The following is a 72,089-nucleotide window of genomic DNA, read 5'->3' as shown; positions in this document are numbered from 1 at the left end:
TACTTCCCATTCATCTTTTAACTCAGAAGCTGTAACTCTCCAGATAGAGATGCCAGTATCCCACTTTGCATATTCCGAGAAAAAGAGCAGCCCAGACATAATTCAGAAATTCATAATCAGCATGGCCACAAATAAAATTTTAAAAGTCATTTCTTGTGAACATTTCATGGTGGTAGATTCCTCTGCATATAAAAGGACTATGTCCCATAGGAATTTATTAGTAGTCTAAGAAGGATTCTATGAATAAATTATACAAACTGTGGAAAATGTGTCAAAAAGGATAGAACTATTTGCTCAAAAATTCTGGTAAATAGACTTAAATCATGTGCATTACGTGGGGATTACCCATTCAGAGAGAATTTATTTATTCATAAAATGTTTATTGCTAGGCACACCCAGTATAGACAGCTGAACACCACAGTTTTTGTTCCTGCCTCACGGAGTTTACCATCTAGTTGGAGAGATGGTTGGTGAACAGACAAGCAAATATAAAAACAAACATGGACAGTGCTGAGATACAGAAGAGTGATGACAAGAGATTCAGAGCCCTTTCTTGTACTGAAACATGCAAATTTTCTCATTGATTGCTTGTTAATGTTTTATAGGACTCTTTAGGGTACAGCAGGGGGCCTGAAGTATCTTGAGAATAATAGTCATTGTTCTAAGTGGCAGTGAATAGAGAATTCCAGGGAATATGTGATCAGATACTTACAATGTCAAATCAACCTAACCAAATACCTTCCATAGAAGTATCTGGAGAGGCAGGTGAGATAGCATAAAAAGTGAGCTTGGGTGGCAAGTAGACCTGGATCTGGATTCCACCTGCACTATTCATCCGTTGGGTGACCTTGGGCAAAGAACTTGAACTCTCTAGGCCTCAGGGTCCTAGGGTGTTAAAGGGGAAAACTGTACCTACATCAGATGGTTCTTGTCAGAAAGAGCTAATAAGTCATATAGTATCTGTTCATTTCTGCTCACACAAAGTAGATGTTTAAAGAGGCAGCTGTGATTTTTATTGAGGAAATTCAGTCTCTCCCTCTTACAAAGCGGCAGCACAAAGTATAGCCATGGGCTTCCATGAAGACAGGCTCTTTCTGGAAAGCCAGAATAGGGACTCTTCTTGTCCTCTCCACCCTCCTCCCCTTGAAATGAAGGTATATCTAGTCACCCAAGATGAAAGACACAAAACAATCCCACCAACTAATACTTTTCTGCCCTCTGGTAATTTTAAAAATAGTAGTTACTTCTACAATGTCCCCTGGGTTATAAATTACCTGCCTTTGATCAAGATAAAAAGATGAGTCACTACATTAATGTGTCTGCTGGAAATTGTCTTAAGGCAGGAATGATAGCCTATTTTTAATAAAGCTTACAACTACCACCATCCCTAAATTGGGTCTGTGGTGTTATGCACACACAATGGACTCAATACAGTAAATATCTGTTGAGAACCTACATAATCCTCTGTGTTCCTAGACAAGAAAATGTTTCAAGAACAGAATCTTAGTAGAGCGTACATATGAGTTTCTGGGGTGGACTTGTCCTCAGGCTGTGGCAGTCCCTGTTTGCTCGGAACCCCTTCCAGCTCCTTCCACAGCTCCTCCTCTGGTGTGTTTACTGTGTATTTTCCTTCCAGCTTGTTTACAATCACAGCCCTGGCACCTGGAAGATTTTCCATGTGAGTTGAACCTAGATGGTCCCAAGCAAATACGAATCTTGCCTGTATTTAGAGATCCAATGTCTAGACTTCCATAAGCTGATAGCCACTCCCCTCACAACCACCACTGATATATACTGAGCACTTATTTTGTGATAGGCACCATTACAAACCTTTGTAGGCAGTATTTTGACTCCTCACAAACCTCTGAGAAAAGTATATGGAGAGAACAAACCCATTTTACAGCTAAGGAAATTAAGGCTCAGAGGTGCCGTGTTTGCTGAGAAAGTGAATAATCAGAGCTGTGAGTACAGCCTGACTTGCCTTTTAACCATTCTCCTCTACTGCCCCTCATGGAGGCCATCTCCCAGGGAAGGATGTTCTTAACAACTAGGGCACTTTCATCACAAACTGTAAACCAGTGGCTGCTATACAATTATGTGTGTGTGCAAGTAAATTATTGATGGGGACTCTCGAGCTCATACCTCTCTTGACAAGGGTGTAGTCTCAAAGGGTTTCTATAGTTTTCTTCAGGTAGTAAGCTCCCTGGGCCTAGGAATCAGGTTATTTCGTGTATCACTATCTATTCAGCACCTAGCATGCACCCAATACTTTGTAGGTTTAATCATTATGTGTTAAATGAATAAATGAATGTGTGGGGCTTTGGTATAATCCAAGAGAAAAGTCATGGTAATAAAACAAGCTAGAACAGGATGACCTCCACAGAGTAAGGGCCATGGGGTGTCAGAGATGAATTAAAGAAGCCAAAGGTCACTGGGCACAGTGGTTCATGCCTGTAATCCCAGCACTTTGGGAGGCCAAGGGGGGCGGATCACAAGGTCAGGAGATCGAGACCATCCTGGCCACCGTGGTGAAACCTCGTCTCTACTAAAAATACAAGAAAATTAGCCAGGTGTGGTGGCACGCACCTGTAGTCCCAGCTACTTGGGAGGCTGAGGCAGGGGAATCACTCAAACCCAGGAGGCTGTAGTTGCAGTGACCCAAGATTGTGCCATTGCACTCCTGGCAACAGAGCAAGACTCCATCTCAAAAAGAAAGAGGCCAAAGGTCTATGTGCAAGGTTCCAAGGTGAGGCTCAGCCAGGGGCCTGGGCAAGTCTGACCCTCTGCCACCCTGCACCCCATGGGAGACATGGAGGAAATGATACCCAGAGTTTGGGGGAGGTCAAGACAATATTAAGAGTGCCAAGCATGTTAGTGTTGGCTTCATGGAGAAGGCAACATCAGAACCGTGACCAGATTTAATGAGGAGATGGAGGAGGTATTCTTTCTAAGCAGAATAAATGGTCTAAATACAGACGAAAGTTGGGAAATTACGGGGCAAGAACAGGAAATAGCATGGTTATTTGTCGGTAAGCAAGAGTGTGTGGAAGGAAATAGGATGGGAAAGTTGAGTGGCACTCCAGTCCAGCTTGAATCCTACACAAAGGATGGTGGGGTTTATTCCATAGAAAGATATTCTCCAGATTGGGGAACACACGTGTTACTCACTGGTGTACATGCATGGTGTAAGGTGGTACAGAGACCGCCTACCTATCAATTCCCCTTCAATCTTTGATGAAGCCAAGGAGAAAGTCTCAGTTGATGTGGGTCTATCTATAACGACTAATCCATGATAATTATACTAGTCAGGGTCTCCACAGGAGACGTATGACCTATCAAAGCAGGATAATCCAAGTGGGTGTCATAAAGGGACAATCAGCTAATATGGGTACAGGGGAACCACAAGGGCAACACACTGACCCAGGGCTTGTAAAGGGAGAGCTGTCACCATTTCCAGGCTTGAAGGGACAAGGGGAGGGTTTAAGAACAAGCCATGTTAAAATGGGCAGCAATCTTTTGTCAGGGGATACTGCCAGGCTGTGGTGACCCTGCAGGGAGAGAGGCAGGGAACAAAGCCCTGGACCCATCATTCCCGCCTTCCTAGACTCTGCTGGGCTGCCATAGGCTGAGGCTAGCTGGAAACCAGAAAGTAAGGGAACTCACTGACCTGTCCTCGGGCTCAGCCTCCTGGGCAGACAGCAAGAAGAAGAGAGAAAAATAGATCTGGAGGGACAAACAGTCACTGAATCATCACCCACCTTTGTAAACACAGAGAAATCAGGCTTCAGGCTTGAGCCTCAGGCAATACTATCTTGCTGGAAGATAATACTTTTGTTTTCATTGCATTTATTTTTATAGTTTCTATTATGATAGATGGTACTGGTTTTCCATTTACTTAGAGATAAAGTTTCCCTTTAGAATACATTTAAGATTTTTTTAAGTGAGCCTATTTAAAGATAAATATGAAGTAAACCACAGCACAGATGGAAAGGGAAAATAGCAAAGATAATGGAGGTGGTATGACTAATGTTTGGGAAAGCCTCATAGAAAACAGGGAGCTATGGACAGGTTTTGAGCAGGAGAGCGATAGGATCAAGGCTCTGCTCTGGGAAGCTAAACGTAGCTGCAGCATATACAATAGACAGCAGGGAGATGGGAGGTAGGGAGGCCATAGGCAGTGCCAGTGGGGCTAGAGAGGTGGGGATGCAGGGGAGAGGATTACAGGAGAAAGAGTAAAATCAACAATATTTAGTCAGTCATTGCATGGAGGGTAAGCAAGATGCAAAGCAAAAGATAATAACTGCTGCCCAAATTGCCTTTAAAAACATCTATTTCCAGGAGTATTAGAACTGATGCAGGAAATAATGTGACAGCAATCCAAGTCTACTAACAGGTAGAGTGTTTATGTCATTCATCTCCTACGAGGTCGTCCGTGATGAAAGGAAAACACAAACATTTATCTAATGTATGCCTATGCCTGATGTTTCTCCAGACAGCTGAGTTTGTTTTTCAGATTTGTAGCAGAAAAATTGGGAAGGTCAACCAGGCTTGGCATAGAACACCAGGAGGGCAATTTTCATGCCTTGGATCAGCACCATAGAGGAGTTTTTATAATGTTTTTATAGTACACAGATACTCTGGATATTTATTTAGAGCTCTGAAATAAGTCAGGAGATCTATTTCCTGAAAAGCTATTTAGTTAGAAAAATGAAGTCAAATGGACATAAGTGTCACATAAAAATAATTTGCAGCTAGAGGTTAGAAATAGTAAGAGCATAACAAGATTGAAACAAAGCTTTGGCCCAGTAAGGATTCTGAAACTAGTTGCTCGCCTTATCTTGGACTTAAAAAAAAATTACATACACACACAACAAATGAATTTCTAGACCATGCCTCACTTGTATGAAAATTACTTTCAATTAAATGCTCAAGTTCTGGTTCCATGAGAGTTTTAACTATCATGCTTTCAAATGAACCAGTGATTCACAGGCATTGAGGGAAGGAAGAAACTGATCAGATGATCAAGTCTGTCCCAGAAGATATCCAAGCAAGTGTTCCCTGCAGTTTATTTTCAATCACTTTGTTCAGTTCTGGTTTAAAATGACTCCAGCAACGGGACTCTTCATCAATCTAAGAGGCCCATGGGAGTCCTTTCTCAGTCTAAGAGTCCTCATTTTAGAAAAAATATTCTGATATGAAATCTTGTTGTACCACTTGCCTCTCCCAGTGGAACCCCTCTTTTTCCCTGCATTTAGGCCCTTCAGCCCCTCCAGTTGTCAGAAGTGGCAGTATCTTTTCTCATCAGTTACTCTTTCCTTCCCCTTCATCGTTTTTCATTCTTTTTCATCTGAAGAGTTTTGTGCTTTTGCCTGCTTCTCTGTGATTGTTCCCTAGCACAGGAGCTGACGGCTCTGACAAGGCTGCATTTCAATGGAGGTGCTAAAGCCTGGCTATGTGGCCTCATGGCCTTCAGCTACAGTCCAGAATGATACTTCTAGAACCCTGAGAATTTCAGACCTAGCTAATCCCCTGAGTGACCAGATACTTGCCTGGTGGCTAGGGCCTGCCATGTAAACTGCCCATAACCAAGGCTCAATGAAGAGTTGTGGTCAATGTGGTAGACGTCCCTACCTCTCCAAGATAAAGAAGACAATGAAAAGGTGGCTGTGTATTTTTGCACGTTCAGAAGCATAAAAAGGAATGCAGAATCAGGAATCATCCGATTCCACACGTAACCACTCAGCCTCTGGATCTCAATTTCCACATTTGCTAAAAGAAGGAGCTAGACTGCATGACATCTCAGGGCAATTTATGCATTAAGACTCTGGAGCACAGTTCTAATTTGAAGAAGTAACAGCAATACCTTCTGCCAGATTTAGGTGTCCAGTGAAAACACAGATGCCCAGTTAAATCTGAATTTCAGAGAAATGAATGTCACAGTATAAGTATACCTGCAATATGTGGGACATATTTATCCTAAAAAATGACTGTTAATTGGAGATCCAAATTTAGATGAACGTCCTGTTTTTCTCTGGCAATCCTACCCTCCCTTCCACCTTCAAATTGTCTTGGCAGATGGATGGCATCTAGGCAGCTGAGTGGTTGTCTGATCCTTATAACCTCTTACCCCATTGTCCTAACATAGCTTCCAAGGCTTGGCTGAAGCTTGTCAGGTATTTCCAAATACGTGCATGCTTACTTGCTTCTCAATGCTCCTTAGCAGTCCAAATATGATCAAATGAGTGAAAATATTTTGAGGTATAAAGTTCTATACACGTGCATTGTTAATATTAATCACAAAAGCCTGCACTAAAATGTGAAGACAAAGGTGATAATAAGTCTACAGTTCCTAGACTGCAGTTCTGTACAACTAAAAACCAGCCTGTCTTTTGAGATTCTAGCACTCTCCACAACAGGCCCCCACATCTCAGCTTTAACAGCAATAAAACCACTCCTTTACTTTTTGACTATTTCCTGGGTGCCAGGCACTGTGCTGGGAACTTTACATGCATTACATCATTTAATAATGAAACTCTCACTCCTATCAAAATGAAACTGTCATTTTACAGATGAAAAGATAGGCCCAAGAGGCAAAGTGACTTATTTGAGTTCACACAGCTCATCTAACAGAATAGAACGGCCACAAAAGGATTTTCACAGACCCTGACAAACTGATTTTAAAATTTATATCTGAAAGCAAAGGCCGAAATATACCAAGAAACTCCAAGAGAGAAACAAGCCAGGAGACTTGCCTCAGCAGGTAACAGGGCTTATTTTAAAGCTATAATAATTAAGACAGTGTGGTATTTGGAAAGAGGCAAACAAAGAGACAAATGGAACAGAAGACAGAGTCTGAAAACACACCCTTGCCTGTCGTGGAAACCTGACTCACGACAGGGCTACGTGCAGAGCTGTGGACCAAGAAGGAGCAGTTCAGCAGTGTGTTATCCATATAGATAGTTGAAATTTCCTCAAACGAAACCCAAAGTTCAAGTCCATATGGATCAAGTCTGTAAGCATAAAAGACAAAACTTTCAAACTTCTGGACAAAAGACAACACTTTCATCACCTCAGTGTAGAGAAGGTTTTAAGCACAATGCAAAAAAGCACTAAGAAAGATTAATCAAATGGGGCTATGTTCAAGTGAAGCACTCCTGCACATAAAAAGAAGCCACAAAAAAGTGAGAGCACAAGCTACAATTTAGAAGAAAATCTAATTGTCAAAGGAGAAGCCTCTAGACATGTATTGATCAATACAGTCGCCATGTGGCTGGTGAGCAACTGAAATGTGACTGGCACAGAATAAGATCTGCCATGAGTATAACATACACATTAAATTTCAAAGACTTCATTAATAATTTTATATTGATAATTTTAGGTACATTTGGATTAAGTTTAGTGACATAAAATAATGAATTATTAAAACCAGTTTTATTAGTTTATTTTTACTTCTTCAATGTAGCTACTAGGAAATTTCAAATTATATGTGGCTTGCGTTATATTTCTGTTGGACAGCAAGGATCTAGAATATGTGAAGAGCTCCTATTAGTGAATAACAAAGAATAAAACACAATATAAGAAAAAAGGAAAAAGTTCATAGAAAGGCTTTCTACAGAAAAAGAAACATATATATCCAACACGAGAAGGTGTTCAAGCTTATGACCAATTTAAACTATTTGCAAACTAACATTGTAATAAAATATCCTTTGTACCATCAGTTAGTAAACCACAATAAATCCAACAATATCCAATATTGGCAAGAGTATGAAGCAGTGGGAACTCTCACTCACTGCTGGTGGGAGTAAAAATCGGTACAACCACTTCAGGAAACAATTTGGCATTGGGTAGTAAAAACTGAACATATATACAAACTGTGAGCTGGCAAGCTCAATCCTAGATATCTACCTGAGAGAACTCTTGTACATGTATGACACAAGACATGCACAGCACTGCTGAAAACTGGAAATGACCCTGGTTTCCACCAACAATAGTGTGGGTAACCCAACTGTGGTATATTTATATGATGAAAAGCTACACAGAATGTTAAAAAAGAATGAACTGGCGCTACACACAGCTCTACAATTTTAGAGCTATGTAAAGATATGTATCTCTTAAAACAAAATGACTACAGAAAATTCAGAGGTACTCCTTGCTGGGACGGAGGGAGACAGCATGCCTGGGGAAGGATTTCAGAACAGAATCCCTGGGAACAGAATGCATGGGTCATGTTCTAGTTCTTAAACTGGGTGGTGGGTCCACAGGTGCTTGTATTTTTTTTTAATTAATTTATCTGATTTTAAGTTCTGGGATACATGTGTAGGATGTGCAGGTTTGTTACATAGGTAAACGTTTTTTTCTAAATTAAACTGTAAATATAAACTGTAAATGCTTGTTTTAAAGTATGATATTTCACAATTTAAAGAGTTTAAAAAAGAAAAACAAAACCGTGTTGTGTATTTGTGTGATATTACATTCCGCCAGAAAAGCTGCCTTTCATTCATCTTTTAATAATGACATCTCTCAGTGCTGGTCTGTCTTCTACAACTGGACTTTTTTCTCATATCCCATCAGATGAGATCTCCAGATTCATATATCACATCTACATATATACACATGCACAATATAAACAGCATACTTGGAAAAACAATACAAGGAGTCTTGCTGTTCTTGTGCCTTGACTCATCTCACTCACTTTCCCTGAGGACAGCAGAGACCTAAGGGAAGCAGGGCCTCATTCCCATGTGGTCGCCGAGATTAGAAGCCCTGTGCAGTGCGTGAGGTGGGGGAGCTCAGTGTCTTGTCTTCACTCTCCAGCGTCCTCAGTCCAATCCTCTTTGTCTTCCCTATTTGAGCTTTTCTCAGAGTTAATGAGCGGTAATTGGAGATGCCCTTGAAAAAGAATTGCAGCCTCTTGCCCGTAGTCTTAGAGAAGTACAAGAAAATAAAAGGGCACAGACTTACTGACATATGCTTGGAGTGACCAGGTTCCCATAGATGATTCTGTGGCTCTCAATCCATACTGAGGCAAGCCATCAGAAAAATAAGCTTAATCAACCTGATAACTGGACCTACATCCTGGGTCCAAACACAATTAAATTTCTTTAAAAGAGATCAAACCATTCTAGAGGATATTTTCCCCAAGTTTTATTTATCCCTTCCCCTTAAAAATGCCAAATTGAATCCCCCAGTGGAAATGTTCTGAGTATCAAGTGTGCTCATCTCTCATAGAACAAAAATAAACCTATATTGATATTTGCGCTCTCATGTTCATCGCAGCATTATTCACAATAGCCAAGCTATGGAAACAACCTAAGCGTCCATTGGCAGATGATGGATAAATATGGTACATTTACACAATTGAGTATGATTCAGCCTTTGAAAAGAAGGAAAACCTGCCACATTTGCAACAAGGATGAACCTGGAGGACGTCATGCTAAGTGAAATAAGCCAGGCACAGAAAGGCAAATACTGCCTGATCTTACTCATATGTAGAACCTTAAAAAAATAAAATAAAAAGTAGAACTCACGGTAACAGAGTAGAATTGTGGTTACTAGGGACTAGAGTGAGAGGAAAGGGGAGATGTTGGTCAAGACGTATAAACTTTCATTTACAAGTTATCAGCTTGATGACTATAGTTAATAATAACATATTGTATATTTGAAATTTGCTGAGATCTCAAATGTTCTAACCACACACACACAAATGGCAGCTATGAGAGGTAATAGATGTGTTAATTAGCTTGATTGTGGTAATTTTACAACGTATATGTATATCAAAACATCACATTAAACATCATAAATTATACCATTTTTATTTACTAATAATATCTCAATAAAAGCAGAAAAAATAAGCCTGTATTAGTTTCGTGGGGTTTGTGTGTTTATTTTTTTTTTAAATTCTGGTACCTGCAGCACTTGTGAGCCATCTTTGTTATAAAATTATTATTCACTTCACCTGAGGGCACCTGAGGGTTTTCCTGAACAAAATTACTCTTAGCAAGCCGAGCTTGTGGGGTCTGCTAATCTCATCGATCCTAGGCAGCCTCTGCCACAAGACCCTGGGCTCTGTCTTCTCTGAGCGAGCCCCAACTCCAAGACATGATGAATCAATACACAAACCGTTATTCTCACCGTGGAGCGGAACAATTACTAAAATCTATTTGCCAGTAAATGTGCCTTGTCTTGTAAATCACTGGGTCGTTAACCTTAACAATTGCAGTGTGCCGTCTCTATCCAATTCAATTAAAGCACAGACCAAGGTAATACTTAAGAATACATTTCAGGCAAAGGAATATACTATTATAGTATTATATCCTCATAAATTAAACAATACATTTATTCCCCTTCTTGGAAAAGGAACACTGCCTGACAAGCACAGTACAGAGAAGAAACAAAGGCAATGATTCTAATAACTCAAGAGGACTAGACAGGAGAAGAGAACAAAAATTTGAAGACAGAAGCAAGTCACCCACAGCCACCACTCCCTCCCTCCAGCACTGCTGCAGAATTTCTGGTTTGCGCACATGGTGCACTCAGACCCTTAGTGGCTTGAGCTGTACCTTGTGAAATGGAGAGGCCCGGATTGTACCACAGGGCAAAAACAGTCCACTGCTTATTCCCAGTCTGACACTACTGTAGCTAAAAAGTTTGATGCCCACAAGTAGAAAGCTCTAGGGTCCTGGCACTGATTCTCTACAGTCAGGGAGGCGTCCCGCTATTTCACATACATTTTGAGAGCAAGTCAAGGAAAGCTCCCCTTGGAGTGTCCTCTGTTTCCTTTCTGTTTCCTGTTTTAGGGGTAGGTACAGAGTAAGCAAGGTAACATGAAAACAGGGAACATGTCTCAAGATTATGTGTCTACTTGGTTTTCTCTGGGCAAAACTCTGTCATGAGATTAGATAATACAACCTGTATATTCCTGTTCTTCCCAAGGGGCTCAAAATGAAGCTGCTCTTCCAGCTTCTTCCTCCCAGAATTCCTCCCACCTAGGCCACTTTCTAACCAGCTACTAACCAGCACATTTTCATTCATAAGATGTATTCGTTACCTATTGCTATCATAACAAATGGCTACAAACTTAGTGGCTAAAACCACCACACACATATTATCTCACAGTTCTATAGGGCAGAGGCACAACGCAGGTCTCACTAGGCTAAAATCAACGTGTTAGCAGGGCTGTCTGCACTCATTTCTGGAGGCTCTAGAGGAGACCCTGTTCCCTTGCTCATTCACGTTGCTGGCAGAATTCAGTTCCTTATAATTTTAGGGCTGAACTCCTTGTTTCCTCGCTGTCAGCTGCAGCCTATTCCCAGCTGCTAGAGGCCACCTGCACTTCTAAGCTCCTGGCCCCTAGTTCTGAAAACCGGCCACAGACAGCCGAGTCCCTCTCAAGCCCCCAATCTCTCCTGCCTCTCCTTACCTGATGGCCTCTCTCTAAATTTAGCCAGGGAAGATTTTCTGCCTTCAAGGTTTTATCTGATTAGATTGGGTCCACCTAGATAATCCAGGGTAATCTCCTCCACTTTCAGACCCATAACCTTAACCATAGCTGCAAAATGCCCTTTGCCCTGTAGATAACATCGTCCTAGGTCCCAGGGTTTAGGATATGGCATCTTTTTGGGGGGATTTGGGGGAAAGGGAGTGGAATTACCTAGCCTACCACATAAGAACAGTGCTCATACTAGGTGGGCTACTGCTAAAGACGGAAGAACCAGGGAAACCTGGCTGTCTCCTTCCTTTCCTTTCCTATCTCCTTCCCAACACTTCCATTCTCTACTTTGAGAGCAAAGTTTGGCCACTCACCATATTCCCATTTTCAGAAAGACGGCCTGGTTGCCAGACTGCTGTCGTTGGTCACGAAACGCAGCCTGTGTCTACTTGGTTTTCTTTGGGCAAAACTTTTTTTCAACATCTACCCAGCATCCCAAGCATTCGTCTACATATGGCTCACCTGGGGGAACACGTTCTCATTCAGAATCTTGTTCTGATGTCCTGCAGTTGGAAACTGAGTTCACCTGGTAGTCAACAAACTGGGTGAAGGCTGGGAAGCTCCATGCCACCTGGCACCCAGCAGGTCCAGGAGCAATTCAGGTACGAGTGGTCCAAGAGGGATCTCGGACTTCAGCCTTAGCAAGTAACCCTGGATCCAGAGGCTCTCCAGACCCCTCCTTCTTCTTCCTTTGTGGCCACAGGAGACTCCTTTCTTCACAGCAGCCAGGCCTGTTGTTTCTAGCCCAACACTTCCCTGAGGAAGGCCCCAAGGCAAAGTTCTTGCTCAAGATGCCATGATATTATATAGTCATGAACACCACTCTCTTTGGGGTCAGACGAAGGTTGTGTGATCTTGGGCAATTTCCTCCTTGAGGCCCCAGTTTCTCATCTATCAGATGGGAGTAATAACAGTAATTACCCCGAAGGCAGTTTCAAGGACTCCCAGAGATGCTTTTTGCAAGGCTCTGAGCACAGTGCTAAAGCTTAAGCCAGGGAAGGTGAGCCATTTGGGGATCACTGGCATCATTATGATTCCATGTTTCCCCTCTGGCTCTGTGCCCTGGCAAGCAGGTTGGGCCCTCTAAATGCAGGTTCACTCTACCCAGTTAAAAGAAAAGAGGAAGACCTTTACCCATTTCAGGGGGTAAGATGAGAATTACATTAAGGCCTTGGTGGTTTGCTTCATTGCCAAAACCTGGGGAAACACAGCAGGCGTGATTATAGAATTTGTGGAAATGATATGTGCATTATGTTTATAGTATGAGTTGTTATAGATCAAAGGTTAATACACTTTTTTTGTAAAGGGCCAAGTAGTAAATATTTTTGGCTTTAGGGAACATACATTCTTTCTCACAACCTCCCAACTCTGCCGTTGTAATGGGAAAGCAGCCATAGATAATACATCATTTAAGGTGTTTTCTTAAAACCTTATTTACAAAAGCAGGTGGCAGGCTGGATTTGGCCACATGCCATAGTTCGTAACCCCTGTTTTAGACCAGCATCTAGAAAATTCTGGTTTAGTTCTAGTGATAGAATTCCTATTCTGCCCCATCTTTCATTGTTTTTTGTTTGTTTTACTATCCTTACCATCCTAAAAAGCACATTTCTCTGTGTGTGTGTGTGTGTGTATGTGTCTGTGTGTGTTTGCTTTTGTTTTTGTTTTGAGACGAAATCTCACTCTGTCACCCAGGCTGGAGTGCAGTGGCATGATCTTCGCTCACTGCAGCCTCTGTCTCCTGGGTTCAAGTGATTCTCCTGCCTCAGCCTCCCAAGTAGTTGGGACTACAGGTGCCCGCCACCAAGTCTGGCTAATTTTTTTGTATTTTTAGTAGAGATGGGGGCTTCACTATGCTGACCAGGCTGGTCTCAAACTCCTGATCTCAAGTGATCCTTCCACCTCCACCTCCCAAAGTGCTGGGATTACAAGCGTGAGCCACTGTGCCCTGCCTAAAAGCACATTTCAATAAATGTTTGGCCAGGTGTGGCGGCTCACGCCTGTAATCCCAGCACTTTGGGAAGCTGAGGCATGTGGATCACTTGAGACCAGGAGTTCACAACCAGCCTTGCCAACATTGTGAATCCCTGTCTCTACTAAAAATACAAAAATTAGCCAGGTATGGTGGCACATCACTGTAGTCCCAGCTACTCGGGAGGCTGAGGCAGGGGAATTGTTTTAACCCAAGAGACAGAGGTTGCAGTGAGCCAAGATCATGCCACTGCACTCCAGCCTTGGGCAACAGAGCAAGATACTGTCTAAAATAAAATAAAATAAAATAAAATAAAATAAAATAAAATAAATAAAATAAAATAAATAAAATAAAATAAAATATAATGTTTATATATATGGGCATACATTGAAAATTTAAACTGAAATTCATGCAAATGCTTGGGGCACATTCTAAAACCCACAAAATAAGTTGATACTAAAGGATTAGGTTTTCTTTTTCTTAAATAATAATTTTTCTTCGGAGGATTTTGAAAGCTATAGAGCTGTGTGATTTTAGACAAGTTACTTAACTTCTCTGACTTTCAGTTACCTCATCAGTTAAATACAAGATTCTTGTGGTAGCTGTTTTGTGAGCATTAAAAGAAGTAAGCATATAAAGTGCTTAGCCCAGTGCCTGATGCATAGGAAACACAGGACCATCACCATCTTTATTGCCTGTTGCCATATAGAGACCATCTAGGGATCAGGAGGGTTTATTACTTTTAATTAAACAAAATAAGTCAACATCCATAGAGAGAGCTCTGTCTGAGGAAACTGCCCAGGTTTACTCTGACTAGGAGAGTAGACCTGGGGAATTCTGTGTTCTGAAAAATAGTCTCAAGGTTAAAAGTGATTCAGTAAGCCCATCATATGACTTACCAGTTGGAGGCCAATGGGTCTACCAATTGGGTTAGGCTTAACAAACATACTATCTAAAAAGTTTTCATTGAATGCATTTGAGCCACAACCTCTCAGTGACCACAGCTCTCTTCTGCCTTGATAGAAAGGAGCTACACGCTATTTTTATTTCTGGCCCTGAAGGCTTTTGAGCATCTGACCTTTGGCCTAAACTTTTGATGCTGGGTTTTACTATTACAACCCCAGCTTCTGATGTCATGATCTCATTGCCATCAATATATCTGGAGGAAGAGTCCTTACCTTTTCAAAAACGTATGTCTAGTTCCCAGAACAAATGTCATCGAAGGCTGCCAACAAATGATGTAATGAGACAGGTTAACTGCAAAATGAGATGTTTGCTTCCTTCCTTGCTGGCAGCTGCCAGACCTCATATATAAAAGCTGTTTGAGACTATTTACACACACACAGAGGAAATTCTCATTTAGAAGCACTCCCTCATTTTGAGAATAACTGCTAACTTCCATTATTGAGGAACCAGGATTCTTTGAGGACGTACAGGAGCTTATGAGAGAAATCTAGTCGCAAAGGATGAGGCTGCTCTATGTTGTGGGGTAACCTGACTTGGGGAATGGCTCTGATGAGAGCAGAAGGTTTTCTCCTCCATGATCAAGGTTAGACAAAAAAGCAAATGGCAGAGGACAGGCTGGCTGAAGTTATGGAAGAATGTTCCTACGATAAGATTTGTTGTGCATTGCTCATGAACCACAGAAAGGTTGGGCATGTGGCACAGCCAGTCTAGGCACAGCCAGCGGGAGGAGGCCCTGGCTGATCCTTGCTTGGGATCTCCTTGTAGCTTGATTTGGCCCTGGTCTTCTAGTGTGTGAGCACTTAACAGGCATTGGTGTCCTGGAAGTCACAGAGCTAGCATTTGATGAATTCACTACACTCAAACCGCAGAGTCAAGAGAATAGTAACATTGGGAATAACGTTCTTCATATGAGCAAGGAGTAATAAGTGACATTTTAACAACATAAATCAGATCATATCACTTTCTGCTCCAAAACCTCTAATGTCTTTTGCTCTACCTGATGTCTTTCGCTCTACCTAAAGTAAAACCACACTCCCCTGAGGACCTGGCTGGCCCTTCTCTGATGAGTTTTCCAGTCTCATCTTTTTTGGTTTTTGCGTTTTTTAAGACGGAGTTTCACTCTTGTTGCCCAGGCAGTGGCACAGTCTCAGCTCACTGAAACCTCCACCTCCCAGGCTCAAGTGATTCTCTTGCTTCAGCTCCCAAGTAACTGGGATTACAGGTATGCATCACCACACCCGGCTAATTTTGTATTTTTAGTAGAGACAGGGTTTCATTACGTTGGCCAGGCTGGTCTCAAACTCCCGACCTCAGGTGATCCTCCTGCTTTGGCCTCCCAAAGTGCTGGGATTACAGGCATGAGCCACCATGCCCAGTTTTTTGTTTTTTTTAATAACAGCCTTATTGAGATACAATTCACATGTTATCCAATTTACCCATTTAAAGCATTCAATTCAATTGGTTTTAGTATGTACGCAGAGTTATGGAATCACCATCACAATTAATTTTAATACATTTCTGTCACCCTAAAAGAAACCCTGAACCTATCGGCATGCACTCCTCATTTCCTCAAATCTCACAGCCCTTGACTAATCTACTTTCTGTCTCTATAGACTTGCCTATTGCAGACATTTCATATAAATTGAATTATACATTAGTCTTTTGTGACTGGCTTCTTTCACTTAGTGTCATGTTTTCAAGTTTCAGCCATGTTTTAATACATATCAATACTTCATAATATTCCATGGTATGGATACACCACGTTTTGTCTCTCCATACACAAGCTGATGGACATTTGGGTTGTTTCCCCCTGTTGGCAATTATTAACAATGCTGCTAGAAACGTTTGTGAACAAGTTTTTGTGTGGACATGTTTTCATTTCTCTGGAGTGTAAACCTAGAAGGGAAATTGCTGGGTCATATGGTAACTCTATGTTTAACTTTTTGAAGAAACTTCAGGCTGTTTTTCCAAAGTGGCTGCACCATTTTATACTCCCATCAACAGTGTAGGAGGGTTACGATTTCTTCATGTTCTCACCTTCATTTTGCTTTTTGGTTATAACCATCCTATTTGGTGTGAAATGCCATGGCTTTGATTTCTATTTCCAATACCTAATGATATTGAGCATTTTTTAATGTTCTAATTGGCCATTTGTAAATCATCTTCCTTGGAAAAACATCTAATCAGATCTTTTGCCCATATTTAAATTGAATTATTTATCTTGTTATCATTAAGTAGTAAAAGTTCTTTCTAAATTCTAGATACACATTCTTTACCAGATATATGATTTTAAAATGTCTCTTCCATTCTGTGGGCTGTCTTTTCAGTTTCTTGATATAATAATATCCTTTGAGCATAAATATTTTTAATTTTTATGAAGTCTGATTTATCTATACAGATGCATATTGGAAGTCTCAGAGGGGAACAGATAAAGGGGAAGAAAGAATGTTTGAAGAATAATGGCTGAAAAATTCTCCAGATTGATGAAAAACATGAATTTATTCATACAAGATACTCAAGGAACTCTAAGTAGGATAAAGTAGAAGAGATTCACACCACAAAGAAAGACAGGCAGAGAGTGATTAGCCACAGACACACAGAGAACATATGAAAATGGGGGCAGAGACTGGAGTGACAGGGCCACAAGCCAAGCAATGCCAAGAAATTCTGAGCAGCCACTGGAAGCTAGAAGTGGCCAGGAACAGATTCTCCCTCAGAGCCTCCAAGGAGCACACCCTGCTGACACCTTGATTTCAGACCTCCGGCCTCCAGAAGTGTATTAGTCCCTTCTCATGCTGCTATAAAGGACTGCCTGAGACTAGGTAATTTATAAAGGAAAGAGGTTCAATTGACTCACAGTTGTGTATAGCTGGGGAGGGCTCAGGAAACTTACAATCCTGGCTGAAAGGGAAGCAAACATGTCCTTCTTCACATGATGGCAGGAAGGAGAAGTGCTGAGTAAAAGGGGGAAAAGCCCCTTATAAAACCCTCGGATCTCATGAGAACTCACTCACTATCATGAGAACAGCATGGAGGTAACTGCCCCCATGATTCAATTACCTCCTACCGGGTCCTTCCCATGACACATGGGGATTAGGGAACTGCAATTCAAGATGAGATTTGGGTGTGAACACGGAGCCAAACCATATCAAGAAGCCAGTGAGAATAAACCTATGCTCCTTTAAGCCAAAGTTGTGGTAATTTGTTATTGTAACCCTAGGAAATACAGCATTCTTAGCTTTAACACCCACACATTCTTTTTCAAATAAAGTTAGTTCATCTGCAGAGAACTCCTGAGCTCTTTCCTTATGACCTGCCTCTCCTCTTGGGCAAACTTTTTGAGTCCTTTGCCCAGAGCTGGGGGCAGAGACAGTGGTCCACTTCTTCCGGAGCAGCACCTCGGCTTTATGAGAAGGGCATTGGACTGGGGTGGTGGCGTCTGGTTTTTGGGCATGAAACTTCTCTCCTGGCATGGAACTTCTCCCCATAAGCAAGCTGGGTGAAAGGTAATCAGGCCCCAGGATTCTCAGGCTGCCACACTTGAAGTAGCATCTCTGTGCTATGAGTGGGGGATAGGTGGAGGAAGGGAGCCGGGGCATCTTGGCAATATTTGCCTAGAAGGTAGTCCCTGCAATACAGAGCTGAGGGGGGTCGGGGGGAAAGAAGGGGAGAGTAGGTCCTGGCTTAAGTGCCACAGACTCTTATTGTTCTTACCAGGATTTAATAGATTTTCTCAAATACCTCCTTATTTGCTGTGTATCCTTAGGACAATTTTCAGAGGATTTCAATGGTTGGTTTTCGTTCTTTACAATAATTTTCACCAATTATTACTATTTTGCCAGGGAGAGGGTCTATGGTGCTCCTCACACCACATTCTGGAAGTTAGCACCTGATCCCAACCCTTATCTCGGGCCTCTCAGCTCCTCCTCCTCCCTGCTCATGGCTAAGGATCATACTTTCTAGGCTTATCACTGCCTCGGGATCTTTACGCTGGCTGTTCCCTCAGCCTGGAGACTTCTTTTCCCTTGAAGTTGACACTGTTGTATGCTTACTCACATGCTTTTTCCAGCCTGATCCTTACAGGCAAAGTTTCTTCTCATGACTCAGGGGAAATCCTGATTAGTCTAGAGCAGGAGTCTGCAAACTATGGCCCTAGGGACAAACCTGGCATATTACATTTTTAAATGCATTTTTTAAAATCCAAAAGAATAATATTTTGTGCATGAAAATCATATGAATTGCAAATTTTAGTGTCCATAAATAAAGCTTTATTGGAACGCAATTATGCCTATTTATTTACTTTTTGCCTCTGGCTGCTTTCACACTGCAACAGTAGAAATGAGTAGTGGTACCACATGTATCTTTCTGTGTAAATACATTTTCAAAAATGAAACATGTAAAATCTTATCATAGATCAGCATTAATATATGAACAGTTGCAATCTATTTTTAATGATAGGAAAATAACTTTGACCCCCCAGTTAGATAAAAAGTTAGGGCTGGGCACAGTGGCTCTTGCCAGTAATCCCAGTACTTTGGGAGGCTGAGAGGGGCAGATCATCTAAAGTCAGGAGTTCAAGATAGGAGTTCAAGACCAGCCTTGCCAACATGGTGAGAGACCATCTCTACTAAAAATACAAAAGTTAGCCAGGTGTGGTGGCATGCGCCTGTAATCCCAGCTACTCAGGAGGCTGAGGCATGAGAATCACTTGAACCCAGGAGGCAGACATTGCAGTGAGCCAAGATCATGCCACTGGACTCCAGCACGTGCGACGGAGTAAGACTTTGTCTCAAAAAAAAAAAAAAAAAAAAAAAAAAAAAAAAAGATAAAATGTTAGAACACTTTTACCTCCAATTAGGCAAAATTTTATTTTCCTGATTAAAAAAATGCTATTCCCTCCAAAAGAAACTCATTCTTCTTCTTAATAGGCCCGCATTGAAAAAAATTATATTCAACTATTCTATTTTGAATTTCATCAATAAAAACTTTGTGGAAATCTATTTTCTCTCTTATTATTTAAGTGCCTACATAATACCTTCAATCTTGCCTCTTGACCTGTGAAGTCTAAAATATTTCCTATCTAACAATCTACAGAAAAAGCTTGCCAATCATGGTGATTCATTCTCTTGCTTGTGATTTTAAAGGTGGGTGTTTGGCCCGGTTCTGACCAATGAGATGCGAGAGTCAATGTGCTGGACACTTCTGGAAATTCTCCCTTCTTCCTCTGGATGTTGTTTCAGATGGGATGTTGGCAACTATTGACAGCCATGAGGGAAGCCAGGCTGAGGCCCGGCTACAGGCTGCAGGGTGCCCTGCAGATGGGCAGGCAGAAAGATGGAAGAAACTGTGTCCTCGTGCTGTGGATGGGCCCCGAGTTAGACAACCCTAGAACCTTCCTACCTTGGGACTTCTTGTAATGTGAAACAGTAAATGTTATTATCATTTAAATTATTTGAATCAAGAGTTTTCTGATGCTTATCGTCCAAAGCATTGAAATCACCTCACAACATCTCATGGCTCCTTCTCATCCTAGAGGGTCATGTAAATGTCCCCTCCTCAGAGAAGCCTTCCCTGCTTCCACTAAGGAAATAGCCTGTGACAGCCCCCCACCTGCTTAGTTACTCTCATTAGCATGTATCACTATCTGTAATTCTCTTACTAGGCAGTTTCCCCTTGCTCAAGCATAAGCTTCCTGAGATCAGGGCGTTGTCTCATGCACCTGTTACCCCAGGGCTTAGAACACAGTCTGACAGCAAGTAACACTTCATAGACATTTATGGAATAACAAAATACTACTAATATTTAACTGGTATTTAATCACATTATTATTTATTTTATTATTAATATGAATATTTTATTAGAAAATTGAATTATTAGTAATTTATTAACAAAATATTAAAATTAATTATGAAGATTGCTAAAAGACATTAATATTTACTCCTAATAAATATGCATAGTGTTTATTATTCAAGCTAACATTTTTATATGTGTTCAGTTCATGCCATACTCAGTGCCTGAGCTTATTATACATCCCTCAATTAACCCTTATAATTAATTATTAGTAGTAGTATTAGGTAGGTATTATTGTCATTACAGAAGATTATCAAAGTTCATTTTCTTTTAAGCAATCTATACTACCAGTACAATCTATGGCAATACAATAATAATGATAATAACAATATATATACTTGAAGACCAGCAAACTTAAATTGGACTCATTGTTTTGCACCCGTGACCTTTCTAGTGGGAAACAGCACTGAACTGCAGTATTTTTGTCCCAGTCCTCAGCCTCGCCTCCCTGCAGGAGGAACGTCTAGCCAGAAGACAAGGAGGGAGCATGCTCCCCAGGGGGACATTTCAGACCCAATTTTCCTCTGCAGATAATGATGGTTATAGCATCTGGCATCTGACTTGAGGCCTGCCCTTTCCTCCTGAAGGACACCCCGTGGTGACACACAGTAATTCTCCAACTCCTCTCGGGGTCCTAGACTTATGCAGAGAGGCTACAGCAAATCTCATGTTCTCTTTGATAACTTCTGTAAGAGCTGGCCAATTACCGTCTTACCCAAGCCCACTTCTGGGATGCTGGTTGACTCCATTCCCACCCCCTCCCACCCCCGAGACTCCCCACCCTTTCAGCCAAAAATGTTATGTTCTGGTTTCCAGATGATCTCTGCTTTAAATTGAATACTTTTCTATAACACTATCTCCCTGTGCCAAATTCCTGCTGGTGTCTCAAAAAGGGCATATATGTAAGAAGTAATGAGCATTCCTCTAGGTCAATAGCCTCTGTCATTCTTTTCTAAATTTATTTTTTATTTTTATTATATATATACACGTACACCTATAATTGCTTTTTTAAGATAGAGCCTCGCTCAGTCACCCTGGCTAGAGGGCACTGGTGTAATCTCGGCTCACTGCAACTTCTGCCTCACCGGTTCAAGCAATTCTCATGTCTCAGCCTCCTGAGTAGCTGGGATTACAGGCATGCACCATGTCTAGCTAATTTTTATATTTTTAGTAGAAACGGGGTTTTGCCATGTTGGCCAGGCTGGTCTCAAACTCCTGACCTCAGGTGATCTGCCCGACTCAGCCTCCCAAAGTGTTGGGATTACAGGCATGAGCCACTGCCCCCGGCCCCTGCCTTCATCATTCTAACAACAGTTTTCATAGCAATGATGTTTATCTTTTTATTTATAGTAAATTTGAAGGAGCTATTTGGGATGATCTAACCCAAAATATATACTTTGTGGGCTCTGTAGCTTCCCCAAAATTTACTGCAGGCATTCCTGGAACTCTTCAAAGAGATGAGGGGAGGGGACTTATACTTTGGTCCAAAGCTGTCCAATAGAATGCCTGTGATAATGGAAGTGTTCCATATTTGTACTGAGCAATAGAGTACCCACTAGCCATTTGTACCTATGAGCCATGTAGTGGCTGGTATGACTGAGGAAGCAGAATTTTAATTTAATTAAATTTTACAGCCACATATGGCTGGTGGCTACCACTGTGGACAGCACAGATCTGAGGATGCCAATTGATGACAGAGTTGCTTCACGATCACAGCTGTTCTCCTGGGAGTGAAGCAGCAGCGAGGACACTTAATCATCTTCCTCCACAACATCTAGAAACCAGCCAGTAGTTATTAATGATAAAATACATTATCATTGTATGTAATGATATATAACATGTGTAATGATAACATAACAATACACTGTACATGAAGCTTTCATACCAGCTCACTTTAATCTTCACAAAAGTCCTCTTAGGTCCTATCACAAATTTAGAGACCGAACACTCATATTGCTCGACCGAAGACACAGAGATCTTTGGCTCAAGGTCCTGTGGCTCAATGTTCTGCTATGCACTGCTTGGTTGTTTTCTAATTTACAAAGATTCTATAAGCAAGATTGTTCCAGTTAAAGATCAGACAGCTGCCACCTAATCAGAAAGCAGGAAAAGTGTAGCTCAGCTTAGCTGCAAGGGCTAGTGGGTAAGAGAAGAGAGGGTGAGAAGGGAGGGCAGATGAGATGTACAGAGCCTGGAGGACATGACGAGATGCAGACCACCACCACTGACTATGCTGGGCGCTGGCCACGGGGCTTTGGATTCATCCCATTGTGTGAAGGCAGTATTATTTTCCCATTTTCCAAATGAGAAAAAGGAGTGCTCTGAGAGTTGACACTAAGCCTGCTAAGATTTGTTCAACTTATACAAGGGACAAGATTGTAGCTCATGTGCTTCCAGCACTCCAGACAGCCCCTACCCAAATGAATGGCCAAAGCCAGATCAAACCTAGAGCAGAAACAAAAAAGCAGTAGAGTTGAGGTCTTTGTCAGGATGACCAGAGAAAGGCTAGTGCTGTCTATAATGCTCCTAAAATTCTCTAACACACCCTCTTCTTGCAAGCTGAGGCCAGAGTTTCAGGACTCACATAAGTTAGTTTTTATTCATGTTTTGGGACAAGTGGTCCCAGGATGCTGGATGCATAGGAGAGAGACCAGCACAGCCTCCATGTGACTGATGGTTCAGAACTGCTCTACTGGAAACGATATTGCAGAGAAAGATGAGTCTGGTGTTTAAGATCTGGGATCATAGAGTCCCCAGACCAGAAGGATGACAATCTAGCCCGTGCACACCTCCTACCCCCATGGGACTGTATCTAGACAAGAGGCCATTAACCTGTCCCCCCTGAGATTGCTGTCAGGGCCAAGGCTTTAGGAATGAAGAAGGGAAAGAAAAAAAGGTGGACAAAAAATACAGGGAAGACCCGATGAGGAAGGGAGAAATAGGTGGCAACTGCCCCCACAGGAGCTCCCGTGGGCCCAGGAGGCCCTGACAACACCCAACACTGGTACTCACAGTAGGAACTCACAGGTAACATCCTGCTGAGGCCTCCAGACCTTGTGCCCAACTCCTACAACACTCCCACCTCCACCTCTGGCTCTAGCTACACTGGCTAAGTTCTTTGTATCCCGTCAGCCTCAGCTTAAATTCTGCCTCTTCTAAGAAACCTTCCCTGATCCCCATTTCGATTTCTGTGCACTTGTTCTTTCCTCCCTTGGCTACTTCCTCCCTACCTACTTATCTGTCTTTTTCCTCCTGTAGGCTCCAGGAGGACAGGGGACCTGAACCAAGTGAGCCTCCTGTGTCTACCACATAGTAATGATGTTAATGATAACACCAACAAGAACTGACATTCCTTGAGTAATTACTATGTGTCACACATGGTTCTAAGCACTTTACGTGTATTAGTTAATTTCACTTTTATAAGAAGCCCATGACTTAGGTGGTATTGTTATCTTCATTCTGCAGAGGAGAAATATGAAGCACAGAAAGGTAAGCAAACTTGCTTAAGGCACACAGCTAGTAGGTGGAAGAGCTACAATTTGAACCCAGGCAGTTTGATTTCAAACTCTTAACCATGAATCACTTTGCTAAATTTCTCAATATGCTACGAGTGCCCACATGTGTGTCAGCCTATTCATTTCCTTACTGGTTTTGTGGTTTTATTGTGTAAATCATCCATCGTACTTAAACCATGATAGAATGTCTCCGCGAGACCAGACAAAAATATTTGTAGCTCTGTCCGCCAAAACTCCAAATGTCATTGAAGAAATAGCAAGGAATGTAATGTGTTATTTGCATAGGCTGTGATATGTTAATTAATAAGCATTTCAAATATTTCATATGTGATGTGCACATTCCCCTTTAGTGAACCATAAATTTAGATACAGGATTGGAGAAATTTCTAGAATGCGTTTGAGGACAATTTGTGGTCAGTAAAGGCAGGGTTCTGGGTGAGACACAAGCAGGAACTGTGAGAATGACTACAGGCAAAGGACGCCGTCTCCCTGCAATAAGGGCAATGTGGCAACTTGAGCTCCTTAAACTCTAGTGTTGTTTGGTTCGCTGAATGAAAGTAAGTAAACATTTTAGTCAATCCTGATTCTGAAATAGGCAGGTAACTCATCATACATGCCATCTCTGCAGCAAAGCCCGCTCAAGCTGGCTTAAGTAAACAGAGGGTGATGTGAGAATACACTGAGAACCTCATGAAACCCAGCAGCAGAGGCTCTGTTGGGTTCCGGATTGCAGAACCTGGTTCATTCTAGGAACTACCTATCTGGAGTCCACGGAACTTTTTGTTGTTGTTTATGTTTGGCACATATATGTTCAGGGAAAATGAGTGTGTCTTGAACAGGCTGGGTATCAGCCCTGGTGAGTGGGGGCATGAGGGACAGGAGGCAAAGAATATGTCCATGTCCTAATCCCTGGACCTGTGAATACATTAGGCTACATGGCACAGGGAATCAGCTTGGAGATGGAATTGAAGTTAATTGGTTGACTTTATTATCCTGGATTATGCATATGGGCCCGACGTAATCACAAGAGTCCTTAAAAATGGAAGAGAAAGGAGTGTCGGTCCAAGGGAGATGTGACTGCGGAAGAAAGGCATGCGGAGATCCAACATTGCTGTCTTCAAAGATGGAGAAAGGGGCTATAAGCCCAGGAAAAGGCAGGCAGCCACTAGAAGCCAGAAAAGGTAAGAAATGGCCTCCAGAAAGGAAGGTAGCCCTGCCAACACCTTGATTTTAGCACAGTGAGACTCACTCACATCAGACTCCAAGAATATAAGATAATAAATGTCTGTAGTTTTAAACCACGAAGTCTCAGATAATGTGTTTCAGCAGCCATAGGAAACCAACACAGGGGATGGGGAGGCAAAGAGACATGGGGGTGCTCCTGTCTGGGGATGGTTTTAACCCTCATTGCTCACTCCTTCCTGTGTGAGTATGACTGGAGACACCCAGGTGCGTGCGTCTTTCAAGCAACCTTCTCGGCCACTTGAGGGCCTTTCTCACAACTTAACTGCAAAATACAAAGGTAAGAGTGCTGCATTTCATGACACAGGTTGAGCCCTCTAAATGACAGAGACAAAACCAAAACAACAAAGCCTCTGCTTCTGATTTAAGTAGCTGAAGTTCTTCAGGCCCAAAGTGCCCAGAAAAACAGCTTTTCTTCTTTTTCACCTGGCCTAATGGTCAGATGTTGAAAAACCCTAACGGTGATGGCTAATGGCAGAATCCCTTTTCTCTCTTCTGTCTTCATCCTGGGGTCAGTGAGATTGGATGTGGGTAAGCAAAGGCTTACAGACATGGGAGGACGGAGCTCAGGGATGACCCTCACCAGCCCGGCCAAGTGCTTGGACAAAACGTTCAGATGATTTTCTTTAATCGGTGCAGTTTAAACATGAAAACAGACTGAATGGAGGAGAGAGTTTGCTGCTCTCTGACTTTGGCTGTGTGTTTTTCTTCATCTCCTGTCAAGTTCAGCACCAAGAACAAACAATCACCGATGAGCTGGAACATGAGAATGCAAAGGCTAGGCGGCAATGAGGTAACTCCGACGTGAGGCTGAATCGAATCCTAGAAAATGCAGCTTCTCTGTAACTGCCCAGGGGAAGATGGACTTGTGTCCAGAGAGTTTTAAAGTCATATGGAAGGACTGAGCTGTGGGAGCTGTGTATTCTCTGTGTGAGCTATGTGATCCTGGGCAGATTATTTAACCCCAGGAGCCTGGTCCATCGTTCACGGCGGGTGGTAAAAGCTGCCCTACAGAATGGTGGTAAGGAGCTCTGGGAGGGCTTCTCTGCCACAAAGCCCACTCGAGCTGGCTCGAGTAAAGACAGAGTGGTGTGAGGATACACTGACAACCTCATAAAACCCAAGAGCAGAGGCTCTGATGAGTTCTGGATTGCAGAACCTGGTTCATTCTAGGAAATACCTACATGGAATCCACAAAGATTTTTGTTGTTTTGTTTTAAACTTAATCTCTTAATAGATTTTTTTAAACTGAGATATAATTTACATACAATAAAGTATCTAAATCATGAAATTCACAAGCTCAGTGAATTTTTATATATGAATACAAAATGTAACGACCACCCCACACCAAGATATTAATAGATATATAGATCAGGAGTCTGCAAACTCAGGCCTACAGGCCAAATCTGGTCTGCTACTGGTTTTGTGGTTTCATCAGAACACCACCACGCCTATTGTTTATGTCTTGTGTATGACTGTGTGAGTAGTTGCCCCAGAGACCTGGCAGCTTCCAAGCCTAAAATCATCAGCAGCTAGCCCTTTAAGAAACAGTAACCCTCTCCCTGATAGACAGCCTGCCCAGCACTGCCTTCTCTACCCGGCTGGTACCCTCCCAGATAACTCTTTTAACCTATGTTATTGTAGGTTAATTTTGCTTGTTTTCAAGCTTTGTATAAATTGAATGTTATAGTTCTTATTCCTTATTCTCTCCACGACGTGTCTGTGAGACGCAGCCACATTGCGTGGCACTCTCTCAAGTACCCCCTTCATGCGACTCAGTTACAGGCCAGGCATTTTCTCCTCTCTGTCCAGCATGCTGGCTTGCTCCCCTCATTCACTCTCAGGCACCTCCTGACACTGTCCCTTACAGCCTCGGGGATGCCCTTGGGGCCTCTCTCTACAGTAGCAGTTCTTGATTCTTTCTCTCTCTTAATCATCTATTGCTGAACCATGAATGCCCCTGGAAATCCCATCAGAACTAGGGACCCACTTCTCAGATAAATGCATAGGTAGTGAAATGCTTATCTAAAGATCAAGCTTTGTTGTTGATTTAACATTTTTTTCTCCCTGCGTTGGTGAGTGAAGCTTCAGAAATCCACCTTGAATTCACAAAGCTTTGACTCACGTAAAAAAAGAAAGCGGGGGAGAGAGAAAACCCTGTTACCACTTTGGGTTTTACTCAAAAGGGTATGTGAAGCACAGGTACTCCTGCGATGGGGACAAGGAGAAGGAAGATAGGATGCTTTGCATTTTGAGATCCTGTTCCCTGGAAGATAAAAGGACGGGACCCTAGGTCCACATTACACCAGACAGCAGGACGGGCACTGACCCAGCCCCTGTGGTGCCCTGGAGCACTGAGATCTTGTGCCAGCTCTAAGACACTATTTCAGTTCTCTGTCCAGGAACCACACAGGCCTCATTCCATCAGGACAGCAATGACATCTGCTGTTGACTGAGGAGACCAGGCTTTGACCTAGACGCAGCATGGCACCAGCGAGCGTCAGTAGCGGTGGACTGATCAGTTTCCAGTTTTCTTGGCTTGAGTATGGGAACTGGAGGGAGCCCCTCAGCACCGCGGAACCTCAGAGTTCTTGGATTACTCATGGGTAAGGGGGTCCCGAAAGGGTGATAGTGAAACTTTTGCTAAGGAGTTGAGCAAGTAATCAGTGAATAAGTTGTGTGACCTGACTTGCACCTCAAATTTGTGAATCTGCTCATACCATTTATACATACAAACCCCAAATCTCACAAAGATTTGAAATGGGTTTGTGGACCCCAGGCTAAAAATCTCAGTTTAATAATCTATCCTTTCTGCTTCAGCTGTCACTGAAAATTAGCGGGGCCTTTTTGCACTTAGGTAAAATCCCCAAGAGAAAGTAATTGGCCAAGCTAATATTTTAATTAGGTCACCAAAATCCCAGCCTGGCTGGTCTGTGGGTCAGCTGTTTGTAGGTCAAGCTTGCAACCCTAGAAGCAGGCACGTGTGGGCCGGGCATGGTGGCTCACGCCTGTAATCCCAGCACTTTGGGAGGCCGAGACGGGCGGATCATGAGGTCAGGAGATCGAGACCATCCTGGTTAAAGCGATGAAACCCCATCTCTACTAAAAATACAAAAAATTAGCCTGTTGAGGTGGCGGGGCCTGTAGTCCCAGCTACTCGGGAGGCTGAGGCGAGAGAATGGTGTGAACCCAGGAGGCGGAGCTTGCAGTGAGCCGAGATTGCACCACTGCACTCCAGTCTGGCCAACAGAGTGAGACTCCATCTCAAAAACAAAAAACAAAAAAAAAACAAAAAAAGAAGCAGGCACATGTGACCTCAAAGGCGGTCCCTGGGCAGTGGGGCTGGGGCAGTTTCCTTGAGATGGAGGTGTGAGCAGGACAGGCACTGTGACTCTCCAAGGAGTTTTAGAGATGATTGAGGAAGCTACAGGCAACTCTCTGTATCAGTAGGCTTCTCATCCATGAATTCAACCAACCACAGATGGAAAATATTCAGAAAAATAATCCCACAAAACTCCAAAAGCAAAACTTGATTTTGCTGCACACCAGGTACTCCACTGAATCCATGAGAATGAAATAATATGTAGGGTTGTATTTGGGATTAGAAGTAGTCCAGAGATGATTTAAAGTATACGGAAGGATGTGCATAGGTTACATGTACCTACTACATCGTTTTATGTCAGGAACTTGAGCATCTGCTGATTTTGGTATCTGAGGAAGGTCCTGGAACCAATCCCCCACAGATACTGATAGATGACTGTACTTAGTAAATGCAATGATGAAACCAAGTTGATAGTCAATAAATGGGAGCTACTATGATAATGGTGAAGAAGAATTATGACTCATGACGTGAGTCAACCCCAAGAGAATCACTTCTGGGGGACTTTTCTCATGCTCTTTCTTTCGGTGATGCTGATTGCATTGGTGTCAAATGTACACAGGTGGACAAGCTTATGGAGCATGGGCATTTGATGAGGACACCCATTTAAAGAAATCAGAGGAGGGAAATGAAAAGTGCCCCCTCAAGTCATTAAAATACAGATACGTTTGAGGCTTCCTGAAAAATGAATCTAATACATACTTTAAGAAGGATTAAATAAAGATATTGCACAGCAAACTGAATAGGAGTATTGTCTGAATGATTATCAAAGTTGTTCTTTTTATCTCATAAATTTATGTAATTAAACTAATGTCACAGTTTGCTCTTGCATGGTGGCAACATGACAGAAGTGCAGAATTTTTACTCCACTCCTGGCTAATTAGGATGACATGTGATTCTATTTCTTAATTTCAAATGTTCTTCTGAATTTTGTGTTCAACACCCCCCCTTTCCTCTTTAGAAACCTGATGTCTAAGTAGTTATAAATAAGCCTCCCAATCCAGAACACTTTGAATGTGATTTGGCTCTATTTTCTTTTAATACCAAGTTAGTTTAGGTGTCAGTAGCAATTTGAAAAGAGTTAAAAAATGAAGATACACCCTGAACTCTGGAGAAGGGGATGAGAATGTTCTGCTTCATTCAGGTTACCACCCTAACCCTAACCCTAACCCTAAGAGGGACATGCTCTGGTTCCAGGGTGAGAAAGAAAAAGTCCAGACATCTTTGAGCTTTATTTTTACCCTCTTGCTTTTGGGAATTTCTTGTAAAGAACATATAATTTTCTTCCAAAGGTGGCAAGATATTGTAGAAAAATTTCAGTGGTCATCTGCACTTTTGCCTACAACACATGTCACTTAAATTGAGCCCTGGTTTTCTCATCTGTGATGTGAAGGGCTTAAATCCATCCATCCATCCATCCATCCATCCATCCATCCATCCATCTATTCATCCATCCATTCATTCATTCATGTATACTACTAGCATTTTCAGAGTGCCTAGGGCATTTGTTCAGGCACCCATGAATGAAAGATAGTGTTTGACTTCAAAAAACTCACAAGAAGGGATGAGAAAACTGCACAGACCTTAAGAGCACAGATTGTGAAGTTAGATGACCTAAGTCTCAGCTTCTCCTTCTTAGAAGCTGTGGACCTTTGGATAAGTCTCTTTATGTCTCTAAGATATCTTTATATTTAAAAGACATATTAATGTCAGTATAATAGGACAGCTATAAAGGTTAAACAAGATAATACCTGCAAAGCACATTGAACAGCAGAACAATCCCTATTAGAGCTGCTAAATTATTATTGTCAAATGCCTTTAAATTGCTCTATGATGGGTATATAGATAATACTTGAGGGACACTAAGAAGGAAGCCATTAGTTCTTCCTGGAATAGACTAAAGGAGAGCAGGCATCGTTTTAGAGGAGGTGATACTGGGTTGGATTTTGTAGGATGAGTTGGAATTTACAACATAGAAAGAGAGGTAGAATGCTGAAGGTCTATGTGAAAATGCACAGAGTTTATTTCTAAGAATGGCCAGTAGTGTTTTAAGCTACACCACTGGCACATGCAGGTAATGGCAGAGATAAATCTAGAAAGGACTCCCAGGGCTACATTATCAGTAACATATTAATCAGAAGGCTTTCAGTTGATAATAACAAGAAACGCAGCTTGAATTGGCCCAAACAATAAAAATGTTTTATTGTTTTGGACCCAGGTAAATTTACAACTTTTAAAAATATAAATACCCGCACGGTCAGGTTTAGCACTGGTTTGGTCCCATGACTCAATCATATCACCAAAAGCTGGTTTCTTTACATTTCTACTCTTTCCTCATTTGTATGTCTTCTTCATCCTAATACTGGATGGTCCTCATGCTCACAGGGTGGCTGCCAACTACTAAGGTTACATGCTTCCCAAACAACATCCAGGAAAGAAAGAATGCCTGACCCTGAGACCATCTAATGAGAGCCCTGGGCTTTATATTATAAGCCAATCGCTATGGCTACAGAAAGACATGGACTAGTTGACTTAGGTCTGGGATATCCCAATGAATGACTATGACAACAGGTATGGGATTTTTTTTTTCTTTTTTTTTTTTTGGCTTAGACCAATCTGAGCTACCTTTGAAGCTGGAGGGCTTGTCTTTGTAAACCATGTGGCTGCTACACAAAGGGAGAGGAATGGGATGGATATAGGAAGGCCTATCATATGGTTCATCCCAGAAGACTTGTAGGCCATGACATAGTTTGGAGTTTACACCATGGACAACAAGAAGTCACTTACAGGCAAAGATTCACATATTAGTAATAACTCTGGAGGCAGTTCTGGAACCAACTGGGGCAAGAAAACCAGTTCACACCTAGTTTATCTCTTAGGTCTTCTGTAGAGAAAACAACCCAACTCCACTGAGTAAACAGGTATTCTGGGCAAGCACTATACATTGTTTGCACCCAGAAACCTCGCTTCTCAGGTTGAATTTCAACTCAGAATGTTGAAATGCTCACAACTCCCAAGCTGCCAACAGTAATGGACCAATCACTGTTGTAAAATTCAAAGTGTTTTACATTACTTCTAAGTCTGTGCACTCAAGAGTTTCAGCCTGCAAACCACTTCCATGACACGTGAGAGTCAAATGGGAGAATCCATTAGAGGTGGCATACGGAGGGTGTAAGAGCCGATGACTTGAACCACACAGACGCCCTGGAAGTGACATCACCTCGCTGAGTCTCTGACCACTCCTCTGTAAACCAAAGTAATAATACTAACCTCATAGGGCTGTTCATTTCACTTGCCAGTTTAACAGACATTTATTGAGCACCAACTATATACCAGATCCTGTACTGAAGCCCAGGAGGAAGGAACTGAGCAAACACGTGTCACATCCTTAGCAGAGTTTCTCCCAAATCTGAGAAGAAAAAAAGAACAGAGCCTGAAATACCAGGTGAATGAGAACCATGGGGATGAGGAAGACATCCTTTGAACACTTCTAATGGTAACACCAATGAAGACTCAAAGATTATCTGAATCCTCTGAAGTCTGGCCATAAGGCATAATAGTCACAGACAGAGGCCACTGGCATGTACTTTCTCCCCTGGTAAACAGAAAAAGATTCAGGGTTCCTCACTGTCCCCCAACCCTGGGGTGACCCAGGAAATCTTCTTATTTGATACCCACCATCAAGTCACTTAAACAGTGTTTCAAGACCCAAAAAATGAGCTTTCTCACTTTAAAAAGTGAAACAACTTTGACTTTTTCCATCTGTTCCGCTCAGGGCTGAAATGATGTATTCAGGGTAACATGTTTCAAGAGAACTTGGACAAACTCATATTTTAAAAATAGACGGATTTCCTACTGTGCCATGAGCACAGCAGCGCTTCCTTGGTTGTGTTTCAAATGATGGCCTCACCACCACCCCCAGAGCCCTGATAAGAGAGCCCTGGAAATAAACGAGCTCTGTGCAACACGGCATGCAGAGAGGCTTCCTCCCGGAGAAGAATGAGCCTCTGAGCAAGGCAGAGGGGGCTCACACACACATTTTCCCCTCAAAATACTACCGCAAGGCAGAAGATGGCTTAAATTGCTATGATTTGTGATCTGGAAATGAATATGTATTTTTATTGCATTATTCATTATACAGAGTACAAGTCTTGCTTAAAGCTATCTCTGTATCACTTGATATGAATGTTATATTGCATTTTGTGATGCACAACTTTTTGAAGAAATATTTTACGGAGATTAATAATGAGAAGTTTGAATGTATGCTCCTGGAGCTCATTGATGGAACTACTCTGTTTCCATCTTTCTCCCTGGAGCCAGTTTGACTCCAGGCTGACATGTTGGTGACAGTGCTTCACAAAAGGCTTTTGTGCTCTACTTTATGCAAGCTCTGGTTAAAGTATGGAGCCTAAAACTGAGTGAGAGAACTTTCAGGAAGCAGCAAGAAGCTAAAGGCAGCACTTTTGTGCCAAGGTAATAAAGGAAAAAATGTGTATACCAAATAGCATTATCTTTAGAATAAAGTGATTAGATGAATTGGATGTTCCCCAAGCTTGTGCAAATGAGGACATGCAGAAAATAAATTTCCCAACAAAAATTTGAAGCGATATTGAGGATTTTTCAGTGATGGCACGTGTCCTGCCTCAACTTCCTCCTCATGGTGAAAGTACCCAGTCCACAGCCTCAGCTCAGGTAAGCAGCACCAGTCCCTGGGGCCACTGGCTGGAGCAGAGGTGACCACTGACCCAAGGCTGGCCCATTTACAGGTTGGCCAGAGACCACCCAGGTGGCCCTTTAGTCAAGGGGCTGCTTCCATCTTGGATAGGAACTAGAAAATTCACAGAAGCCCGGAAAATGGATGGTGGGTGGTGGGGGAAGCAGCTGTGTCCCCTTAGAAGCAGAATAGCAGAAAGAATATCCACACTCCCATTGCCCAGGTCCCTAGAAATCCCTTGGGTCCTGAGTGGACAATGGACAGCTGTTTCCACTCTTGTAAGATCCTTACCTCCCGGAGTTCCTATTGTCTGCATTTCCCTGGGTTTCCCATGTCTATCTTCACAGTTAACATGAATTCTCACCCCAACCACATCACCCAATTATTTGAGTTCACTTGAAGGATGTGTTTTGTAGTTGACATCTGTTGCTTTTCCTGAATAGCATCCATTTCCCTTTGTTCAAGTCACAACACTTCTTCACTCTCAGCTCTCTGGTTGGGGTGGGGCACACTGCACCCTAGCTCCAAAGGTGGGCATGTGATGGAGATCTGGCCAATCAGAGTCCCACATACCACTGGCCACACTGATTGCTTCCGGAATGGACACATGACCCAAGTTTGAGGCTGTGGTTAAAACTATTAGGAAATGAACTTCTCTTCCACTAGCATAATATAAGTCTAGGGTGGCTGGGGTTCCAGTAAGTGAAGGGAGCTTACCTAAAAGCTAAACCAACACCACTGAAATACAGAGAGATGGATTCAGGTTCACATCATTTGGGATCCCGGCTCCAGCCATATCTGAAGCTTGTGGAGCTCTGGACTTAAACAAGTTTTTTAAATTAATGTTTTATTTTATAATGGCTCTAGATTTACAGATAAGTGTGAGGGTAGTGTAGAGGGTTGTCATAGACTCCATACCTGGTTTCTCCTATTGTTAACATTTTATAGCATTGTACATTACCACTAGTAAGGCAATATTGGTATGTTATTAACTGAAGTCTATACTTTACCCAGATTTCCTTAGTTTTTATCTAATGTCTTTCTTCTGTTCCAGGATCCCATCCAGGGGACCTCATTACATTTAGTCATCTTGTCACCTTAGGCTCCTCTAGATGGTAACAGTTTCTCAGACTCGCCTTGTTTTGGGTGACCTTGACAGTCTTGAGGAATACTGATCAATGTTTTATTGAGTATTCTTCAGTGGAGGTATCTCATGTTTTTCTCATGATTAGCCTGGGATATGGGTTTGGGGGGAGTTAGACCACGTGGCAAAATGCCATTGTTATCACACCCTATCATGCTCATTTTGACCACTTGGCTGAGGTATTATTTATAGGTGGCTCCTCTGTTAAATCACTCTTTTTCCCCTTTTCCCTATTGTTCTCTTTGGAAAGAAGTCATTTTGTGCACCCCAAACTTAGGGAGTTACGCTCCTCCCTTTTGAGGACAGAAGGTCTATACAAATTATTGGAAATTCTTCTACACAAGAGATTTGTCTATTCTTGGCTGGGTGCGGTGGCTCATGCCTGTAATCCCGATACTTTGAAGGCTGAGGTGGGAGGATTTCTTGAGTCCAGGAGTTTGAGACCTGGCTAGGTAACATAGAGAAACCTTGTTTCTACAAAAAATAATTTTTTAATTAGCTGGGCATGGTGGCACATGCCTGTAGTCCCTGCTACTTGGGAGGCTGAGGTGGAAGGATTACTCGAGCCCAGGAGTTCAAGGCTGCAATGAGCTGTGATCATGCCACAGCACTCCAGCCTGGGCAACAGAGTGAGACCCTAACTCTGAGAAACAAAAATGAAAGAGAGAGAGAGATTTGTCTATTCTCCCCCATTTATTTACTTATTCAATCATTTCTGTCAGTATGGACTCACTTCATACTTTGGCTTATAATTTATACTTATTTATTTATTTTACATTATCTCAGCTTTGGCCATTGTGAGCTCTGTTAATTGGTTTCTGTGTCCCTTTGATGTACCATATCTGTGTCTGTGTGCAGGTGTGTGTGCTCTGTTTTGAACACTTTCTTTTTTTTTATTATACTTTAAGTTCTAGGGTACATATGCACAATGTGCAGGTTTGTTACATATGTATACACGTGCCGTGTTGGTTTGCTGCACCCGTTAATTCGTCATTTACGTTAGGTATTTCTCCTAATGCTATCTCTCCCCGCCCCACCCCACAACAGGCCCTGGTGTGTGATGTTTCCTGCCCTGTGTCCAAATGTTCTCATTGTTCAATTCCCACCTATGAGTGAGAAAATGCGGTGTTTGGTTTTCTGTCCTTGTGACAGTTTGCTCAGAATGATGTTTTCCAGCTTCATCCATGTCCCTACAAATGACATGAACTCATCCTTTTTTATGGCTGCATAGTATTCCATGGTGTATATGTGCCACATTTTCTTAATCCAGTCTATCATTGATGGACATTTGGGTTGGTTCCAAGTCTTTGCTATTGTGAATAATACTGCAATAAACATACGTGTGCATGTGTCTTTATAGTAGCATGGTTTATAATCTTTTGGGTATATACCCAGTAATGGGATCCCTGGATCAAATGGTATTTCTAGTTCTAGACCCTTAAGGAATCGCCACACTGTCTTCCACAATGGTTGAACTAGTTTACACTCCCACCAACAGTGTAAAAGCTGAACACTTTCTTACTTTCTGATACTATCAGATGTTCCAGGCTCACTATTGTATATCCTCTGCACCAGTTCTAGAATCAGCCATTTCTCCAAAGACCCCTGGTTCTTTTTATTGCAGAATGGTATTGGAAACCAAGATCAGGGCACTGAGTATAACTATGGATTTTCTAATTACGTGAGCCAATTCATCCACCTCTTCTTTTCCGCCTTAAGTCTATTTTACTTGAATTTGCTGTCACTGGAGACCAAAAAATTTAATTAATAGAGATACAAAGATATGATACATCTCCCCCCAAGTCATCAAATCAATGAAAGAACTGCATGACTCTTGCTCTTATTTCTAAGCTGGTGAGGCAGGGTTCCTGCTGCACAATACAATTCATGCTATGGTGTTCAGTGCCCTAAGTGAGGCCCCCATGACTTTAAAAGTATATATTCTAGGCTTCTGAAAAGTTAAAAACCTTTCACTAGTTTTGGAATTTCTCTCATGCTGTCTTGTGGGTTTTTTTTTTTCCTTCATAGAACCTATTTGCCATTATATTTTTATTTTTCCTATTTGTTCAATGCCCATATTCTTCAGCACACTGTGAGCTCCATCAGAGGACAGTCTATCTTACCCTCCACTCTACCCCTAGTCTTACCGAGCATGTTAATTGGCGCATACCCAGACCTCCATAAATATCTGTTGGATGCAATATGTGAAGAATGAATGATCCATCAATCCTGGACCCATGGCTGCCTCACTGTCTTAATATCTGGAGATACCAGAAAACTAGTTACATATACCAGAGAATATGAGAGAAGGGTATCAAAGAAACCTAGAGAGGGAAGGAAACAGTGACAGCTAGAGCAGGATAGAAGGTCATAAACGTTATGCAGGACAGGGCATTTGAGCTGAAACTTAGAGGTAAGTAGAAATTCACCAGGGACACAAAAAAGCCAGGGCTGGTTGCACTGGGAATGGCGTTCCAGGCAGTAGGTTAGGCATGGGCAGTGATGTGGAGATGTAGAAAGGCTTGCGTCAAGATGAGAGGCCTGGAGTAACTCTGGGGAAGGGTGAAGAAGGGGGTTAAGGGCCTGGGGCAACAAAGGGAAGCCACTGGAGATTATACAGCAGGGAAGTAGCATATTCTGATCTGGGTTTTAGCAGATTATTTTGGGAGACGGAGGGGAGGACTGAGAATAGAGGAAGGAAGAGAGAGAATCTGGGACAGTGGTGATGAGGGCTGGGACAAGCCCTCTGGATATAGGAGAGAGGCGTGGACAGGGTGAGAGCTGAGAGTGGGTCTGCATATTCCTGGAACAGTGGTGTGCAGAAGCAGGTGCATAGGGTTCTTAAGAACTGACTGTGCACCCCTCTCCCAACTCACATTCTGCGGTGTTATATTGGTAGCTTGAAATTGACCATGGTGGTAACACACCACAGAAATTGGCAAGAACTCAGGGCTTTTTCCCCTTCCTCTCTTTTTCTTTTTTTTCTGGAGAGCCAGCATACCACTACTAGAAAGTCAGGCAGAGGTTCTAGAGGGAAAAATGCATCTATATTTTGTTTTTTTCTACTGCTTTTTGGTCAGGTTCCTAAGTGGATCTGTGCTGGTGGCAAATTCTGAGTGAATTGGCTGCATAAGAGATCCTTGCGCAAGCAAATAAGAAGAACAACAATAAGGCCTGTCTTTTCAGCAAAGAGGAATCAGTCTGGATTTAACTCATGGAGACTGCCTGTTCAATATTTTTATATATAAATATAATTTCTAAGTAATAATTACCCTTGCTGTGATAAAGACGGGATGAGAGATGAAAGAGAGAGAGAGAATGGGAGAGAGAGACAAGCACAGAGAGACAAAGAGGAAAAAGATAAAAAAGAAAAGAAAAGAAGAGGGAAAAGAAAAGAAGGGAGGGAGAGAACAAGGGAGGGAGGGAAGGAAGGAAGGAAGGAAGGAAGGAAGGAAGGCAGGCAGGCAGGAAGGCAGGCAGGCAGGCAGGAAGGAAGGAAAAGAGACAGGCAGGCATCTGTCCTCAGTCACTGTAAATTATATACTGAATCTTCGAAAGTCTATAATCATTAAAACACAGTAACCATGTAAACTAAGACCACACTATGTGCCAAGTTCAATATTTTGTTTAAATTTCAAATAAAAGATGCTATTATTACCTATCACCTATTTTACAGACGAGAAAACTGAGGTATATAAAGGCTAAATAACTTGTCCTAGTCATCCTCCTAATAAGCCACAGAGCTATAGGTTTGGAGGGGAATTTGAACCCAATCCATATAACCCTATGGCCTGCTCTCTTAGCTGCTACACAATAAGGCCTTTCTCCCAAATAAAACAAAGTACAAATACATTTCAACACCCACTCTCAGCACATAAGTATCATGAAGAGTACGGAAAAAGTCCTTGTCCTCAGGAATTAACCACCATGAATAGACAAGCAAAATGAATGACAAGGTGTGAGCTTGGGGATGATTCCCCAGGCCCAGCTGGTGGGAGCTCTTTGAGACTGGGGTGTCTTTCATCTTTGCATTGCTGGCACCTAGCACAGGGCCTGGCTCCATACATGTCTATTCCATGAACAGCTTGAGCTTTTCTTTGAAGGATGGATTAGATTCTTCCTGCCAGAGGGTAGTCTAGGAGCCTTTGCAAGAAGGAAGGATGGCTAAGCCAAGGTGTGTTGTGTGTGAGGAACAGAAAAGCAGCAGCAGATATGTCCATCTGGAACAGATCTTCACTTGCTGCATCCATTAGGACACCTTTCAGAGCCCTGCCTGGACGATTCATCACTGGATACCCATTCCTTTAGCTCTGAAGTCCAGATTACAGGAATCTCTATTACCATTTAGTTACAAATCTGCTGATGACTAATGAGCTGCTGATGGTTTTAGACGGTTATGGACTAAGCTTGTTCACAGAAGAATAACGAATAAGGGACAGCAAATGGATATTTTAAAACCTTGATTCGTTGGTCAAATGGAGACAATAACTAACACAATGGCAAGAGTGGCTTTTGGATGATTTAAAAATAAATATTTCTTTCCTCCAGGCTCTAAAGCTCAGAGCCATGTTTTACTCAAGCTCCTTCTTTGCCTTTTCCATGAAATCAGCCACCAAGTCTTATGTTTGTAAGATATTTCTTGAAGCTTCTCTTTTCTTCTCTTTTCACTGCCCTGCACTGATATAAAATCATGACCCTAAGCCCAGAATATGGCTGAATGTTTGCACAAAACTCCCTTAGAAATCACTAGTGCAGGTCCCTCATTACAGAGACATGAAAGTAAGGCCCAGGGGGATAAGGGACTTTCCTAAAATGACAGGGCAGAGTTTGGATTATTCCCATTTTCCAAATGAGGAAACTGAGGCAGAGAAAAGTTAAGTAATTTGGTCAAAATTACACAATTAGTACATGGTAGGGCCAGATTTTACTATTCTTATAGGCAAGTCTACTCTCAAAACAAGTGTGCTATGTATCTTCTGTTCAAGAGAGTATAGTGTGGTAGAAATAAAATGAAGGTGCAAGTTCCAAATTCAAATCCTAGACCCTCTACATGCTAGCTGCAAGACCTTGGAAAAGTTCTTTTTCTCCATAAAGTGGAGATGATTATAGTTGTTTCCCCAGGTCATTGTGAGACTGAATGAGTCACGTGTATGGTAGGCCACACATAGTGCTTAGCGCATGGTAGTATCTAATAAATATTAGCCATGTTCTCCCTCAATGTTTGAACATCTAGGGTGTGAAGAACTTCTTAACTGAGTTACAAAGTTAGTAAATACTTATAAGTATTATTTTAAATGATTAATTCTGATTCTAAGATATTTCCTTTTGCTTCTTTACAGTATTTTTTTGAATGTGACTTTCACAAATTCTTTGACCTATTGCCCACCCAATTTGTGTCCTGTTATTAATGTCACATGAGAGGGGGTGGGGGATAGAAATAAATGTTGCCTTCCATGGCAAAGAGACAAGAGCTCTACAGAAAGGAAGGAACCACCTCAATCAATGTGAACAGAGGAAGGAAAATGGTAGAGTTTTAACAGGAGATTTTCCAGCATCGACCCCAGTAGGGGTACAAGGCCATGCCTCCTCCTCAATATCTCAGTCCCCTGTACTGCTTGAAAGAAGGCAAAGGTGATTCTTACTGACTTGACAAGAGCTTGTGGTGAAAAATAAACACCACAGTTCAGTCAGGCTGTTATCATACCAACTGGAAGGTCAGATGAACAAACATCTGAGAATGAATCAAATTACACAAAATCAAGAAGAAATAGATCTGCTGCAAGGTGAGTGGATGATAAAGGGAAGGCTTGATTGGGTTTCCAAGGACAAAACACTTGGGAAAAAATGATCTCTCTAGGCTCTCTGCATTGTTTTTCTTTCCCCCAATGCACCACATTTATTCACATCTCTGGACCTTTGTTCCTAAGTGTTCCAAGGAGTGTTCTCTGAATGAGAGTTTCAGCATCGCGTAATGTCAACATTGGCCAATGCAGAGATTGGGTAGAACTTCGAGTTGATTTGATCCAGCAGCTCCATCTCTTTTCCTGGGGTTCTTGTGAATCCCCTCTTCTCTCTGTGTGTTGGCTTCATTTTAGGTTGAAAGGGAGAAGGCTGTTATGGTTCTCGGCTTCACATCCATGCATGGCCCTGTAGTAGATTAGATTATTACTCAGAATATCATTTCCTCCCGATCACTCCCAGGGAAGTGTATGCTTTCCTACTCCATTGATGGCAGGCTTGGCCGCGTGATCTAGTTTGGCTATTTAGCAGGTGGGCTTGATACTAAGCTTGGCCATTTGACTTTTTTTTGGCCAATGGGATGTTAGCAGATGTAACAGAGGCTAGGCTTGAGATATGCCTGTGTATTTCCACTGGTATTCTTATATCTCTGCCATCACCTTCAGAAGAACATGCACACTCTAGCCTTCTGGTCATGAGAAGGCATGGGAGACTTAGTGTAGAACCTAAGCTAGATGAGCTGACCCCCTAAGCTCACTGTTGAGCCAAGAGATGATCAAGAGAACTGAGTTGGCCCAACTAGCAAGGCCTAGACCAGCTAACTAAATGCTCTTGTGGGGTTTTGCTATGCTGCGTTTTAGTGGCAGTAACTAACATCTGGTAACATCCAGTAATAGTAATATCCAGATCAGAAGAGAGAATCTCTTGCATCGTATTGACCTAAACCAGATCACGTGCCCAATCACTGGCAAGGAGGATGGGTTTACGCTTAGAAAAATAAGAAATTTTCCTAAAGCCGGGAGGGGTGAAGTCAGCTTTGCCTTGCACGTGAGCTACTTAGGGAAGGAGTGAATATCTCAGTAAAATTAGATATCTCTTTAACGGGGGGAGACGGATGTTACAATGGCAACATCTTTCAACCCCACTGTTATCTGGACTCAATTCAAGTCCTGGGTCATATACAAGCCTACTGGAGCCCCCTAGCCTACCTTGTTTGCTTTTTCCTGTAGAGTCCTAACTGGACTGCTCTGTTAGTACAGAAATGGGTTATTGCAAATTACTTTTCATGTAGCATCAAGAGAGTTTTGCTTTTAACAATTGAGCTTTGGTTTCATCCCAAATGTAGCAACTTGGTTGAAATCTTGGGATCTGTAGTCATACCTGGGTTCAAGTTTTGGTCTCATCATTTATGAGTTCTGTGACCTAAGGAAAGTTATTTACCCTCTCAAATGCCTTAGTTTCCTCACCTGTAAAATAGGTAAATAATAGAACTGATGTCACAGGCTGTTGGGTGAATATATCAGTTAGTAAACATTAATTGTTGTTCTTTCCTACTAGGAGAATGAATTGGCAGAATTTTTTTCATGGCAGACCATGAAAAAAATGACCAGCCCTCATTCTGAGTTTAGAGCATATTAACATTGTCTAGTTACATGTTGTCAACAAAATATTCAAGTCAAGGAGGTATGTGTTTTTGCCCACCCTAGTGTTATAGACTGAATGGTGTCTCCCCAAAATTCTGACGTTGAAACTCTACCACACAATGTGTCTCAGAAAAGCAGATAGAAAAGGCCAGGGTGAGTCAATGGAGACAGAAGACATTGGCTGTGACCTTATTTACCTGTCCCGGTAGAGCTGTTAGTTCTATATTTGGTTAAGCCATTTTGGTGGTTGGTAATGAGAATCCACTTTAGACAGGCATATTAGTCTGCTTGGGTTGCCTTACCAAAATATCACAGACTGGGTGGCTTAAACAACAGAAATTTATTTTCTCACTCTTCCAGAGAATGGAAGTACAAGATCAAGGTATTGTCAGGGTTGGTTCCTGGTGAGGTCTCTCTTCCTGGGTTGCAGATAGCCAGCTCCTCACAATGTCCTCACATGGTAGAGAGAGAGCTCCTGTGTCCCTTCCTCTTCTTATAAGAATGTCAGTTTTTTGTTGTTGTTGTTGTTCTGTTTTGTTTTGTTTTGTTTTCAGATTAGGACCCTGCACTTCTAACTTCATTTGACCTTAATTACCTCTCTGAAGGCCCGATCTTCAAAAGTCACATTGTGCGGTAGAGTTTCAACATCAGAATTTTGGGGAGACACAATTCAGTCTATAACACTAGGATGGGCAAAAACAACATAGACAAGAACTCCAGAGTAGGAATGCAGAGACTGGAACCAAAGCCTGGAAAGTCACTGGAATGCTTTGCCATTTTCCTCTCGAATCTCTTAGAGAGCATCTGCTTCATTCTTCTGCTTCATTCTACCCCTTCTCTGCAAACCATCTTTCCCTGCTTCTCTATCTTCATACCATAATTTTGTCTCCTTTTACTTCATATCATACTTCTAGTCACCCTCAGAGATTGATCTCCTGGTAATAAGGTCCATTTCTAAATTCTGGGGAAAAGATTCTGCCTGGCCGTCTTCAGACCAGGTGTCCCTTCAGGATGCTAGTGCCAACCGACCTGCCAGGGATCCCTCTGAAAAATAGATTCCATTCCCTGAGAAAGGGAGAACTTTAAGTTGGGCTTCAAAAAGATCACAATGATTTATTTGTCCTGTTTAAGAATGATAATTCCTGCTCAGGCTCCAAACAACCTCTGCTCCCGTAATTCTTGTACAGGAAGTCTGGAGAGTAATGTACAATTTGGTATGTTTAGAAAGGTTCCAGATGTTAACGATGATTAACAAACTTAAGGAAACTTTATCTTGGAACACTCACGAACATAGTATAAAGGAAGAAAAAGAATACTTGTAAAAAGAGGTTAAGGAGACTAGATTTTTCAGCTTGCAGAAAGTAAAACCGAGAATCTTGAAGCATGCAGAAGACGCCCACAGACAATACCTCCAGCTGTTTTCCGTCTCAACAAAGAGCAGTACAAGACCATGAGGTTACATAGAAGGAAACATTTCTTATTAGGAAAAGAAGTTTTAAAACATAGAGAAGCTCTGTATCTCTGAGGCAGTCCCAATGTACCTGAGTGTGGATAAGCAGACCAGCTGGTCCTTTGGAAGCCTCTTCAGTACAGAGTCTAGGATCCCAGGGCTAGGATTAGAGCAAATCAGGCTTGAAATGAAAAACCAGCCCTTCCAGATGGGACTCAAGTTACCCAGAGAAAGAAAGTCATGAGGGATATGGCTTAATCTTATCATTTCTGACCCATTTGCTGGTCAATCAAATTGTACACTTAACTCCTTTAGAGGAAAAGAGGCGTGTGTATATGGGTTTGTTCAGCAGGTGAAGAAGTAGCCCAAACCCTGTCTCCTTTCATCATCCAGTCCTGGTCCCGGGTCAGGATGTGTTTATGGATCAGAGGTCCTCTCTTCGGACAGATAGGACCTAGTGGTTAGTGTGATGTTAGTGTAGAGATGTGGTTTGGCCCTTCCTAGGGTTTCAGATGCTTTCATGAAAAGGGGAAGCCAGGGGTGGAGTCAAGTGTCAGTACAACATCGAATCAGGCAGGCTGAGACCAGGGCCTCACCTGTTGACTCTTCTTTCTCCCTTAGTTGCCCTGCCCCTTAGTTACAACATCAGATGGGACGAGGCTTGTTGTCAGGGCCTTTTCTTTACAGACCTGATGCTTACCTGTCCACTTCTTGCTTTTCCACTTTTTCCAGCATTCTCCAGGCTGGCAGCTGATTTATATAATTTAGCTGTAAACAAAGTGATAGCTTCAAGCATATTCTTCTTCCTTAGATATATAACACTCTCCAAAACTTCATACAAGAGGGAAGAGGGAGGGTGATTAAGTAGATTATAAAGATTCTTATAAGCTAGGGAGGATTCAGGCATTCCTGTGTTCCACAGAACTTATCCCACTGAAACCCCAGCAGAGTCAAAGTTTGCTGACACTAGAACTCCAGCACTCTGGCTGAGGCATCTGGGGAGTACCACATGGTTCTCAATTGTACTTTCCTTTCACAGGGTATAAACACACTTGACATTTGTTCTCTCATCCTCAACTCTCAAGAGAAAATGAAACTTCGAAGATCACTTACACACAAGCAAATTAACCTGGTATTTTGGAGCTGTAGCCTATGCTTCCTCCTGCCCAATCACTGTGGACTGTTCTCTGAACTTCATAAAGAAGCCCCACAAGAGAAGGAGAAAATCGTGATGCCTCCAAACACCAGCCCAGATGGTCACAGGGCCTGAGACCACTGAGTGCTTTTACAAGAATTACAGCACTGTACAACCGGCATTGTCTCATTCACCATCTTATCCATGCCCCCCGAACCAAGACAGGACTTTCTCAAAGTGGGTTTCAGAACTCTAATCCCCTGAAATGTTCCTCAGAAAAATTTCCCAAGGTCCAACAAGTTTGAGAAGTGTTCTGTACTGTGTTCTCCCTCCACTCTTTGACATTCACAGGCAGTTTAGCAAATTCAAAGCATTGAAAATTCCTACAATAAGATAGCTCCTTTGACTTTGTTCAGCTCAGAGAATCTTAAGTGTATCTTATCATAGAGCTTTATTTATTTATTTATTTATTTATTTATTTATTTATTTATGAGAGGGAGTTTTGCTCCTGTTGCCCAGGGCTGGAGTGTAATGGCATGATCTTGGCTCAACACAACCTCCACCTCCAGGGTTCAAGCAATTCTCCTGCCTCAGCCTCTGGAGTACCTGGGATTACAGGCATGCGCCACCATGCCCTGACATAATATCTATGAAGACCTTGTGAAGTGAGCATTCTACTGAATATAGAAAATGCTGGCCCCCGTCACTGTCTGGTTCAAATGAGAGGTGCATGGATTTCGCAGGCCCCCACTTTAATTGGACATCTGTCAGTCTCATTATAATACTTGGAGTATAGATTTTTTTAACTGTTTTATAAAGTGCTGTTTACTTCCAGTTCTTTATGCCAAAATAACCTCTTCCTTAGGGGTTTGAAATCAGCTGGCTTCAATCTAGAGCTGGGGCATTTCAACAAGTCACCAAGAAACTTTTTCATGAAGACATTCAGATCTACAAAGTTAAGGCAACCCACTTTTTGAAATTAATTTAGAACTACTTGCTGCCATCTTTCACTACTTAGTTTAAATACCATGTCTGGAGAAAATATATGTAATTTGCATTGTCAGTATCAAAAAAAATGACAGTAATTGTAATTTCCATGAGCGGAACAATCTGTTATAAAAGAAATGTTAATACTCTTAAAGTCTAAATCCTTTACAGAATGTGGCATCTCTTCTGATGTGTCTCTTGGGCTTGAATGCTTTCCTTTAAATTGCACTGTATTTATAATTCTATTCACAGCTCGCGACACCCCGGTTTTGAATGTGTCTCCTGGGATTGATATTTGGTGCCATTTATTGACGAGGCAGAAGGAGAGTGAGAGGTAATCATTGCTGACTAGTGATCAATAGGGTAATCCTCAAACCTATCACAGACTCCCTAAAAACAGAGGGTGGCAAGGGTGATTTTTCTCAGCTCCAGTTCAATACAGCTATTACAGATACGTGTAGGCACTGAATTAGAGATGAATGCAGGCTCCGAGGTATACATCACATCAGGCCCTTTGTAGTGTAAGCATCACGGAGCAGACACAGAAGCGCCTGCGAATCACTCGCTAACACAATGTTGGCGAGATAAGCTGATGGCCGGGCAGCGGCCAGAGAAGGGGGGCAATCAGATCTGAAGACGTTGGATTGGCAAATGGCGAGGGGGACTGGAAATTGGTATTTATGGCCGAGTTTGCCCCCAAAGTATAACTCTGACAAAGAGTTTCAAAATTGTCCATTTATTGTTTCTGTCAGCCTTTTTAGGACTACTGAAAGAGAGCCTGCTGATCCTGACAAGATCAAAATGACCCTTGAAACCGTTTGATAATGGGCTGAACTCAGAGCACTTTGTTGCTCTCTCTACATGGTGCCTTTCTGTTGCAATGTAAGCGGCAGGAAAAGAAAGGGGATCTGCACAAAATCCACCCAGAAGCGGAAGTGTGCCTCTTCCCAAGCTTGAACTTCTTCAGTGAGAAATTCTCCATGTCCTACACAACATTTCGAGGAACACTGCTTCCTTTATCTCAGCCCCCGAGGAGCACCTCGAGCCTTTTCTCTCAGCGGGAAACATCCTGCCAGAATAATGGAATGGAGAGTAGAGTGTTGTGTTGGATTTCTTCTGATGCTGATGGAGTGAGCACATGCTGGAGGTTGCCTGTGGGTTTCCCATCCCTTCTACAAATGAATTGGGCTGGGAGGGGTGCAGGGTGGCTCCTCCAGCCAGAATGGAGTAAAGAGCTGCTCTTCCGCTCCGCCATCTGGGTAAAGCTGAACAACCGTGGCCGAGCCTAGTCTTGAGCCTTAGTCAAAGGATCTGTGGTTGGATAATCCCCCAAATAGTTGAAAGCTGTTTAAGGCTCAAGAAAACACTAAAAGGGGATTGCATTCATTTCTCAGAGCAAAGCTTACACAAATCTCTCCCTAAGGAGGACCAGCTACATAATTTGTGGAGCCCAGTGCAAAGTGAAAATGCAGAGCCCCTTATTTAACAATTATAAGAATTTCCAGAGAGCAACAGCAGAGCATTAAACAAGGTGCAGAGCCCTTTGGAGGCTGGGCCCTGTGTGATTGCACACGGTGCATGCCCAGGAAACCAGTGGTGCCCTGGGCTTCTATCTCATCACCAGCATCCTCTCTCTCTCTCTCTCTCTCTCTCTCTCTCAGACACAAGGGGGCTACCTCAAGTATCTGTCCTCTCCTTCTTCCAAGTGTCCCCCACATTCTTTCCCAAGCCAGTTCTGCAGAAACCTACCTAGTCTTTCTCTATATGACTCCATCTCCGTGTGTTATCCCATAGCTCCGCTTGGCCTCTTGCCTCCTTCACTCTCCCCTATTTACCTGGCCCAGATTCAGTGCTATAAAGAATATTGCAGCTCATGAGATCTAGTCTTCCTTATAGGCAGAGGCATGAGGGAGAGGTTTAGAACACTTAAGTATATCTGTTAGTACTTTATTTATTCATATGTGTTCATTATTGACATGTATCATTTGTTATCAAGTGTTGGAGGTTATTTGCCATCCATAAAATGCAACTGCTTTCTAGCTCTGAGAATTTCTGTTCTAAAGTAGGCAACAAAGATGATGATAGATAGATAGCAGCTATTATGCACCTACCATGTGCTTGCTAGTAAAGGTCCTGAACATTTTACACACATTAGCTCCTTTAGTCCTCCCTGCCATGTGAGGGATTTATTAATATTATTTCCATGTGTGCATGAGGAACTGGAGCTTAGAGAGGCTGTGGACTTGCCCTCTTTCACAGCCCCACCATCTGGCTCTCCAGCTTGGGTTCTTGGCCCTATCAAGCTATGCTGCAAACAAATGAGAGTGATTAGCTGTTCTCCCCACACTGCCTCTCTGCCAGGCATAAATAGATTCTTAATTAATATTTGCTGAATAAATGAATGTGTTAGTTATTAGGTAAGACAAGGAGATGAAGATGAAAACATATAAAATAGAAAAGAATAGGCTAATTCTGGTCAGAGAACTGTGTACAAGTTCCAGTAATTCCTTAATTCTCTTGTTCGTGGAGATTTAAGTAGCAATTGCTGAACATCCCCTTCTGTTTGGGGGATCAGAGGCCTGGTCCAGTTCATCTTTAGATTCCCCACAGGCCTCACATGGCACCAACTAGCTGCTCAACTAATTCCCTTACTTGAATTAATTTGAATTGAATGGAATTAAATTGAATCAGAACATTTTTTGTAAGAACCTGGCTTTAAGCAGAGAGAGATTTAAATGTAGATTTAACAGGCTCAATCACTCTTTAGAAGCACACAAAATAACTGTGAACAGACCCCAAACAACTTCAGATACCCAAGCCTTCCATAAAAGCTTCCAAGCCTCCAGGTACCTGGCCTGAGCTTGCTCATTTTCCAACAGTGATTAAGGGGTTACATGAAGTCTTTAAATTCTGCCACACTCCCATGAATGGGTATTAAATAATATTCCTTTAAGCTACCAGAACTGCTGCATGGGGATTCTGCCTCATCTTTATGGATGCGTTGTCATAATTTCTAGAATTATAGAACTCAACTCATACCTCCATATATCCCAAGGAAACAATATAAGAAGTTTTTCTTCCCTCTCAGCTCAGAGCATATAAAATGATCTCTCACTACTCTGAATTAGAGCAGATGAATTTAAAGACACTTTCTCGAATGAACCTCTGGGTTGGGCTTAGGGGATAAGTTCACTGTTCTGGCAGGCCTCTGTTTCCAAGGAAAACACAAAGGTGGGAATGTTGTGCACCGAGACTGAGATGTTCCACACACCACTGGCTGCCTCACCTCTTGCCCCAAACAGCACAAGGAGAGGGAGACAGTATTGCTCTCAAAAGCTGGTAGTTGGAGGCATCCCCTCCCCTCAATTTCTTCCCCCCCCCCCAATACCCTGTTCCTTGGCCCCCACCCCTTGTAATTCACAAAGCAAGATCCAAACCAGGTTCTAACATAGTCCTGTAAGATGGGAGCAGCAGTCATCTTGGTCACCACTCACCCCATACAAACACACTGTCCAAGATACAGAAACCAAAGTACAGCTCAGGTAAGTAGCACTGTGGTCTCACACCAGGCACTGTCAAAGTGCAGGGATTCACACCTCAAATGTTTCAGTCACTATTCAGTAAGTTGAGTTTTTTTCCAATTGAACCCTCAGGCTCACATCCCCAAATCCCTAGACAAACCCAGTAAAGACATAGGAACCTGCATCATTATTGTGTCTCCCAATTATTGAGAGCTTACTATCTGCAAGGATAAGTAGCATGCTCAAGGTTCTGTGGACAGCTCAAGATCCCATGCGAAGTCCAAGGTCCCATGGGCAGCTCCAGGTCCCATGTATAGCAGGAGGCAAAAACGGAACTGGAACTCAGGTCCATCTGACCCCAAGGGCATATACAAAAGCACTGAGGTATGTTGCCTTTCTATAGAAACATTAACCCTTCAGCAGATAGCTGTTGAATGATTGTAGATGAAACTGATCTTGGAGGAGAGAGAGTAGGGCAATCATTTACAAAGAAAAAGGGAACTGGTCCATGGGTTGGTCTATCCTGAGGGCTCTGTTCATGCCCCAACTTCCAGAATGGGGAGTCCAGGCACCTCCTGGTGCTTCCCTCCTTCAACCAGGTGTGCGTGTGCACACACATCCACACAAACACACCCCAGAACTCCAAAGAAGGTTTTACAAATTATTTACTTCAACTTTTACTGAGTCTAAAGAATAGTAAGGCTTTGGGTATAGTGCCCAGCCTCTAAGGATTTTTAGGGCATCCCTGCAGGGCTAACACTTCAGCTATAGAACCTCTCATTCACATTCTCTTCCCATCTCCAAACATCCCTCTTTCCTTCCAGCTCCTTTTTTTCCTCCACCCTAATACCACTTCCACTTTGTGGGTTGGCAGTCATTCTCTCTTCTACCCAGTTCTGTTCCTAAGGAGAGGGAAACTTCAAATCATGAGGATGAAAAAAGGGATAGAGGCTCTGGGTAGATTTTTTTTATTATTATTATACTTTAAGTTTTAGGGTACATGTGCACAATGTGCAGGTTTGTTACATATTTATACATGTGCCATGTTGGTGTGCTGCACCCAGTAACTCATCATTTAACATTAGGTATATCTCCTAATGCTATCCCTCCCAACTCCCCACACCCTACAACAGGCCCTGGTGTGTGATGTTCCCCTTCCTGTGTCCATGTATTCTCATTGTTCAATTCCCACCTATGAGTGAGAACATGCGGTGTTTGCTTTTTTGTCCTTGTGATAGTTTGCTGAGAATGATGGTTTCCAGTTTCATCCATGTCCCTACAAAGAACATGAACTCATCATTTTTTATGGCTGCATAGTATTCCATGGTGTATATGTGCCACATTTCCTTAACCCAGTCTATCAGTGTTGGACATATGGGTTGGTTCCAAGTCTTTGCTATTGTGAATAGTGCAGCAATAAACATACGTGTGCATGTGTCTTTATAGCAGCATGATTTATAATCCTTTGGGTATATACCCAGTAATGGGATGGCTGGGTCAAATGGTATTTCTAGTTCTAGATCCCTGAGGAATCACCACACCAACTTCCACAATAGTTGAACTAGTTTACAGTCCCACCAACAGTGTAAAAGCGTTCCTATTTCTCCACATCCTCTCCAGCACCTGTTGTTTTCTGACTTTTTAATGATCGCCATTCTAACTGGTGTGAGATGGTATCTCATTGTGGTTTTGATTTGCGTTTCTCTGATGGCCAGTGATAATGAGCATTTTTTCATGTGTTTTTTGGCTGCGTAAATGTCTTCTTTTGAGAAGTGTCTGTTTATATCCTTTGGCCACTTTTTGATGGGTTGTTTTTTTCTTGTAAATTTGTTAGAGTTCATTGTAGATTCTGGATATTAGCCCTTTGTCAGATGAGTAGGTTGCAAAAATTTTCTCCCATTCTGTAGGTTGCCCGTTCACTCTGATGGTAGTTTCTTTTGCTGTGCAGAAGCTCTTTAGTTTAATTAGATCCCATCTGTCAATTTTGGCTTTTGTTGCCATTGCTTTTGGTGTTTTAGACATGAAGTCCTTGCCCATGCCTATGTCCTGAATGGTATTGCCTAGGTTTTCTTCTAGGGTTTTCATGGCTTTAGGTCGAACATTTAAGTCTTTAATCCATCTTGAATTAATTTTTGTAAATGGTGTAAGGAAGGGATCCAGTTTCAGCTTTCTACATATGGCTAGCCAGTTTTCCCAGCACCATTTATTAAATAGGGAATCCTTTCCCCATTGCTTGTTTTTGTCAGGTTTGTCAAAGATCAGATAGTTGTAGATATGCAGCATTATTTCTGAGGGCTCTGTTCTGTTCCATTGGTCTATATCTCTGTTTTGGTACCAGTACCTGTTGTTTTGGTTACTGTAGCCTTGTAGTATAGTTTGAAGTATAGTTTGAAGTGATGCCTCCAGCTTTGTTATTTTGGCTTAAGATTGACTTGGCAATGCGGGCTCTTTTTTGGTTCCATATGAACTTTAAAGTAGTTTTTTCCAGTTCTGTGAAGAAAGTCATTGGTAGCTTGATGGGGATGGCATTGAATATATAAATTACTTTGGGCAGTATGGCCATTTTCACGATATTGATTCTTCCTACCCATGAGCATGGAATGTTCTTCCATTTGTTTGTATCATCTTTTATTTCATTGAGCAGTGGTTTGTAGTTCTCCTTGAAGAGGTCCTTCACATCCCTTGTAAGTTGGATTCCTAGGTATTTTCTTCTCTTTGAAGCAATTGTGAATGGGAGTTCACTCATGATTTGGCTCTCTGATTGTCTGTTATTGGTGTATAAGAATGCTTGTGATTTTTGCAGACTGATTTTGTATCCTGAGACTTTGCTGAAGTTGCTTATCAGCTTAAGGAGATTTTGGGCTGAGACAATGGGGTTTTCTAGATATACAATCATGTCATCTGCAAACACGGACAATTTGACTTCCTCTTTTCCTAATTGAATACCCTTTATTTCCTTCTCCTGCCTAATTGCCCTGGCCAGAACTTCCAACACTATGTTGAATAGGAGTGGTAAGAGAGGACATCCCTGTCTTGTGCCAGTTTTCAAAGGGAATACTTTCAGTTTTTGCCCATTCAGTATGATATTGGCTGTGGGTTTGTCATAGATACTTCTTATTATTTTGAGATATGTCCCATCAATACCTAATTTATTGAGAGTTTTTAGCATGAAGGGTTGTTGAATTTTGTCAAAGGCCTTTTCTGCATCTATTGAGATAATCATGTGGTTTTTGTCTTTGGTTCTGTTTATATGCTGGATTACATTTATTGATTTTCGTATGTTGAACCAGCCTTGCATCCCAGGGATGAAGCCCACTTGATCATGGTGGATAAGCTTTTTGATGTGCTGCTGGATTTGGTTTGCCAGTATTTTATTGAGGATTTTTGCATCAATGTTCATCAAGGATATTGGTCTAAAAGTCTCTTTTTTTGTTGTGTCTCTGCCGAGCTTTGGTATCAGGATGATGCTGGCCTCATAAAATGAATTAGGGAGGATTCCCTCTTTTTCTATTGATTGGAATAGTTTCAGAAGGAATGGTACCAGCTCCTCCTTGTATCTCTGGTAGAAGTCGGCTGTGAGTCCATCTGGTCCTGGACTTTTTTTGGTTGGTAAGCTATTAATTATTGCCTCAATTTCAGAGCCTGTTATTGGTCTCTTCAGAGATTCAACTTCTTCCTGGTTTAGTCTTGGGAGGGTGTGTGTGTCGTGGAATTTATCCATTTCTTCTAGATGTTCTAGTTTTTTTGCGTAGAGGTGTTTATAGTATTCTCTGATGGTAGTTTGTATTTCTGTGGGATCGGTGGTGATATCCCCTTTGTCGTTTTTTATTGCGTCTATTTGTTTCTTCTCTCTTTTCTTCTTTATTAGTCTTGCTGGCGGTCTATCAATTTTGTTGATCTTTTCAAAAAAACCAGCTCCTGGATTCACTGATTTTTTGAAGGGTTTTTTGTGTCTCTATTTCCTTCAGTTCTGCTCTGATCTTAGTTATTTCTTGCCTTCTGGTAGCTTTTGAATGTGTTTGCTCTTGCTTCTCTAGTTCTTTTAATTGTGATGTTAGGGTGTCAATTTTAGATCTTTCCTGCTTTATCTTGTGGGCATTTAGTGCTATAAATTTCCCTCTACACACTGCTTTGAATGTGTCCCAGAGATTCTGGTATGCTGTGTCTTTGTTCTTGATGGTTTCAAAGAACATCTTTATTTCTGCCTTCATTTCGTTATGTACCCAGTAGTCATTCAGGAGCAGGTTGTTCAGTTTCCGTGTAGTTGAGCGGTTTTGAGTGAGTTTCTTAATCCTGAGATCTAGTTTGATTGCACTGTGGTCTGAGAGACAGTTTGTTATAATTTCTGTTCTTTTACATTTGCTGAGGAGTGCTTTACTTCCAACTATGTGGTCAATTTTGGAATAGGTGTGGTGCTGAAAAGAATGTGTATTCTGTTGATTTGGGGTGGAGAGTTCTGTAGATGTCTATTAGGTCTGCTTGGTGCAGAGCTGAGTTCAATTCCTGGATATCCTTGTTAACTTTCTGTCTCGCTGATCTGTCTAATGTTGACAGTGGGGTGTTGAAGTCTCCCATTATTATTGTGTGGGAGTCTAAGTCTCTTTCTAGGTCTCTAATGACTTGCTTTATGAATCTGGGTGCTCCTGTATTGGGTGCATATATATTTAGGATAGTTAGCTCTTCTTGTTGAATTGATCCCTTTACCATTATGTAATGGCCTTCTTTGTCTCTTTTGATCTTTGTTGGTTTAAAGTCTGTTTTATCAGAGACTAGGATTGCAACCCCTGCCTTTTTTTGTTTTCCATTTGCTTGGTAGATCTTCCTCCATCCCTTTATTTTGAGCCTATGTGTGTCTCTGCATGTGAGATGGGTTTCCTGAATACAGCACACTGATGGGTCTTGACTCTTTATCCAATTTGCCAGTTAGTGCTTTTAATTGGAGCATTGAGCCCATTTACATTTAAGGTTAATATTGTTATGTGTGAATTTGATCCTGTTATTATGATGTTAGCTGGTTATTTTGCTCATTAGTTTATGCAGTTTCTTCCTAGCCCTGATGGTCTTTACAATTTGGCATGTTTCTGCAGTGGCTGGTACCGGTTGTTCCTTTCCATGTTTAGTGCTTCCTTCAGGAGCTCTTTTAGGGCAGGCCTGGTGATAACAAAATCTCTCAGCATTTGCTTGTCTGTAAAGTATTTTATTTCTCCTTCACTTATGAAGCTTAGTTTGGCTGGATATGAAATTCTGGGTTGAAAATTGTTTCCTGTAAGAATGTTGAATATTGGCCCCCACTCTCTTCTGGCTTGTAGAGTTTCTGCTGAGAGATCAGCTGTTAGTCTGATGGGCTTCCCTTTGTGGGTAACCCTACCTTTCTCTCTGGCTGCCCTTAACATTTTTTCCTTCATTTCAACTTTGGTGAATCTGACAATGATGTGTCTTGGAGTTGCTCTTCTCGAGGAGTATCTTTGTGGTGTTCTCTGTATTTCCTGAATTTGAATGTTGGCCTGCCTTGCTCGATTGGGGAAGTTCTCCTGGATAATATCCTGCAGAGTGTTTTCCAACTTGGTTCCATTCTCCCTGTCACTTTCAGGTACACCAGTCAGACATAGATTTGGTCTTTTCACATAGTCCCATATTTCTTGGAGGCTTTGTTCATTTCTTTTTATTCTTTTTTCTCTAAACTTCTCTTCTCCCCTCATTTCATTCATTTCGTCTTCCATCGCTGATTCCCTTTCTTCCAGTTGATTGCATCAGCTACTGAGGCTTGTGCATTCATCACGTAGTTCTCATGCCATGGTTTTCAGCTCCATCAGGTCCTTTAAGGACTTCTCTGCATTGGTTATTCTAGTTAGCCATTCGTCTAATTTTTTTTCAAGGTTTTTAACTTCTTTGCCATGGGTTTGAACTTCCTCCTCTAGCTCAGAGTCGTTTGATCTTCTGAAGCCTTCTTCTCTCAGTTCGTCAAAGTCATTCTCCGTCCAGCTTTGTTCCATTGCTGGTGAGGAGCTGCGTTCCTTTGGAGGAGGAGAGGCACTCTGATTTTTAGAGTTTCCAGTTTTTCTGCTCTGTTTATTCCCCATCTTTGTGTTTTTATCTACCTTTGGTCTTTGATGATCGTGACGTACAGATGGGTTTTTGGTGTGGATGTCCTTTCTGTTTGTTAGTTTTCCTTGTAACAGTCAGGACCCTCAGCTGCAGTTCTGTTGGAGTTTGCTAGAGGTCCACTCCAGACCCTGTTTGCCTGGGTACCAGCAGCGGTAGCTGCAGAACAGCGGATATTGGTGAACTGCAAATGCTGCTGCCTGATCGTTCCTCTGGAAGTTTTGTCTCAGAGGAGTACCCGGCCGTGTGAGGTGTCAGTCTGCCCCTACTGGGGGATGCCTCCCAGTTAGGCTACTCAGCGGTCAGGCACCCACTTGAGGAGGCAGTCTGCCCATTCTCAGATCTCCAGCTGCGTGCTGGGAGAAACACTACTCTATTCAAAGCTGTCAGACAGGGACATTTAAGTTTGCAGAGGTTACTGCTGCCTTTTGTTTGTCTGTGCCCTGCCCCCAGAGATGGAGCCTACAGAGGCAGGCAGGCCTCCTTGAGTTGTGGTGGGCTCCACCCAGTTCGAGCTTCCTGGCTGCTTTGTTTTCCTACTCAAGCCTTGGCAATGGCGGGTGCCCCTCCCCCAGCCTTGCTGCAGCCTTGCAGTTTGATCTCAGACTGCTGTGCTAGCAATGAGTGAGGCTCCGTGGGCGTAGGACCCTCTGATCAAGGGGTGGGATATAATCTCCTGGTGTGCCATTTGTTAAGCCCGTTGGGAAAGCGCAGTATTAGGGTGGGAGTGACCCAATTTTCCAGGTGCCGTCTGTCACCCATTTCTTTGACTATGAAAGGGAATTCCCTGACCCCTTGTGCTTCCCGGGTGAGGCAATGCCTCACCCTGCTTCAGCTCACGCACGGTGCACTGCACCCACTGTCCTGCACCCACTGTCTGGCACTCCCCACTGTGATGAACCTGGTACCTCAGTTGGAAATGCAGAAATCACCCGTCTTCTGTGTCGTTCATGCTGGGAGCTGTAGACTGGAGCTGTTCCTATTCAGCCATCTTGGCTCCACCCCTGAGTAGATTGTTTTAAAGAACCAGTTTGACATCTTGCCCTGTAAAGGTTAACTTTCTGTTATACTCTCTCATATATCACATTATCTCCATCTTTTTTTGGAGTTGCTTTGCAAACATTCCTTTCCATTACTTTATCCATGAGAAGTACCAGGATCCAACAAGAAGAAAAAGAGAGAAGAAAAAATAATTCTACCCAGATATACTATGTATATCTGAAACGGACTTTTATCCATCTCTTTCTTCTTTTGGTAACAGTACCCCAATCTTCTTTTGTAGCTTTGGAAAGACATCAAGGGCTCCTGACATCACTTGAATCATGTTCTGCCTGAAGGCTTGTCTGCCTAGGTATTATTCAGTTGTAAGAGCAACAAAATCCTCTTTGGCTTTATCTGGTTTGAGTTTAGAAAAAGAGCCACCAGTGAAATTTATTTTTCCTTGAAATTGTAACACTAGCCAGATCTTTCTGGTTATGATTCATTGGATGTTTGGAGGTCCAAGGCCAGCACATGAGAGCAAACCAGCGTTGGCTTTCTGGTGGTTGTTAAAGTGTGATAAATGGGCCTGATCAGGGGAGGGGGGATCCTTGAGCCAGAGGGAGGGCTCTGCTCGGGTAGCTTTAAGCTCTCCTGCAGTAGAGCATCCACAGAATGGCTTCTTGCCATTCTCAGACTAAGCCTCTCAGATTAAGGGTGAATTCTCACTGGGCCCCAAGGTGGGACTGGACCCCCTGCACCTGCATGCAGCTACAAATGATGAACCTGGGAAAGAAGGAACAAAATGGAAAGACTGCAGTGCTGTCAATCTTATTCCTTGTTGTTGTAGGCAACAGAGGAATGCCTGGGACCACATGTCTGGGATGTCTTCAGTGGCTTGGACACTTTCTAATTTAAAGGTAGAAGGCCACTGTGGTCATTACTCATTTTCTCTCTGTCTCCTTCTGTCTGTCTCTGTCAAGCCTCTCTCCTCTCAGAAAAGGCCAGGTCCAGCTCTAAGGGGATGGTTCCCAGGGTAAACAACCAGTTTCTTTAGCCACCATCCAGGCTTTCTACTCCTTTTCCTCAAGGCCTGGCTACCGGGAGTAACCAGTGCAAATGCAAACAAACTAAGCAAGTCCAAGGGGCCTAAGGCTTAGTAGGCTGAGCTAGAATCAAAATTGATCTTGGAGGCATGTTTCAACTTGTTTTACAGATAATTAAGTTCTCGTAGACTCTTCTCCAAGGAAACCCAACAGTGCCTCAAAGAAAAATCAGGGGAAGGTGTAAGGAATCTTTATAAGACCACCCTATGGATGGGGTTTTAATGGGGGTGGGGTGCAGTTAATGTAGAATCTGTGTTTGTTTACTTTTGCAAACAGCCTGTTTTGCTTACTTGATCTAATGACTGAAGAGATTAGTGCCATTTGTTGGGGAAGGAAAATGAAAAAGGGAGAGAAGAAAAATGTTAAATAATAATAGATGTCTTCAAAATAATTTTTTTCCATCTAGACCCAGGAGGATTGCGGCTGGTCTGGGGTCAGATCATTAAATATAAACAGGGATAGCATGGGGAGAGGATAATACAAAAATATTCCAGATTCCATTTACCCATTCATGCACCCACATCTCTCCTCCCACTTTTGCCTGGTCAGCCTCTTTCCTTCCTGTAGATCTTAGATAAATTACCTTCTTTAAGAGAGGCCTTCCCTGGCCTTCCAGAAGAGATCAACTCTTCTGATCACTCCCATAACTTCTCCTCAAAGTTTTTCCTTTTTTTAGTTCCTGACACATTACAATTTTACACTATTTGTCCGATTACTTAAGTAGTCTTTCTCTCCATGATTTTAATATGATCTCCAAGAGGACAGGGAATCTATATCTATTTCTACTTACTATTGAACTCCCTGTACCTAGTACAGTGCCTGGCACTCAGTGGTGTTCATAAGCATCTCTAGGTTCAATGGATAGATGTCATTCTACTTAGTTCCCGAGCACTTGCTGGCCGATAATGGCAATACACTCTTAAGGAAAAGAGTGATCCTAAGTCATGGTTTATCCTAGGTGGATGATAATAAAAAGTTACATACTCAGTTTGAGCATCAATAAGGTTAATAATTGCAATGATCTAAACAGATCAAATATGTTTAAATCCATAAGCTAATAATGATTCCCTTTTTAAAAAAAGACTAATTGGACATTATTTGATGACGTTCACGAACAATTCATTACTGATGACTAAAAAACAAAGGGAAAGATTCAAATGCTAATCTTGCTTTTTCCACATATCGGTACCACTGATTAACCACAGGTGGGAGGAGGTTTTACTTTATAGAAATATTCCAGCAAATACATATTATAAAGTAACATTTAAATATAATGATTTTGAAATCCTTGATCAATTAATTGGTCATGGCAGATTATTTTGTCCAAAAAGGACACAACAATATTTAGGTCCCAGGGCCATGACATCAGACAAAGCCTATTTCTCCTCTCCTTGAAATTGGAGGACCTTTTCAGCTGCCTCAGAGAGTGGAAATGAGTTTACCATTTTTTTCTCAAATGTCCCCTGCCCAAACTCAAGGAAGCCTAAAATTTAGAAATGGGTACAGGATACCGAGAGAGCTCTAGCAGGAGCTCTTTTGTTCTATCAAGAGAATTCCTAAGGGTTGGAGGGAGTGGGGAAAATTCCTAGTCTTTTTTCTTTCTTCCCCCTCTCTCTTTTTTATATTCTCTTCTACACAGGCTGTGGTGATCCACAGGCAACTAAAACTTTGAGGAAGCAGAAGTTTCTTCTTGGATCAAAGGAGCTGTTGTCTCCAAGAGTGTGTGGGGCAAACCCTAGTTTCTGTTTGTTTGTTGCTGTTGTTCTGTCTTTCTGCTGCCTGGCCTTGGTCAAGGGTGCAGTCACAGGAAATGTGCAGCAGAGTAGGATAAGTAAAGCTCCAGTTTTCTGAATGGAAGATGGAAAAGAAAAGCCATAGGAGCCAGAAAGTACAGGGGAGATCACGGAGAAGAAGGAGCTTGGGGAAATGAACCCATAAAATGACTTATGGATTCCTGGACTTACCCCAAGTAGCTCATGCATAGATCTGACCCTAAACAGTACACCAGAATCAACCACCCAGTCCCAGACTGGATGCTGAATAGCACTGAATAACACTATAGAGTCATTCAAAATGAACTGGACATTAAAACTACAATTCCCAGAAGGCTGATCAGAACTTGTGACCTGAACTAACCAGTTTAAATGCCTGCTGAAACAAAACTACCAACATTCTTCATAGGATTTAAATAAGAAGCAGAGTCTCATCACACAATATTCAAAATGTCCAGGATCTAATACAATTTTACTCAGCTTATAAAGAACCAGAAAAATCTCGACTCTGCAGAATGGAGCCCCAAAATAGGCAAAACACAAATACAACCAGTTGATTTTTGACAAAGGTTTACAGGCAATTTAATGAATAGGGGTAGTTTAAAAAAAATAGTGTTGGAAAAATTGGACAGCATATGCTAAATAAGGAAATAAATTCCAATCTAAACCTACATATTATGCAAAATTTAACTAAAATGGATCACATGTATGGACAAAGAAAATGTAGTACTTATACAAAATGGTGCTCATACATAATTTGGCCATAAAAACAGAATGAGATCCAGTCATTTGCAACAACATAGATGGAACTGGAGATCATTATGTTTTTTGTTTTGTTTTGTTTGTTGGGTTTTTTGTTTGTTTGTTTTGACACAGCCTCTTGCTCTGTCACCCAGGCTGGAGTGCAGTGACACAGTCTCAGCTCACTGCAACTTCCGCCTCTTGAGGCTCAAGTGATTCCCCACCTCAGCCTTCCGAGTCACTGGGACGACAGGTATGTGCCACCATGCCTGGCTAATTGTTCTTTTTTTTTTTTTTAATTTTTAGTAGACACGAGGTCTCACTATGTTGCCCAGACTGGTCTCAAAATACTGGCCACAAGCCATCTACCCACCGCAGCCTCCCAAAGTGTGGAGATTACAAGTATGAGCCACCGCGCCTGGCCTGGAGAGCATTACGTTAAGTGAAATAACCCAGACACAGAAAGACAAACATCACATTTTCTCACTTACCTGTGGGATCTGAAAATCAAAACAATTGAATTCATGGACATAGAGAGTAGAAGGATGGTTACCAGAGGCTGGAAAGGGTAGTGGGAGGCTGAGAGGGAGGTGGAGATGGTTAATAGGTACAAAACATAATTAGAAAGAATGAATAAGACCTACTATTTGATAGCAAAATAGGGTGACTATAGTCAATAATAACTTAATTGTACATTTTAAAATAACTTAAAGAGTGTCATTGGATTGGTTTGTAACTCAAAGAATAAATGCTTGAGGGGACACCCCATTCTCTATGATGTGCTTATTTCACATTGCATGCCTGTATCAAAACATCTCAGGTACCCCACAAACATATACACCTACTATGTACCCACAAAAATTTAAACAAATAGAAATAAATAAAATGGATTATAGACCTAAATGTAAAGTATAAAATTATAAAATGTTTAGAATAAAGCACAGAAGAAAATATTCATGACCTAGGTTTAGGCTGTTACTAGACATGACAATAAAAGCACGATATATAAAGAACTCACGAAACTCACCTGTAAGAAAACAACCCATTTAAAAATAAACAAAAGATTTCAACAGACACTTAATTAAAGAGGGTATATGGAAGACAAATAAATACATGAATATGTGTTTAAAATCATTAGCCATTAGGAAAATGCAGATTGAAATGACAATGAGATATCACTACATATCTAATAGAATGACTAAAATAAACATTCTGAGAACTCCAGTGCTGATAATCACATGAAGCCACTGGAACTCTTCTTTGTTGCTAGTGGGATGCAAAATGGTACAGGCACCCTAGAAAATAGTTTGACAATTTCTTCTAAAGTCTACATTAATTACTGTATGACATAAAAATCTCTCTACTGTGTATTTATCCTAGAGAAATGAAAATTGATGTCCATTCAAACACTTATACATGAATGTATATAGTGGTTCTGTTCATAATTGCCAAAAACTGGAAACAACTCAACTGTCCTCAGCAGGTGAATGTAAGAACAAGCTGTGGTACATCCATACAACAAAATACTACTTAGTAATAAAAAGGAATGCATTATTGATACTCACAGCACCTTGGATGAATCTCAAAAGCATTTTGCTGAATGAAAGAAGCTAATCTCAAAAGATTACCTACTGTGTAAACCCATTTATGTGACACTCTCAAAAAGACAAAACTATGGTGATAGAGAGACAATCAGAGGCTGAAATGAGGTAGCGGTGGGGGAAAGTGTGACTAGGATGGGATAGCAAGAGGGAGCCATTTGGAGGAATGGAACTGTTCAGTACCTTGATCATTGGTGCTGGTTAGAAGGAGCTATACATGTGTTATCATAGATCTGTGTACCAACTATGCTCAATTTTACTGTATGTTAATCTAAAATAATTTTTGAACAAAACCTTTCTCACTAGCAGTCCCTTAATATCTTAGAAATGCTTAGAGTTTCTCGGCCAGGTGTGGTGGCTCATGCCTGTAATCTCAGCACTTTGGGAGGCTGAGGTAGGAGGATCATGAGGTCAAGAGATTGAGACCATCCTGGCCAACATGGTGAAACCCTGTTTCTACTAAGCATACAAAAAATTAGCTGGGTGTGGTGGCCTGTGCCTGAAGTCCCAGCTACTCAGGAGGCTGAGGCAGGAGAATCACCTGAACTTGGGAGGTGGAGGTTGCAGTGAGCCAAGATCACGCCACTGCACTGCAGCCTGGCGACAGAGCAAGACTCTGTCAAAAAGAAGAAAAAAAAAAAGAAATGCTTAGAGTTTCTCAGGAGATAAATATAAACAGCCTTATTATTATCCTAATTTCCAGTATATTCTGACGTTCTTTTCTAAACTTTATGAATATATGATTTGTTTACATTTGTCTTACCAAGGAGAACCACACATTTAGAGAGAAGCAGCCCTCTCTCTCCCACGCTCACAAGATAAATGTCAGTCCACTTACACTTGCTCATCAGTGATACCATCCTCATGACATGAAAACATGATGATGAGAAGTCTTCAAACCACAGGGAAGTGCTCTGAGTACAGCAAAATGTCCCAGTACATTATCATTTCTCTACTGGCTAAGACAAATTCTGCTCCAGATGCAATAGGATAGCAGTTGGAGCCGAGACTTGTGCAAAAGGCTGATCATATACAATAATTCTTCTAGAGTAAGAGATGCTTGTACCAGAATCAGGCAAGATAAAGGTGTTTAGGACTCTTTTGAAGAAACCATGTTTGAAAACTTTAAATGACATGTGCAGCTGCGGTGGTTTCAATATGTGCTCTCAGTTAGTTGATACTCCTTCTTTCAAGAGGTGGAATCTCATTCTCCTTCCCTTGAATGTGGGCTGGACTTAGTGACTCACTTCTGACAAACAGAATAAAGAGGAAGTGACAGGTATGTGCCTTTGGAGGCTAATTTATAAAAATCACTGTTGTTTTCTGTCTGATCTCTCTCTCTCTGTTTCATCACTCACTCCGGGGAAAGCCAAATGTCATATCCTGAGGACACTCAGGCAGCCATATGGTGAGGCTCATGTAGAGAGAAACTGAGGCCTTCCACCAGACTGCCAGAGAGTGAGACTTTAGATCACCGCAGCCCTGCTGACCTCCTAACCACCACCTCCTAAGCCAGAACCTCCTGAGAAATCCTGAGCCAGAACCACTTAGCTACTAAGCCTCTCCTGAATTCTTGACTCCCAGAAACTATGTGATAGTAGATGTTAGTTGTTTTAAGCTGCTAAGTTTGGGGCAACTTGTTATGCAGCAATAGATAAATAATACAACAACCATATTAGTGTCAAACTGTTCTTTGATTTAGAAAGAAGAGAAAAGGAAGGGGAGGCAAGAAATGAGATCAGGACTCAGTTCAACATTTTTACCAAGGAAAGTAATTCAAGTTATCTTAACTTCTTTCCCTGGAGGCCAGGGAATTATATAAAGATCCAGGGAATTTCCTAGAAATGATTTTTGAAATTAATCATCTTCCTGCATAGACATTCTCAGAATCATGTTCCAGGTGGCAGCTGGGGAAGCTACACTGAATATCACCACCTACCTCCCACCAGGGATTTCCAAACTGCTTATTTATCAAGCAGCCTTTTAAATAGGACATGTTATATAAACAGAGCCTAGCAAAGGACTGTGCACAAGATAGGCACTCGATAAATGTATTTTGGCAGAGCAATTCCTGCTGTGTTTATTCTTTTAATTATCAAACACTTGAGTTCATATTCAAGTCAAAAAGACTAAATAACAAAACCTGAAACCAAGGTTAAAATCATGCTCCATTTCTCTGTACTCATACGTAAGGAACTTTCTTTTCTTTTAGCATATGCCATGAGACAGTTGCATGAGAAGTTACCCTAAGAGAAAAGTATTTGATGTTCGTGTCTTCTAACACTGAGAATGGAAAATCTACCCAGCCACTCATGAATCAAAGAACACTTAATAGAAAAATAGGCTTGAGCAGCACTGTTTGTTGCATTCTTTAACAGGAAAATTGAAAACATAGGATCACAAGGGTCAGATGGTTATTATTGGAATCTGGCTCCTATGAAACATAATATGTACCATTTCCCCCACCAAAATTGTGTTACTTTGTCCAAGTCACCCAATGGGGCACAGGATAAGGTGTTTTTCTGTTGCACATAACCACCTAGGTTTCAAAAGGACATCTATTTAAAAGTGAGGTCCTGAAGAACACCAACAGTGACAGAAAAATGATATTTTTCTGTAACCTCAGCATCACAGAGAATAGTTCCATAAGAAATAGTTGACAAAAACAGAAAACTTTATTATTGAACATATATAGCACTATTCGGCAAAAATCCAATGCTGATGGCAACTTCCAAAACTAGGCCTTCTACCTTCTAGAGACTCTCATTCTGTACTAGAGTTTTAAGAAACTCAGAACACTTTACAGATCAAGGTGCCTTTATGACTTTGTTTTGTGGATGGATCTGTGTGTCAATAAGAAATTTTTAAAAACATCAAACAAATAGCAACTATCAAGGAAGTAGGAGAGAAGAGGGGTACAACAAAGAAAAATCAATCTTGAGGTACAATTTCACATGATCTTGCACATGGGGTTTAATAAGGTTTCAAAGTCAGCTAATTATAAAACTCTATAGATTAAATAATTGGCCCATGAAAGCTTTTATTAAAATGTCACCTGGATATCCCACTCCAAAAACATCCAATGCCATCTCGGTGTGAGTAGCCAGCTGCTGGCTTCTGAACAAAGGCTTTGAGTTTAGACTCAATATGGTGCTGTTGCTTTGAAATCTTGGAAGGAAGGAAACTACTCAGTGTCTCTTGCTTGATCCAAAGCATCCCTCATAAAAGTCTGCAGTGTCTCAACTGAAAATCAAAATGAGAACATCCTATATACATTAATGGTGGCCACAAATTTCAAAGAAGAAGGAGAAATGTATATAGAGCTGAGAAAAATAAGTGTGTAGCAACCCATTTTATTTCTAAGAGACATCTAGAATTTCACAGCTCTGAAGAGAAAGGCAGAAAAACAAATAATTATTTGAAACAAAATGAAAACTTTGCTTAATCAATCTGTTAAAAGCTGTTGTGAAAGCATTTTTCTTCTCAAAGCGGAACTAGCTTACTCATTACCTCTTTCTTCCAATGAGTAATCCCTCCCTCTCTTCTCATTGCCAGAAATACCTACTACCTCTTTCCATATGGAAAGTGAAACCCGACGTTTTCTTTTCTAATAACAGCATCTGCGAAAATCACACTCTGTCCTGGATTTGCACAGCACTTTCCTGCTTCATCCTCATAGAATCAGGCACTGAGTAAATGGGTAACAAATATCTGTGAGAGTGAACACACTGGACCTAAGGGTAAACAATGACAATAAAAGTAATTCGGGTGCCATTAGGGGCTAAGAGCATGAGATAATCTCCTCTCTATAAAATTCCCAGAGGTCACTCAGACAGACAAATTTAAATTTCTCCTGAGTTGGAAGGTTCATTTCCCCTGGAGCTACATAGGCCACACTTGGACACCTTTAATTCTTAGAAAAGTACTCATCTATATTAAATGGAAATTTGCTCCCTGGAATTTCTACCCATCAGGCTCTGTTTTGACCCCTGGGGCTCCAGGACAAATCCCATGCTTGTCCATATCACAGCTCTCTGGTGACTGGATATCACAGCTCTCTGGTGACTGGATGGCTGCTGTCTCATCTCCCATGAGTGTCATTTTCCCAGTGGTCAATCCTAGTGAAAGAGGAAAAGTTCCCTTGTCCCCCTTGCAGGGCGTGCGATGGGGGTGTGGCTTGCTTCTTCAGTGCCCTGCCACTCAAACCTCAAGGGAAGCATACAGACGGGCAGGCTGTGGGGCCCCAACCTAACGGCAGTGTCCAGCGGTGAATGTTTATAGCTGAAGCCCCAGTGGGTGTGTATTACAGGGTGCTGTTTTAGTTTAGCCATCCATAGGTGGCTTGTGTTAGTCAGCTCAATTAGACCCCTGTCTTATCACAAGGACAGAGGGCTTTCTGTATCCTGGGATTCTTGCCTTGGTGTACCAGAAGAATTGGATCATACATGGGCTTGGAGAACGAATGCAAGGTTTTATTGCATGGAAGTAGCTCTCAGCAGATGGAGGAGCCAGAAGGGAGATGGTTTTCCCGTGGAGTACGGCCGCTTGGCCGCCCGACTCTTTTCCAACCACCTCAGCCAAACTCCGCATTGTTCTGCCAGTCGATGGCCTGCCAGCGTGCTGGTGTTGTGCTACACTGGTGCATTCCTCTCGACATCCAGCCACCCATGTGTTCCTCTGCTGATGTGCTCCTCTTGACGTCCAGCCACCTTTGTGTCTGCCTGCTAGGGTTTCTAGGTTTTTATAGGCACAGGATGATGGTGTGGCAGGCCAGGGTGGTCTTGGGAAATGCAATATTTGGCCACAAATGCAGGAGTCCCTCTTCTCACCTAGGTCCGTGGGCACTGGCCGGGGGTGGAACCCTCACCAGGGACCATGTCCTTTTCTTCCCAGCACTTCCCTGCCCCCCTTCCATATCACTAAGTCGTTAGCGGTTCTTCTGTGGGCATGTTTCTGGCAGTGTGTTTTGAAGTCTAGTTCGAAAGGCCTGTACATTGTAAGTACCTGAGGAGAACCTTCATTGTGCAAATTTCAGAGTCCCCTCTTCAAACGCTGTATCAGATTCTCTGGGGTGGAGTCCTAGAATCCGACTAGATTTAGCAAATGCCCAGATGACTCTTAAGCACACCACAGAATTCTCACCAGCCTCATCACTCACCTCTCAATGGGCCCCTTTGAACAATCACCTAGGACGTCTTCCAGTAGCCAGGTGTAACCTACAAGAAACGTGCTGTAGATAGTTCAAATGACTGCATGAAAGAAATACAATTAAACTTTGGAAATGGTCTATGAAATCAGAGCTTTAATTAACTCAAAATGGTATTCACCCAGTGTTGAGGGCAATGTGCCACAGGATGCCTCTATGCGTGGCATGAGCTAGGTGGCTTTACGGGTGATGCCTGTTTAATCTTCCTGACCAGCAAGATCAGTATTTTGCCCATGTTCTATAGATGAGAAGACTGAGACTCCTTAGGGATGAGTGATTGTTTTGTTTAATATCACAGAGCTGGGAAATCGAACCCAGATCCCTCTCAACCCAAAGCCTATATTTTCTCTCCTACTGACCCTCCACTCCCCACCTAGAGGTACCGAAAGAAACATACTTGATTTCTGCAATTTTATTTTTCGATATGGTCCCTAACAGACTCCTGCTGCAATGTATGGAAGGAGGACCTGCAAGAATGATGATCTTATTTTAAACTTTTGTCTCTGACTCATTCACTGGATTCCTGAGTGATGTGTTTAATATGCAGATAACACTTTCATGGTGGGATTGGCAATTATCTGCCATTCCCTAGCTCAGGACTCTGGACTCAAGTGAATGGGATGTGATAAAATGACACTTAAAATGGAGCTTGAGGAGTTCAGTGTGAGCTTCAAAGACATAACCCACAATGGTGCACAGGACCGAAAAATTTCCCCCTAAATTCAGTCTGTCTACAATACTATTTTTAATCTTTTTACATGGCAGTAGGAAAGAAACACCTAATGGAAATAACGTTGGGTAGCAGTAGGTAAGAGAGAAAACCACTGTGTTAAAGGAAAGAGCACCAGCACAGGAAACAAGATTTTTTAATTGGTTCAGTTCTTGATACCCCAGGCCGATATTTTGAGCAAGTAGGGACAGCAAAAGCACTACCTACGAAAGCTATTCCATCCAACCTCCCACCCCAAGACGGAAAATGCCAAATAAGCAAAGACACCTACACAAAAAGTTCATGTCTTTATTTAGAAACTCTCATTCCGCTGTTAGGAGAAAGTTCCTAGTAAAGACAGCCAGTGGCTCAGTAGAGATGAAACTGTCAAGCAGAAAGAGAAATCACACAATTAAGAAAGACTCAGAATTCAATTCCTCAGGCTCTCATTCCCATAGTGGGCATGAAGCCCCTTTCTGACCCAATATACCTTCCCCCTCAAATCTAAAAAGCAGAGCATTCTCAGTTCAGCCTGGGAGCCATGAATGCTGCATAAAGATGATGGCGGACTCAAGAACCTCCAGCATTTCCTGACAGTGTTTATAAGGTGAACTTTGTTCCATCCACAATTACTTGTTCTCTTCTCCTGGGTTCAGCAAGGTAACCAGAATAATGTCAGAAGGTGTGACTGCCTCAAAGAAAGCAGAAGAGGAATAATGCCTGGTGTTCTATTTATTTGAAGTCACAGCCATATTACATTATCATGGATGGACCTTGCTAGGTCTTCATTCTGGCAGCACCAAATTGGAACTAAGAAGGCGTTTCAGTGAAGAATCTGTGCAGCTATTTCTGGGAACAAAAGCAGGCCAACTGCAGCAGGGGCTGTGTTAAGACAAATGGCCCACTCTTGAGTGGCGTACCATAATGTCTCTACGATTAGATGGATGAGAGGTTATAGTATGCCATAGATAGCCACAGGACATCCACTGATAATCACACATTTTGTTCTACTGACAGATAACAGCAGCCCACAAATGAGATGAGCCTTCTCTGTATACACACATCACATGAAATCAATACTTAATTACAGCAGGGCCTGCATGTGTTGTCAGTAGGTTCTGGTTAGGAGGCTACACAAAACTTCTTCTCTAGAGCAGTGAGTTAAGATGTAAAGAGGGTTGGAGCATGATGGCAACTGACCACTCCTGAGTTTTAGATTCAATGAATTGCCCTTTGGACACTAGGCTTTGGTTGCAGAGCAGCACTTAGATACAAATAATTATGCCATTAAGGGGAAGAGCAGGCACTGCCTGGGATGGCAGTTGTTGCTAGGATTCTACTTCAGGTCACATTCGTTTGTGGATATTCCAAGCCCCATAATACAGACCTGGGGAGAAGTGGGCAGCATCCAAGGAGTGTCCCTGGGGAAAAGCAGTGTGGCAAAAGGAAAAGAACAGAGGGCATCGAATCAAGTGACATGGGCATGGATATCAGCTCTCCTGCCCCTGGCAAGCCTCAAAATATCTTGCAATTCAAGCTTCTAATCCATAAGAAAGGGGTGATATTCACTCTATCTCTAAGCCAAAGGGCACTGAGATGCCACAATGAGATCAGATAGGCAGAAAGTGCTTTGTAGACAATAAACTTCCAGACCACTGTAAGAGACTATTTTTATTTCAGGAAGCGATAGAACCTGGGTGGACAATATCGTGAATAACAGAAGAATAGCTTCATTTATTAAGTTCCCAGTGCAACGTTAGGCAAGGTCATACTGATACACACGCAAAAAAAGAAGAGAGATGAACGAATTTGGAGGAAAGATTCCAGTTAGAGCCAAGGATATAGGCAGGGGAATCTAGAAAATTATTTCATAATTCATCTATGCCATGCTCACATAACTACACAAAACAGCATTTCACTTGAAAGATGTATATTCATCCAAGAATTATCCTATTGTCCTATTAAACATTTTTCAGGTAATTTGTATAACCACCTCTTTTTGGAATGTAATGCTTTTCCTTTACCTCATACAGAGTCCTAGGGGTTTGTTTATTTATTTGACAAAACACCTAATCATTCCTTGAAAAAAAATGAATTTGGTGGGTAGAGCACTGAGAATTGTTTTTAGAAAATAGCATGAAAAGATATGGAAGGGAGAGCATATTAGAGAAAACAAGAGAAAATGTTCCAGGGGCTCCTGTATAAAATGGCTTAAAGGTCTTGCCTTCTAAGGAGAACCTGGGTTGCTTGTGCAGGATGATACAGTTTTGCAGTGGGCCCAGCTTCACTGTGTACCAGCAGTATGACTTTGGGCAGTGGGTTGACTTTTAGGGGCCTCAGTTGCCTTATTAACAAGAATGAACATGAGGACTTCAAAGCCTTGTTGCAAGGACCCCATGGGCCAATGCCCAGGGCTACATTAACAGGGTGGGTACTGCATCCTTCCACACACTTTCAGTGTTTTCTTGGTCAGCCCTATCGCAATGCCTTTCTTAGTGTGAAGGCTTCTTTGAAACTAACCAAGGAAATCTGGGTGAGGTTTTCTCCCTGGACTTGTATTGCTCAACCCCTCAGCAAAAGCAGAGAAACTCATTTCACTACTGAGAAACCGGCCCAGTGTGGAAATGAAAACTTCATTCAATTCATAAGAGTTGGCCTGTGTGAAAACAGGACACAGCCATCAGACACCAGTGCCCAATTTTACTAAAACCAAAATTTTCTATAGGTGGGCTAAGGTGAAATGTACATTATAGTACCCAAGCCTCACTAGGTTCCTCCTTATACATTTACTAAATAGCACACATTTGACAGTGGTAGTGTGTTGGGGCATTGTAGAAAGGATGAGTATTATAACGTCCTAAATTATAGTGACACCACATTGCATAAATTACATGAATTCAAGATTATGTGACATATAATATTTTGAGCCTCTCTTAATGTACAAAATTTGAAATAATGTAACCTCCTCCTACCCAATTAAATTTTGTTGGCAATCACATAATTTAATCTCAGCATAAAGAAGGCAAGTGAACTGTAAACAGAGTTTACAGTAGGGCTACATGGGAACACTCATTTAGCTGGCAAACAAACACCCTCCCCTTTTTGGCTGATATTATTCTTTGAATAGGTGAATTTTGAATTATATAAGAACATATTTCTCCAATAAAGTATGACCTCTCTGTGTATGTTTCTCATTTATCATTTAAGAACCAAAAATCCAGGCAGATTCCTGAAGCTTGCAGACTGCTGGGAACCAGCAACACGGAACATTGTTTTAGAAAGAGGAAAGCGAAGACTTTGCTTTATAAGGTATGGCCTAAGTCTGGTGGGTAGATAGCATTTCACGCATCTCATCTGTCAGGGACGCACATCCATGGGGTGGACATTGATCTCATTACCCAGGGAATGCTCAGGACCTCAGACCTTCTCCTAGGTTTCTGTGTCTCTCTTTAGGCTCTTGCAGTCACTGCTAGAGGATTCTCAAACTCACAGGAACATTTGGAAACCACTGTAAGCTTTCACAAAGTGCTTTCATATACTTTAATATAGATTGCTCTTGGTATCTATGATAACTTTGTGAGATATGTAAGATGGGGAAACTAAGATGCAATGAGAATAAGAGTGTTGCAAAAAGTCACAAAACTGAGTAGTATGAGACCCAGTCATCAGATCCCAGCAGAAGCTCATGACATCATGCCAAGTTCTGTTTGTACTTTGGAAATAGTCTAAAAGGAGATGGTCATTTCTCCACTCAGTGTTAGGATCATCACTCAGGGTTAAGGTGAATAAAACTTACTCACCCTCACACCATTGACTGTATGGGTCTGCTGTTTTTGGCTACACAGTGTCCATCCTTGTAGCGACCCACCCTCCTCCATTGGATATAGCCTGGTGGGACAGTTGATGGAAGTATCCTACTCTCTCCTTCCAAGGATGAACTTTTGAGTAAATAGGTCATTGAATGCTCCCTTCCAGGAATCTTAATTTAAACCAAGGATTGAGTAGAATGAAAATGGTTGGGGCTCACTCAGGGAGCCTTTGCACACTGATGCTGCTGCAAAATAATTCCTGTAAACTAGAAATGCCTTGATTCTTGCCCTTTTCCAAGGCTTCTTCTTCAGCCTCCCACTGATTCTGTAAGCAATCCCATTCCTTCCAACACATTTCTGCTTGGTTACATTAGCCAAAATCCATTTTTGTTACTTGCAATCAAAGAAACCTAGCTTGGAACCCAACTAAGTCTACATCTTTGCATTTACATAGTGCCAAAAGAATAAAAAGGATGAGATTTCCAGTGTGTGAATGTGTGTGTGTATACATCTACATGCTTTTATTCTCAGAAGTGTACACCTCATGCCCAAGAGAAAATGCTTTGCAACTTTTATGATATCTTGTACAACTACTAAAAAATATTTTGTTAAATGTTTATGAGCTAAATAGGATTTAAGATTGCTGTTGTTGAAATGAAAGAGAAGTTTGGCTTAATTTAATGTATGTTTAGTATTTGATACCTTGAACAATTATTTTCCTTCTTCATTTATTTTTTCACAACCAAACTCAATTATATGTCTGTGATGATTGGATTATATAGTTGTGTTCACAGATGTCATATTATTCCAATGATTTCTAGTCTTCTGGTAACGCACCAGGCCTACCTGTTGTGTGTTTTGAACAGCAATAGCAACAACAAATGAATGAAAATATTCCCTTTGACTTTGCAAAGACTGAAGCAATTACCCAGAAGTTGTGGATCAGAAAACCCCAAGATTTCTGTCAAACTTAAATAAATTGACTTTATTACTTTTCCCCCACTCAATCGCTTACTTTCTTGATGGCATGCTTTTCCCATGATCCCAGTAATTCTAAAGCAATTACATTTCCAAGAAAAGAAATGCAATAAGCAAAGTAAAGTCATAAAATGAGGCTCTGAATGCATTTCTGCCATCTTTGGTTTGATGTTTGATCCTAGAAGATACACACTGAGTGGCAGGGAAATAGATCATTTGTAATCTTTATGATGATGACAGCAACAAATATTGCAAAATGTCCTTCCATGACTGAAGATGCTTGCTGAATTCTCTGTAATTTTCAAAAAAAAAATTGTATTAGGTATCAACATATGCACAGCAAGA

The sequence above is a fragment of the Pan troglodytes genome, chromosome 2, assembly GCF_028858775.2.
Source record: "Pan troglodytes isolate AG18354 chromosome 2, NHGRI_mPanTro3-v2.0_pri, whole genome shotgun sequence".
NCBI classification, from domain to species: domain Eukaryota; kingdom Metazoa; phylum Chordata; class Mammalia; order Primates; family Hominidae; genus Pan; species Pan troglodytes.
This window is presented reverse-complemented; position numbering follows the sequence as displayed.